Here is a 72,089-nt window from a genome sequence, read left to right on the forward strand (position 1 = left end):
AGGTACAACACCGCTTAGGGCGAGGTTCATCTCCTTTGGGATTTGCAAGGTTGAGTATGCTTCCTTCATCCTTAGAATTCAAATTTGGTGGTCATTAAACTCTTGTCTTGCCTTAGCCATGGTCAGGTGAGCATCGTGTGTGGATTCATGGGGCTTTCTTTTCATTGGATTGCATGTCATGTGATTTGGTGGACTTCCTCAATTTGCGTGCCTTGTGCGGGGTAAGAGGAGTTTGTTATCCTAAATATTCAATTCAATTTAATGTGTGGATGTGCGCATTTGTAATTTAGAAATTTAAAATAGGTAGTTTTCTTTTATATGATTAATCTAGTGTACTCATTTACGCATTTGTAGTTGAGAAATTAGAATAAATAAGACTCTTGCATTAGATTAGTCATTTATTTAAAAAGGTCGCTTTATTATGTTATAGCGAGTTAATTTAATAGTTAAATTTAATAATAACGAATTTAATGAGCTATGCGTTTTAGAAAGGAAAGATTTAAAGTCATTTGAGAAATAGAAATAAATTAATCATTTTCGCATGTTGGAAGAGAAAGGGTAAATTTTATTATTTAAAAGGAAATTATTCTTTTTACTTGCAAATTGATATAGTATAAAGGATTGATTTTTGAGATTTAAATTAATTTAAATATCTCACCCTTGTTAACAGTTCAAAATATAAATGTAGGCCTAAATTGATATTGAGAGATTAAAATTAGAATTAAATAAGAAATAGAGGCATTTTAATTTTAATAAGAAAAACGAATAAGAAGTATTGAATAATGGAAAGGAATGATTTCCATTTTTCATTCTCTTTTATTTTTAAAAAAAAATAAAAATGCCTAAAGGGTCAGTGCAAGAAGATGAGTCCACTTTTTGGCCAAAAAGGGGAAGTGTTTTCCCTGTTTTTCAGATTTTGTCTCACTTGAGCTTAAATTTTGAAACACTTAGAGATTGAATCTTGGAAAAAGTCAGTAATATAAAAGATAGCTCTCTGAGTGTACTTTTCAAATATGTAATTTATTTTAATACCCACATAATAAAAAATAACTTTTTGAATGGAGTTCTAAAAACTATGTTTTAAACATGCCTGTTTCAGGACCATACCATGCATGTGTACAACCCACACTTTTTGACACAGTTAAAATTATTTTCTCAAACCGTTTTGGGAAATGGTTTGTAACACACTAAAGATTGATGAGTATATTTTTCTGTATTTTTTTTTCAAATATTTTTTTTTAATTAATTTTTTAATGGCCGTAATTATCTTTTTAAAAATTTGACATGTACGACCCACATAATTTGACGTAAACTTAGCATTTTTTGAAATTTTTTTTTTTTAAATTGAAAAGAATTTTGTGTAGATTGATGACATATAATTTTTTTTTCAAAATTCATTAAAATAAATAAGTTATTAAATTAAGAAAATTAGTTAATATTTCAAATTTATGAACCTGATTTAGTATAAATTAAATGAAAAATAGTTAAAATAATCAATTTTTAAATTAATTTACATATTTAGAATCTAGACAGTGTAATCTGAAATGGGTTTCAATTCCGTATAAAAATTCTTTGATTAGAGGCACATAAACTATTTCATTTCATCATATTTGTGCTTTCATTCATGGAGCTTTGAATTTGCAGGTTCATGTCTCAGGTGTGGCCATCCCAGGCCTATCCCGGGCCTAATCCCGAGGCAAGTGGCGGGTTGTGAATTCAAATTTTGCATAAAACGGGGGCCCGTTTCATTTTTTGCCCGTTGGATTTAACAACAGGCCCCCGTTTTTAGAAACGGGGGCCCGTTATTTAAACAACGGGCCCCCGTTATTAAAATGGGGGCCCGTTATTTAAATAACGGGCCCTCGTTTCTAAATAACCGTTACTGTAAAAAAATAAATAGATTGCATCGATTTACCACAGTATCATTGAAATCCGTACTGACAAAGATTTTTTGCATCATTTGGCAGTACTTTTTAATATTTTTTACACGATTTTTTGAAGAACTCAATAAAAAAATATTATTTTTTAAAAAAAGAGGACAATGACAATGGATGAAATTCAAGCACAAAGAGAGAAGGAGGCAAAACGCCAAAGAGATCGAAGATCAAAACAACGGCAATTGAATAACACTTCTGAAGCATCTAGTTTAGTGCCTGTTGTAGATGAGACCATTGAAGACATCATGATGGATGCAAGAAATGTAGAACCACACACGGGTATGACTGTTGATGCAAATGTTGATGTGGATGCGAATCCTGGTATGTTTTTAAATCCTGATGACTATGATGCCAATCAAATTGCTGATTTAAATGAAGCTGGATATAAATTTCATACACCAATACGAAAAGAAATAAAAATTGAAAATATTACACCACCCTCTCTAAAAGAAAATGAATATAATTTGTTTACTATTGATAGCAATGTGCTAGATAATCTTAATGGGTTAGTTTCTTGGAGACAAATCAGAACACATGCAAATAGATTATATAAACAATTTTTCTATAATAAAAAGTTAGGATTCCAATGTCAATTAATGCTACAATTAATAAAAATGTTAAAAATGCGTAAAGTCATGAAAAAAATAGGTATTTATGCAAAACCAAAAAGAAAAGATGAATCATATAAGCAAGTTGTATCTACTGTTGCCAGTGCCATCGATTCTATAGGAAAAACAAGTCGATCTAAAGATAAGAATGCAACACATAGAGTTATAACGACTGCTATAGTTGACAAAATGATTGTTAGTAAAAGAATGTTAAGTGATATAAGTGGCTATTTGAACTTACATCGTAGAACCTTGTCAAGAGCGGCCAAAAGAAGAGACACAATTGAAATTGATCCACTAAACCATTGTTGGAGTTTTAGTGGTAGACTTCAAAGGTCGGACATGAAATTAAATGATGAAACTAAACAATTAATTGCAAAATTTTGGCATGATAACACTAGAGTTTCATCAAATGCTAGAGATGTTTTAAAGTTAAGAGTGGGATCAAAAATTTGTGATCCTCATCCAAAACATCTTCTTGACATGACTCAAACTGAATTCTTTAAAAAATTTAGTGATGAATCTGTGTTAATGAATTTACGAATTAGTCAAAGATCATTTGAAAAATGCAAACCCTGGTATGTTAAAATCAATAAACAAAGAATATCTTGTTGTTGTAAAACTCATGTCCAGTTTCGTTACTATTATGATGTTTTTCGATATATTCGTTGTATGTTGCATGGTAATGATCTTGTGCAGGATTGTGGTGTTTATGTTCCACCTGAAACTATAAAAGATTTTATTGGAAGTTTATTTTGTAAACCACCTAATGAACAATTATTTCTTTCCAGTTCATGCATTTATGGTGTTTGCAATTTATGTGGGAACTATTCTTCGATAGGTGAATGTTTGCATGAACATGTTTCATCTGAGTTTGGACAAAAAATGGTTGATGTTAGGAGATTTAAAAATATAGAATACCCTCTAAAGGATGGAAAGATGGGGAAACGTTTAGAATTGATTACAAAACAGAATAGTGTGAATGCATTTATTAGTGAGTTTAAAACTCATATTGTTCCAAAATATGTGAAACATTCCCAACATGCCCGATGGCTTGATGGACAGTTTCGCATTTGCGAGAACACATTTCCAGTTGGAACAATAGTATCAGTTGTGGATTTTGCAGAAAATTATACTCTAAAACCACAAGAGGAAACTCAATCACAATACTACAACTCAGTGCAAGTGGCCATATTTGTGCACATTATATATAGACATGACCATGTTAGTACAGAAGATAACAGAAAATTTTTGAGGGAGTATCATTTCTATGTTAGTGATAATCGATTACACTCTTCAGAGTTTGTCCAACATTGCTTCGAGGTATTTTATGATAATCTTAAGGAAAGAGAAATTGACATGAAACAGCATATGATATGGTCAGATAACTGCACTGGACAATTCAAAAATGCAAGAATGTTTTATTGGCTATGCAAAGTTCACAAGATAACCAATGTCCAACATTTATGGAGTTTTTTTGAAGCGGGACATGGTAAGGGGGAACACGATGGAGCCGGTGCCTGTATAAAAAGAGCTCTTGCTAGAGAACAATTGAAATTCGAGGATGCAGTGAAATTCAGAGATGCTCATGCAGTTGTAGATTGGTGCAATTCAAAGTTGTCAAAAGGATCAACTAAAAACTCTGCAATTCGACGTTTCTTCTGGTTGATAGAGGAAGATAGTATTCCTATTCGGCATGATTGTAATACCATCATTGGATCAGCTAAATGGCATTCATTTAAGAGTTCTAATTCAAACACATGGACTATATTCACAAGGCAACTTGCTTGCTTTTGTCAGTTTTGTGTTTCCGGAGATTGGGAATTTTGTGAGAATAAAGAATGGGTTGAAGAATGGCAACAAAGATCATTGACACCCATAGATGCAAATGATCCGCATGAAAGAACTGATGAAGATATGGATCAAATGTTTGCATCAAATGACTATGATCGCATTTCAGATCTTATACAACAAGGTAAAATTATTTTTAAAATTTGTTTTGATTTATTAAATAGTACATAAATTTATAAAATCTTACAGTGTATATTTTTGTTTTTATTTCTCATTAAATATTAAAATAAAATTGTTTTGTGCACAGGACATGTCTATGTTGTTGTTGCACCAGAGGACAATGAAGACGGGATAGAGTATTGGTTGGCTCGATGTGTAGAGCCAAAACATAAGCTAACTACTCCTCGAGTAGATGATGATGGTTATGAATATCCAACAGGATCTATGGTTGTTGTTGGCACTTGGCTACGCAAATATCTAACAAGAAAGAATGGATTGCCCGCATTTGAAGATTATGAATTAGAGAAGAAGATTATACATTACTCGCATTTGGTAGTGGCAACTAATATAAAATTGGATAGATATCGTGGCAGGCCTGCTAATAAACAATTATGGACTCTCTCTATGGAAGAGCACGAGACAATTATAGATGCTTTGCAAAAGAGAGAGGATGCAGATGGTATAACGGAATGAATCTAGTAAAATTTTGTTTCAAGTCTACCACAAGTAGAAGGCATTAATGAAAACAAAGTTATTTAAATAGACTGTTTATTTTATTTTAGATATGTCTTCTTGATTACATTTTGTGCACAATATACATAAATGAGAGACTATTGGTCAAATTTATGAATGAGATAATTATGTTTTAATCAAGTTCTATTCATTATATTTGTTAAATGATAATTTTTAATTTAGAATATATGTTATAATTATAAGATATGTTTCGATACTTAGTTCATGATGTATGCACATTTAGTTTATCTAATCACAAGAACTATTTAAATGAAATTCCAAAAATAAAATTACAAGTCCACATAATGCCTATAAAGTTGTTTAAGCACAACTTCCATAAATAAAATTTCAAGTCCACATAATATATAAAGTATGCACAAAATTTCAAGTCCACATAATTTCAAGTCAATATATATGATCTAATGTGCACATAATTTCAAGTCCACATAATATCTAATGGGCACAATACACATAAAGTATGCATGTATAATATATATGATCTAATCCTATTATGAAACTATCCATATATATAAAGTATGTGTGTACACGTGTAAACAAATATGTAAAGCCTGTAAAATAGTACATATCAGAGCCAAATAAACAGTAAAATTTCAAGTCCACATAATCCATATAATATCTAATCCATATATATGTCTAGATGGTAACATGATGTTCACTCCACATAATATCTAATGTGCACAAAAAATATAAAGTATGCACAAAATATATATGATCTAATCCTATTATGCAACTATCCATATATATAAAGTATGTGCACGTGTAAACAAATGTGTAAAGTCCATAAAAAAGTACATATCAAAGCCAAATAAACAGTAAAATCTAAGTGCTATCATCAATAACATCTCGTGGTCTCTTGTCCTGGGGACATGGTCCAGATCCACCTGTCTCATGCTGTACAATAAAAAAATAATATTAAAATATTACTTGAAATTAACTATTAAAAGAATCATTTATCAAATATAGTAGAATTCGTAAATTAAGTTACAAACTTACCATATGCTCATCAGATCCTCTAGCAGTATCTCTCTTGTCCCCAGGACGTGGTCCAGATCCACCTGTCTCATGCTATACAATAAAAAAATAATATTAAAATATTACTTGAAATTAACTTTTAAAATAATCATTTATCAAATATAGTAGAATCCGTAAATTAAGTTACAAACTTACCATATGCTCATCAGATCCTGTAGCAGTATCTCTCTTGTCCCCGGGACGTGGTCCAGATCCACCTGTCTCATGCTGTACAATAAAAAAATAATATTAAAATATTACTTGAAATTAACTATTAAAAGAATCATTTATCAAATATAGTAGAATTCATAATTTAAGTTACAAACTTACCATATGCTCATCAGACCCTCTAGCAGTATCTCCTCTAGCAGTATCTTGTGCAGTATCAACACCAAATGTAGTGCTAGCTAACTCCTATACAAGGTCAAATTCAAAGTGTCCAATTAAATCTTAAATTAAGAGTCAAAATAAGATCAAATTAAGTATTACATATTAATACCTCAAAGGATGTCGATGTGCGTTCAAATTGGCTCTAATCAAAATTATGAGGATAACCTATCCTAATGGTGGTGTCCACCTGCATACATGCATTTAATGAAATCATATTTAGTGAACATATATATGTGTACTAAATAATTTCAAGTTAAGTTACAATATTGTAAGAGTTCATATTTAATTTAAGAATTATAAGATACATACCATAGATGGTGTCACAATAGTCAGACCCTCTTCTCGATGTGATGTAGAGGATCCCTCATGACCTGAATCCTGGAGAAAGAAGCATTCAATGTATCAACAAGAAAATTTATATAGTATACGATGATAACATATTAACTTAAAAAGATCTAGTACAATGTCTAGATAGAAATTTATACTATACCCCATAAGGTGTGCCGAGTTGTGTTCCAGTAGATGCAACATTGACTCTAATATTAGGCGTAGTCCTTATCTACATAAACAAAATTTATTTAATGAAGTATTAGATTGTATAAAAAAAGAGATGCACTTAGTTTATACCTATATTTAATGAAGTACATAAAAAGATTGACATGTACATGTATATATATCTATACCTGGTCAAGATGAACATCCGAGCAAAGAAAATCCATATAAGATGTCATCATACTATCATCTGCTGCATCATGCTCATCTGGAACTGAAGTAGATCCTGCAGCAGTAGTAGGACCTACACACGTCTCATGACAACTCGAACACATATGTGGCATCCATCGAGGAGCAGATGCCATGTGAGCAGCTTGCTCACTCAGGTTACCTGTGAGGGAAGTCAAAGCATCTAATGTCGAAATGAATGATGTATTTTGGACATCTGCAGGAATCGATGGAGCAACAAGTGGAACTATGGGTGGATCCGGTAGGGGATTATTACTCCGTGCCCCTAATCTATGCTGTGGCATTCCATGACCAACACCCTGGAATGACTTAATATCAAAATAATTTGGTTTTTGGTTCATTACAAACTCACAGTATAATTTCTTCAAAAAATAAAAAGGGACCTCATAATTACGATGTGGTGGATAATCAAAAACCATCCACCATCTATCCCAAAAGTATCTAGCCATTTCTGGATGCACACACCACCTAATTGAAATTCTTTTCTGGTTAGGTTGCATTGGTTCTCTTGTTTTTGGGTTGGTAAAATATGGACATAAATGAGCTTTGGTTATTTTCAAATCAGTGATTTGTCTATAAGTTAAACCATCGGCATAAAAATCATGCAACTCTTGTCATCGTCTATGAAATTGATCTAATTGAGAATCAACAGATCTAACTGACTTGACAACAGTTTGCATTGATTTTGCAAACTCTACAAGATGGGGTGGCGTGACTTGCTCATTTTGGATAGCAACAATGTTTTGTTCAATCACTTGTAGGTTTTCATTAATTCGTTCTCTTAAACGAATTTCATCCAATCTAGGGGGTTGTGGTGGTGGTGGTGGTGGTGGTGGTGGTGGTGGTGGTGGTGGAGGTGGAGGAGGAGGAGGAGGGGGTTGTGGTGGGGGATTTTCACCTAATAGTTCATCTATGTCAAAGACATCCATGATAGCAAAGAACTCCTGCATATATAAAGATATACATGAATTATATACAACTCTATGTCAAAGAAGAATCATTTGTTTTCATATATAATCTTTCTATAAAATTTAAGATATCAATCCATACACAAATTCTCTTACAAAGTTGAATAAGAAATGAAACTCTTACATAAAAATCAACACAACATGCCAACAATTAAAAAAAAAATTAACCTTGCAATATTTACTTTTAAAATAATCAATTTCAACAATATTTTACACATACATTTATAATTATCAACTAGAATATTATTTTGACTAACATTCCAAATAAAATTCCTAACATACTATATGATCCTCATTAATACGCATCCATAATATTTCTTTAACGGATACATCTCCTTCAAATCATCACATCGTAATACTTTTTATTTTAATAATTGAAAGCTTTAGGAATGCGGTCACGCACAAAGGGGTCCACTATCATACTTGCAAGCACTTGTTCATCACAATATTTTATTGTTTAATATGCAAAATTTTGAAAGATTTTGATATGTATAGACAAATTAAATTTTTCATATAATTAGAGGTGAAATCAATTTTGAATTCTACCTCAATGATTGAGGGGATCTTACAATTTTGACTTTAAATATAGCTTCATTTATACTCTTTCATAAATAAACTAAAATAGAAGCTATAAAGAATTGCTAAATTCTAGCAATATATGTGTATGCAAGCAAGCATAAAAAATAGGATGTAAGGTGCTTAAATTGGCAAGATAGGATGTAAGGTGCTTAAATTGGCAACATAACATTGCATTACAAGAGTTCTTGAAAATAGCTCATATAATGATTTATTTATAGTCATGAAGGATAGAGGATTAAATACTAAGATTGTTTTGAGAGATCAATGGAGTAGATTGATTGAAAGGTGTCACAACCCTCCTTTATCACTTTTTTTGATTTAAAAATACAAAACTCTATTTATATTCTTTGGATGAATTATGGAATGAATATTGTAAGGGAATAAAAATAATAAACCCCCACACACATGGAAAATGCATAGATATTTTAAATTAGTTATTTAATTTCCCTCACCCAAATTAAGGCACATGTTGTAGGAGGAATAAGAAGCTTCTAGAGACTTCTCCACCTCCTTGCATGTAACTCCTCCCACTAAGCCCAATTAATTTGCATGGAGGCCAAATTGGGAGAGAATCTCCTCTTTTTCCAATTAATAATTAGGTAGTGGGAATTTGAAATTTCTTTTATAAAATAGGTACAAGTTTCAAAAGAAAAGTTAGCTATTCCATAAGAAATTCGGCAATTTCTCCTTGTAGTCCATTTTTCATTGCAGCCAAGGTTTTGTTGGGAGGATTTCTCTTCAAATTGGAGGATCAAGGAAGACTCTACACCATCTTCAAGCATCCAGGTTCCTTCAACTTAGTTTATGCATCTTATTTTTATGGTGGATTAGATTTGATTAGATTAATTATGAGTATGCAATTCATTTGTGTTTGTTAAAGAATTAGTTTTAGATTTTGTAGAAAATGAGAGTCATGGTTTTAAAATTGTGTTTAAATTCTTGATAGGAAATTGGTTTTAGATTTTGTAAAGAATGAGATTTATTGTTAAATAAGATTCATTGTTTAATTCTGATAAGAAATTAGTTTCAGATTTTTAGAAAATAAAATTCATTGTTTAAAATTTCGATAAGGAATTTGTTTCAGATTTTGTAGAATGAAATTCATTGTTTTAAATAAGAAATTTGGTTCAGGAAATTCATTGTTTTAAATTCTTAGTTTCTGATTTGTAGAAAATAAGATTCATTGTTTAGTTTCAGATTTTTAGAAAATAAAATTCATTGTTTAAAATTTTGATAAGGAATTTGTTTCAGATTTCGTAGAATGAAATTCATTGTTTTAAATAAGAAATTTGTTTCATGAAATTCATTGCCTTAAATTCTTAGTTTCTGATTTGTAGAAAAATGAGATTCATTGTTTAAATCTGATAAGAAATTAGTTTCAGAGTAAATGGAAATTAGATTCATTATCTTCAGTTTATTTTGATAAAAATTGGACCTCCCTGTGTGTATAAATAAATGAGTTCCTTTCTCTGTGAATGAATTTTTCCTGTGTAGGAAACAAAAGAAATGAAGAAAAGGAATAAATCCTCTCTATCTGTGAATGTATTTCCCTGTAGAAAACAAAGAAATGAAAAAAAATTCCTCTGGTTACTACTTCATCTATCCCTGAAATTAATCTATAAACACTGTTAATTACTCATTATTAACCTGCTCTGAGTAATCTTCAAATGTCTTTAATAGTTATAATACTCCTGTATAAAGTGATAATGATAATACTGTAACAAATATATATATATATATATATATATATATAAATATATATATATATATATTTATATATATATATAAATGAGTAACCAAAAAAAAAACGAGAAAGCTTTTCGAACTCAAACCTTCCCCGAGCCCGTAACGCATGGCGTTTTTGCTGATTGGACGTCGGCAACAGTGCATGGGCGGTTACGTAGTAACCGTCGCGGAGTACGGGGCCGCAGGTTCCCTCACCTCTGCGGTCCTGCGCATGCAGGGCCGCAGGGGTGATGGGACCCGTGGTCCCCACCCCGCAACCCCTTTATTACCATAACAAATGCAAGCCTTTCTCCATTAAGTTTAAAATCGATTTTTTTTCGTATTTCGGAATTTGAAGTTTCAAAATTGTTTTTTTTTAAATAAAATAATCTAAGTTAATTACCATGTAGTTAATTTCTTTTTAAGTTGATAATAATGGCAGTTAATGATGATTTTTTTTATTTCTTAGTGTAAATTTAGGGATATTGACTTTCAATTAAAATGGGATTAATATGTGGCAAGATGGTAATTAAAACTATCCTTAATAAACTTTAAATTTGTAGACTATATTCTTCAAAAAAATGAACCATTGGGACTCTTGATTGGTCCTTAGAGATTAACTTACCTTATTACAAATATTTAGATTTAATCGTCATTTTGGAATCGCTAAGTCATCCTACATCATGGATTAATTGCTTTCGTTCATAGCATGCGAATTATCATATCTTTCATGCAATTACTATTATGCAAGTTTCATTTGTTATGCGAATTTCGCTTCAAGTAGTTACTTCAATTATTTACGCTTTCATTTTGTCATTCGTAGTTAGAAAACTAAATAAAGGAAGTTGGAAAACCAAAACTAGCAGCGTTCGGTATATATGGTGCCTCTGGGTCACGCTTACGGGTAATGCCGTCGTGTTGAACTACTGCACTTAACGCCTAATAAAGCTGCATTAACGACGTCTGTGGCATCGTCCCTATAAATCGTCGGGGAGTAATAAGGGTCATTTGGAAGTTAAAAATCCAAGGGGCGGGTAATCCCTCTTGGATCGATAATTAATAAGATAACTTTTAATTGAATTTCACATCCGTTGAGATAAACCATAGTAAACCCCTCTTAGGGATGGTCTAGTTAAGAGCTCTCGTGAAAATGACTTTATTTATCTATTTATTCACCTCGAAGGGATATTGGTGATTTGTAATTGGGTGACGCTCATGTTAAGTATTAGGATCTAGTTACTTTGTTAGGCCACAAGGAATAGGCCATCTTGAGCCTTCGCTTAAGTGCTACCTTCGTGGGTAGCAACCGCAGAGAAACTGTCTAGGACACTGACCCTAGAAAGGGTTGCGTACCCACAAATCAGTTTACATCAAACCATAGTTTAGAAAACAGAACTACATACTTTACGCCTTGATCCCGCGCCGAAGCGGGTATGTAGGCAGTCTTGGGACGGAGTTGCCCCTCGTACTCAGGCGTTCGTGGGTGGGGTCTAGGCTTGGTTGAGTAAGAATCCTAATCGAAAGATAAGATAATCAAACTCAATTCAATGCATACTCGGAAGGAATCCCGTATGGATTCGCTTGACTTCCCGAGGCTTTAAGCCAAATTCCGAGGCGGAATTCAAGCTTGTCTTATTTTCTTATTACTCCTAAGGACGGCGACCTCGGTGCATTCTTGTTAGAAGAATGTAGTACTTAGTGAGTGGCTCAGGACCCGAATGGTCCCGATGAGTCTAAGTCTCTGGCCAGAGCATCTCCTATCCCGTTTGGATGGATGCCTACCCTGTATGGGTAGATGCCTATCCCGTATTGGATAGATGAAATTTACGTCCCGTATGGACAACTGCCTAACCCGTATGGTTAGAAGCTCATCCCGAATGGATGAATGCCCAGTCCTATTTGGATGGATGCCCAGAGTATGCAATTGAATAAAACGTAAATAAAAAAAAATATACCCAAATTTTGTTGGATCAATTTTGGTGGGTTATTACATGTGGTATCAGAGCAAAGGTTCAAATCTAGGCCTTGTGCTCACTTCAATTTATTCAACTAAGGGAATGTTTTACAATAATAGAAATTAAACTTTATCCTACAAAAAAAGGGGAAACTAATTACTTAACTTAACTTTCAGGTAAAACCTAGAATGGCAAGAGGAAGAGGAAGAGGAAGAGGTAGAGGAAGAGGAAGGGGTAATGGAAGACGTACTAGGAGTCAAAGGGAGGAAAATCATGAGGAAAACCATGAGGAAAACCATGAAGGAAACCATGAGGAAGATCATGAAGAGGATCGACACAACCTAGGTAATAACGGAGATGGGGTCCAAGCTATAATCGACCTTCTAACCGAACAAAGAGATAAAATCAACTTCCTGGAACAATCACTGCAGGACCTTAGGGAAAGGCAGAATGACTATGAGAATAGAAGTGGTACCGAGAATGGAAACCCTGGTAGCAATCAAGGAAATGTGATGGGTAATGGAAAGGAAAATAACATATTAGAACTCTCCAAGGATTTGAAGAAAATCACCCCTCCTAAGTTCGATGGGAGGCAGATTGGTGAAGGGGCTGAGAATTGGCTAAATGAAATGGAGAAATATTTTGAGCTAAGAGATTTCAGCGAAACAACTAAGGCTTTATGGGGCTCCTATCAACTCACAGGGGAGGCGGCTAGTTGGTGGACCAACACCAAGGAACAAAATGGGTATAACAGGGATACAATCACATGGGATCAATTTGTTCACCATTTTTGAGATAGGTGGCTTCCTCAATTGTTCTTTGATGAGAAAGTGACAGAATTCCATAACCTACGTCAAGGGTCCCTATCCGTTCAACAATATTGGGATAAATTCGCCAAGTTGCTTAAGTATGTGCCTATGTACCAAAGGGATGAAGAAGGCCAAGCAAGGAAGTTCATTTTGGGGCTGAATACCAACATAGGGGCAGAGGTTGACATGCATGGACCCAGAAATATGAATGAAGTACTTGAAAAGTCCCTAAGGCAAGAGAGGAAGATTCAGACACTAGCAGGACGAAACTATAATGGGAATCACTCATTCAAAAGGAAGCAAGAATTCAATGGAAACACTAATTTCAACAAGGGTCAAAGGAATAACTCTTCCGAAAGGAGACCACCGCCTAATCAATATCAGAGGAATGGAAATGATAATAACAGGGGCAACAATAATAGGGGCAATGATAACAGGGGCAATAATAACAGGGGCAATGATAACAGAGGCAACTATAACAGGAATGACCAGCAGAACAGGATAACTTATCCACCCAGGGGAAATGAAACAAGGAATGATCCCCCTAGAAATCAAGGTAGGAGAGGTCCTCCAGGCGGATGCTTTATGTGCGGGGAAAATCATTTTGCTAGAGACTGCCCCAGGATGCAAGGACAAATTAGAGCCAATCAACCCCAACAAGGGCCCCAACAGAGAATTCATGCAGCAGTTAGGAACCAAAGAAGAAGATACCAGAATGTTCCCGTGGAAACTACAGGTACACTATTTGAACAACCAATATCAATTCTAATTGACACTGGATCATCTGAATGTTTCATCTCACCTGAATTAGTGAACAAATATGCATTTAAAGTTAATCAAATGGAGTCATCATGGACGGTTCAATATGGGGATAAGGCAACTAGAGAAGTAACTAAGTGTTTACCAAGGGCAAAGGTACAATTCCCTGAGTTCGAAACAAGGGTAGATCTCTATGTGGCACCCTTAGGATTATATGATGTAATTATGGGAATGAGTTGGTTAGCAGACCATCAAGCTAATGTAGATTGTTATAGCAAAATTGTTGAATGTTTGGATGATGGGGGGGAAAGGGTCAAAATCCAAGGAAAGTTTAAACCCATTAATGTAGAAACTATCTCAGCAATGCAATTAAAGAAGGAAAGGAGAAGAGGAGGACAAATCTTTATGGTCGAAATTGATGAAGGGAAGGAGGAAAATACACCAACATTTGAAAATACCCCTTTCTTAAAGGAGTTTAGGGATGTTTTTCCAGAAGAACTACCCGGTTTACCCCCTAAGAGAAAGTTTGACTTTTCTATCGAAGTACTCCCAGGAGCTGAACCAGTATCAAAGGCACCTTACCGGATGAACACAACCGAATTACAAGAGCTCAAAATGCAATTAGAGGAACTCTTAGCTAAGGGATTAATAAGGCCAAGTGTATCACCATGGGGAGCGCCAGTTTTATTTGTTAAGAAGAAGGATGGAACCTTAAGGCTATGCATCGACTATAGGATGTTGAACAAAGTTACCATAAAGAATAGGTATCCCTTACCTCGCATAGAGGACCTTTTTGACCAAATGAAAGGAGCGGCAGTTTTCTCTAAGATAGATCTTCGGTCAGGGTACCATCAACTCAGAATTAAGGAAGAAGACATTCCAAAGACAGCTTTCAGGACGAGATATGGACACTATGAATTCACAGTAGTTCCTTTTGGAGTAACTAATGCCCCAGCTGCATTCATGAACCTGATGAATAGTGTATTCCATGACTACTTGGATAAGTTTGTTTTGGTATTCTTGGATGACATTTTGATTTATTCTAGAAATGAAGAGGAACATTTAGCGCACCTACAGATTGTTTTGCAAAGATTGAGAGAACATAAGTTATATGGAAAATTGTCCAAATGCGCCTTCTTTGAGGAAAAGATTCACTATCTTGGGCATATAATATCAAAGGAAGGAATAGCAGTCGACCCAGATAAAATAAAGGCGATAGTAGAATGGCCAATCCCTAAGAATGTTTCAGAGGTAAGAAGCTTTATGGGGCTAGCAGGTTACTATAGGAGGTTTGTGGAAGGATTCTCTAAGGTAGCAAATCCCATCACCTCGTTGCAACGGAAGGGCAAAAGGTTTGTATGGACCGAGCAAAGTGATAAGGCATTTCAAATCTTGAAGGGAAAACTAACTTCAGCACCCATTCTAAAGGTACCAGACCCAAATGGACACTTCACAGTTGTAACAGATGCTTCTATTGAAGGGTTAGGAGGGGTACTTGTCCAAGATGAAGGGGTAGTGGCTTATGAATCTAGGAAGCTAAAGACTCATGAAGTCAATTATGCACCCCACGACTTAGAGTTGGCAGCAATTGTGCATGCCCTGCAAAAGTGGAGACATTTCTTACTAGGGAAGCCCTTTGAGCTTAAGTCGGACAACCAAGGGCTAAAATACATCTTTACCCAACCTCACTTAAATGCCAGACAAAGAAGGTGGCTAGAGTTCTTAAGCGAATATGACTTTGAGATCGAATATATTAAGGGGAAAGAAAATAGGGTGGCAGATGCCTTAAGTAGGAGAAGACACTTGATGACTATAGCAACCTTCAAAACCTCTTTCAAAAAGCAAGTAATGGATGAACAAAGACATGACCCATGGTATGAGCAAGTCAAATTAACTATAAGACACAACCCGACCGACCCTAAGGTTGAAGGGTACACATTTGATGAAGATGGGCTACTCAGATACAATAACAGAATCTATGTTCCTAATTCAGGGAATTTAAGGGAAGTAGTTTTATCGGAGGCTCACAATGCCCCTTATTCAGGCCACCCAGGAGTTAACAAACTTTATGCAGATCTAAAGAAGTTATACTTTTGGCAAGGGTTGAAGAACGATATTGTCAAGTATGTAGCCAAATGTTTGGAGTGTCAAAGAGTCAAGGCAGAACATAGGCACCCAGCTGGATTGTTACAATCGCACGATGTACCCCAACATAAGTGGCAAGTTATTAGTATGGATTTTGTACAAGGGCTACCCATGTCACCTTCTAGGCATGATGCAATAATGGTGGTAATTGACAAGCTCACTAAGGTGGCACACTTTATACCAGGAAATCTGACAGATGATGCACCCACCTTGGCTAGACGTTTCATTAAGGAGATAGTTAGGTTGCACGGAGTACCAGAGAAAATCATATCAGACAGAGATGCAAGATTCACTTCCAGGTTTTGGACCACACTTCAATCAGCCCTAGGGACTCAACTAAATTTTAGCACCGCATACCACCCGGAAACCGACGGTCAGACAGAAAGGACAAATCAGATTATGGAAGACCTGCTTCATATGTACTGCATGGACCAACAGAGAAAATGGGAAGAGTACCTACCTTTGGTAGAGTTTGCCTACAATAATACATATCAAACATCTTTGGGAATGGCACCTTTTGAAGCTTTGTATGGTAGACCATGTCGAACACCTTTGAGTTGGGATAGTCTTGAAGATAGAGTGATTATTGGGCTAGATATGTTGAGAGAAATGGAAAGGAAAACTAAGGAAATTAGGCAAAGGTTGAAGGAAGCCTCGGATAGGCAGAAGAGTTATGCAGATAAAAACAGAACACCAAGGGAGTTTGAAGTAGGAGAGAAAGTCTTCCTAAGGGTTAGGCCACACAAGAGCTCCATAAGATTTGGGAAAAAGACTAAGCTTGCACCTCGTTATGTCGGACCCTTTGAAATATTGGGAAGAATTAATCCAGTTGCTTATCGGTTGGCCTTGCCTCCCCAATTGAGCCGAATCCATGATGTCTTCCATGTATCTCTTCTTAAGAAATATGTACCTGATGAGAAACACATTTTGAATTGGGATGCCTTGCAGGTCCAAGAAATGGGGGGAATAATGATAGAGCCATTCAGAATCTTGGAGAGGCGCCAGTGCCAGTTGCGCAACAGAGAGGTTGATCAGTGCAAAGTGCAATGGGACCAGTACGACGAGAAGAATGCCACCTGGGAGGATACTAAGGAGATGCAGCAGCTATTTCCCTTTTTATTTTGAACATGAACTATAAACTCTTTTGAATACATTTAATAAGTGCATCGGGACAATGCACCAATTAAGGGGGGGAGGATGTCACAACCCTCCTTTATCACTTTTTTTGATTTAAAAATACAAAACTCTATTTATATTCTTTGGATGAATTATGGAATGAATATTGTAAGGGAATAAAAATAATAAACCCCCACACACATGGAAAATGCATAGATATTTTAAATTAGTTATTTAATTTCCCTCACCCAAATTAAGGCACATGTTGTAGGAGGAATAAGAAGCTTCTAGAGACTTCTCCACCTCCTTGCATGTAACTCCTCCCACTAAGCCCAATTAATTTGCATGGAGGCCAAATTGGGAGAGAATCTCCTCTTTTTCCAATTAATAATTAGGTAGTGGGAATTTGAAATTTCTTTTATAAAATAGGTACAAGTTTCAAAAGAAAAGTTAGCTATTCCATAAGAAATTCGGCAATTTCTCCTTGTAGTCCATTTTTCATTGCAGCCAAGGTTTTGTTGGGAGGATTTCTCTTCAAATTGGAGGATCAAGGAAGACTCTACACCATCTTCAAGCATCCAGGTTCCTTCAACTTAGTTTATGCATCTTATTTTTATGGTGGATTAGATTTGATTAGATTAATTATGAGTATGCAATTCATTTGTGTTTGTTAAAGAATTAGTTTTAGATTTTGTAGAAAATGAGAGTCATGGTTTTAAAATTGTGTTTAAATTCTTGATAGGAAATTGGTTTTAGATTTTGTAAAGAATGAGATTTATTGTTAAATAAGATTCATTGTTTAATTCTGATAAGAAATTAGTTTCAGATTTTTAGAAAATAAAATTCATTGTTTAAAATTTCGATAAGGAATTTGTTTCAGATTTTGTAGAATGAAATTCATTGTTTTAAATAAGAAATTTGGTTCAGGAAATTCATTGTTTTAAATTCTTAGTTTCTGATTTGTAGAAAATAAGATTCATTGTTTAGTTTCAGATTTTTAGAAAATAAAATTCATTGTTTAAAATTTTGATAAGGAATTTGTTTCAGATTTCGTAGAATGAAATTCATTGTTTTAAATAAGAAATTTGTTTCATGAAATTCATTGCCTTAAATTCTTAGTTTCTGATTTGTAGAAAAATGAGATTCATTGTTTAAATCTGATAAGAAATTAGTTTCAGAGTAAATGGAAATTAGATTCATTATCTTCAGTTTATTTTGATAAAAATTGGACCTCCCTGTGTGTATAAATAAATGAGTTCCTTTCTCTGTGAATGAATTTTTCCTGTGTAGGAAACAAAAGAAATGAAGAAAAGGAATAAATCCTCTCTATCTGTGAATGTATTTCCCTGTAGAAAACAAAGAAATGAAAAAAAATTCCTCTGGTTACTACTTCATCTATCCCTGAAATTAATCTATAAACACTGTTAATTACTCATTATTAACCTGCTCTGAGTAATCTTCAAATGTCTTTAATAGTTATAATACTCCTGTATAAAGTGATAATGATAATACTGTAACAAATATATATATATATATATATATATAAATATATATATATATATATATATTTATATATATATATAAATGAGTAACCAAAAAAAAAACGAGAAAGCTTTTCGAACTCAAACCTTCCCCGAGCCCGTAACGCATGGCGTTTTTGCTGATTGGACATCGGCAACAGTGCATGGGCGGTTACGTAGTAACCGTCGCGGAGTACGGGGCCGCGGGTTCCCTCACCTCTGCGGTCCTGCGCATGCAGGGCCGCAGGGGTGATGGGACCCGTGGTCCCCACCCCGCAACCCCTTTATTACCATAACAAATGCAAGCCTTTCTCCATTAAGTTTAAAATCGATTTTTTTTCGTATTTCGGAATTTGAAGTTTCAAAATTGTTTTTTTTTAAATAAAATAATCTAAGTTAATTACCATGTAGTTAATTTCTTTTTAAGTTGATAATAATGGCAGTTAATGATGATTTTTTTTATTTCTTAGTGTAAATTTAGGGATATTGACTTTCAATTAAAATGGGATTAATATGTGGCAAGATGGTAATTAAAACTATCCTTAATAAACTTTAAATTTGTAGACTATATTCTTCAAAAAAATGAACCATTGGGACTCTTGATTGGTCCTTAGAGATTAACTTACCTTATTACAAATATTTAGATTTAATCGTCATTTTGGAATCGCTAAGTCATCCTACATCATGGATTAATTGCTTTCGTTCATAGCATGCGAATTATCATATCTTTCATGCAATTACTATTATGCAAGTTTCATTTGTTATGCGAATTTCGCTTCAAGTAGTTACTTCAATTATTTACGCTTTCATTTTGTCATTCGTAGTTAGAAAACTAAATAAAGGAAGTTGGAAAACCAAAACTAGCAGCGTTCGGTATATATGGTGCCTCTGGGTCACGCTTACGGGTAATGCCGTCGTGTTGAACTACTGCACTTAACGCCTAATAAAGCTGCATTAACGACGTCTGTGGCATCGTCCCTATAAATCGTCGGGGAGTAATAAGGGTCATTTGGAAGTTAAAAATCCAAGGGGCGGGTAATCCCTCTTGGATCGATAATTAATAAGATAACTTTTAATTGAATTTCACATCCGTTGAGATAAACCATAGTAAACCCCTCTTAGGGATGGTCTAGTTAAGAGCTCTCGTGAAAATGACTTTATTTATCTATTTATTCACCTCGAAGGGATATTGGTGATTTGTAATTGGGTGACGCTCATGTTAAGTATTAGGATCTAGTTATTTTGTTAGGCCACAAGCAATAGGCCATCTTGAGCCTTCGCTTAAGTGCTACCTTCGTGGGTAGCAACCGCAGAGAAACTGTCTGGGACACTGACCCTAGAAAGGGTTGCGTACCCACAAATCAGTTTACATCCCCCATGGCGGCCGCAGTAACCCCCGGCGCCACTGTGTGGGGGAGCCGAAGGGACTGCATCCCCCATGGCGGCCGCAGTAACCCCCGACTCCACTGTGTGTGGAGGCCGAGGGGCTACGCCCGTCATGGTGGCCGCAGTTCCCTTCGGCTAGGGCACAGCTAGGGTTTGGCCGCCCTCTACTTTTTTTTTTTTAAAAATGTTTTTTTTTTAATTTATTTTTTTTACTTAGTATTTTAAGTATGGTTAAAACTCAATTTTTAGGGGTTTCCTGGCGGGGCATTACATTCGGGTTGGCTTCTTTGTAAAATTTTCTCTGTAAGATTTTCCTTTGGGTTTTGGCTTGGATTGTTGTTGGAGCTTGTTGATTTGGCTTTTGGATTTGGGGAGATTTTCTTTAGCTTCTTCCCATCACACGAGTTGCAGGTTGGTGATGTTTTCTCATTTTTTTATTTTGTTTTACAATTTCCTGTATGCATCATGTCTGCATATTGTATGTGTGAGCTTGGGGGAAATAAATTTATAGTTTTTATGGTTTGGGAGGAAATATGTAAATGCATAGATTTAACGTAAAGTTTTACTCTATAGTTTGTGGGAATATATTTATATTTATGGGTTGTCTGTAAATGTCATTCACGGCTCTGAGAATGCTCATTCTCTATGGTTTTCCTTCCTTGATTCTATTTGTTCTATTTGAGGGTGAATTTTTATCCTCATTTTGAGTATGAAGATTTGGTGTGTGCATTCTGGGATTGTTGAGAGTCTGTATTTGTTCTTCTAGTGTTTTTCTGAGTATTATGTTGTGAAAGAATTTTTGATTAAATCTTGGTTTACAAATATTTATTATTTATTTCATTTGTTTAAGGTTTGATTTTAATCTTTGTTGAAAGTTCTATGTTTTATTGTTTGTATTTATGTAAAAGCGCTAATTCTATATATGCGTTGTCCTTCATTGTATTTGTGCTGTCATTTAGTGTATTTGCATTGTCTTTTGTTGCATTCATGTTGTCCTTCATTGTATTTATTATCTTTTGTATAAAAGTGTTGTCTTTAACTACGTATTTGCTAAATTGTAATATAAGCGCTAAATTGCAATATAAAAATGCTAAACTATAATGTGAAAGTGTTGTACTACGTGGTGAATGCGATGTTCAGTCCTGTAAAGGTATTCTTACATGTTTTGCTTCTCCTATCTTTCTTTCCGGATCTGATCTTGTACCAGAGGCTTTTTGGACAACTTGTAGATGTTTTCCAGTTTTGGCATTTATCCAATTTGAGAGTTTTACATGATTTTTGCATCTTGGTAAGTGGATATGCCTTACTTATGGGTTCTTGAGATTACTCCTTTCATGTTGATGAGCCATGATTGTGAGGGTTGTTATATTGATGTTGGACCAACAAGTTGATGCATCTTGCTACTATCTTTTATTCCATGTTGATGAAGATTTGATTGTCTTATTATGGCTTGATGTTTATTCCAAGTATGAGGCTCAAGGTTTCTTACTTGTTAATATGGCTTTTTGGATGTTGAAGCTTATATGCATGTTATGGCTGCATAATAATGATTTTGGTTTTTAGATTTGTATTTGATTTAGTGCATCTTACTTTTCTATTGTTGTTTTGGGAGCATGATAGGTGGAGTGGGCTTTCATGTGATGACCAGAGTCATGAGAGATAGGTGGTTGAGTTGATAAGCCTTCCGTCTAGATTGCCAAGGCACATGGGGGTTTTCTTATTGATAAGCAAGTGATAACTTAAATAATAAATTAGATGGGTTGGGTAAATAGGACTCACCTAACAAGATAATAATTTTTTTTGATCCTGATGACTTCATCCTAGGGAGGATGTTTTAGGATAAGCATGAGAAGGTCGTGAAGACGGTAAGTCAAATATCCCTTGATTCTCTCATGGGTAGAAATGGCTCCACATGTCTTTTGGGGTTATGCCTTGAAGAGTTGTGTTGGAAATATTATGGGGGAGGATAGCATGTGATGACAATCCACTCCTATATGTGTCCTTGCTTGAGATGTATTGATGCCTTGTTGATTTGTGCACCTCTGGGAGTTTCTATTTGTGCCTTCTTGTGATTGGTTCTTGCTTTAGTGTCCTTGTATTGTTTAATCTCTTCGCTTTTAAGTGTTAGCCTAGATGTAGAGTATGTGTTGGGACCTTGTGTCATCTCCTAGCACAGGGGGTGGTTCCTTTGGTTCCACATGGTCGGGTGGTTGGTGCTTTTGAACCATTGGGATATTCCTATCTTTGGATTCTTCTTGCGTGGATGAGAATGGTTCTTCAGATAGTTCATGGATAATAATTGCAGCAAGAATGTAAACGATGATGTGATTTATGTAATGTAATTTTTAAAATAAATCATGCTCTTGAGAATTTATTATGTTGTTCTATCTATAGTGATAGCTTTTAGTTATAGTATATGATTGCAATGATGGACCTTGAGTTGTATTGTAATGCATTTATATTAAATGAAATGGATGCATGAGATGTGAATAAGTATTATGGATTGGAATTAACTGATGCAATTGTATTCTTGATGAGCCATGTTAAAAGGAAATTGTACAAATGTTATGATAATGGTAATAGCCTAGAAATGATGTCTTTGACTAATGATTTTAGTAGAAGAAATGCTATGCCTTGGTAGGATGTATAAGTATGAGTAATGATAGAAGATATCTTAGGACATGTTTATGATTTGTGATTTAAGAATTTGAACTTATAGTATCATACCTCGTAGTCAGTGATCTAATGGTAGGATTCAAGTCTTATAATACCTGGGTTGTAATTGAATGTTCCTTATGAAAATATTGTATGGATGTTCTTAATGAATGAGTTACTAATCTTATTAATAAAAATTACTAGTAAGTGTATGGGCAATTGGAAAAAAAGATTGCTTGCCTTTCAAGAATGGATTAGATTGTATTATATGTTATGGCTTAAGATTATAACTCTATTTGGTGGATTCTATTAGTTGTTATGGATGATAGGATTATCATATTTTAAGTTGTGTTGAGTTGAATCCATGTAGTTACTTAATCTGTAATAAGATGTTGTTGGTTAATTGATATAGTGTCAGAGATTTTATGACTATTAAGTGAGCTATGAATTAAATGTTTAGGAAGACTTTGTGATTGTTGCATTATGTACTTTAGGAATCATGATGAAGTGATAGACATGGTAGGAGCATAGAATCATAAATGAATACATGGAAGTTAATTATAAATGGAAATTATGTTAATGCAATGTAAGGGTTAATCTTGGTATGTGGATGGTGATCATAATAGTCAAAGGTTGGTTAATGGTAATAGGAACATTTGGACTTGGTGTATAAAATGAACCTAAGGGAAATAGGGAAATAGCTATGCATTGAAAGATAGAATCCCATATTAAAAGAATGATTAAGTAGGTTGCATATCATGAGTGTTAGGAATTCCTAAGTTGCACCTATGCTTGAATAATGATTAGGATTATTAGGTATTGTTCTGGAAGAAAGTGAATGTTTATTGATTGTGTAAGTAGATCTAGTAATGGTGTTGAGATACCTTAGGTAGTTAGTAGTAATGATCTATTGTATTCCACTTGCATATTTGATTAATAGTTTAAGTGAATTATTCTATGTTCGTATCTTTGAAATGTTGATGTGTGCTCACTACATTTCTTAAGTGATTGTTATGTATTGTTTTGATAAAAAAAAATTAAATTAGTGTGTATTTAGCTATATTTCTCTGTGGTATTTTGGCGGGCATTACAAGTCATAAGTCAAACATTTACATAACAGTGATAAATAACTTTCATAATAGGAGATGATATGCTTGTGGGATGTTTGGACATATATCTAACCAATGTAGGATGATACCAAATCAAATGAACTTTAGGCCTATGCAAATGAATGTTGTTTGTCAAGCATGTAACAAACTAGGTCATATTGCAAGATATTGCAGAAGCAAGAATGCACTGGTGAACAAGAACAAATCCGATAAAAAAGGAAAAGCTAAAGTGGAAGAGATCAAAGATTAGCATAAGAATATGTGGGTGAAGAAGGAAGATTCAAGTGTGTCAAATGGCTCCACACTTGAATCCGATGTTGAAACCTCATCCAGTAACTAGGGCATTTTTTCCTTAGGGGCAGATTATCATGCAGATCTTTGGAAACCCCTTGTGGAGATCTGTAATTGGTCAAGGATGGTTGCAGATGATAAAGATCAGTTATGCAATTGAAAACTGGAATATTTATGGTGGTCTGATAATCCGGTGAATGAAATGATGAAAAATAGTGTAACTAGAAACCTTTAAGGTTGAGCATTTATTATAAATCAAAATTAGGTTAAAAAGGCAATTTCACTCATTCATTTTTCACATTGTGTATGAAGAGTAAGAGAAAAAGAGAAAGGTAGATGAGTTTGAGTTGTGATAATCAAACTAGAGGAAATCATTCAGAGATTTTTAGTATCCAGTTGAGATCAAAAGAGGTATTTATCTGTTTGCAGGAAATATTTTTATACCCTAAATTCAACATGGTATCTACATCTGGTGTTGCAACTCCTTTGGTGGTGGAAATTTTGAAGAGATCTAGGCATGTATTCAAGAGGCATCCATTTAAATCCATTGAAGAGGATCTGTAAGGTGCATTTTCTTCATTTTTGTAGGGTGTGCTTCATAACGAGGATATTAGGGTTTATATCCACTGTAACATCAAAGAATTGGGTAATGTTGATATGCTATCACTCTACAACAAGCCTCTGTTGGATAGTTTGGGAAATCTAAAGCCCGAATTCAAGGAACTTAAGGATAAGGGTTTTGTGCAATTTATTCATTTTCCAATTCTCGATGAAGCCGAATGGGTCCATTACATTCTAGGTAGAGTTCATGATGAATTCATGTGGTTGGATCCTCCTTATAAGATCACTAGGAAAGCCATTGAAGCAGTTACATGTTTAAAAGAAACTGGTGAAGTCCTCATATTAAGGAAAATACAAAATATAATGTTGACAAAGATTACCAGATCTCAATTTGATAGCCGGTAGATGACTATCAATGATATTATTCAGCACGATGTTAGATTTGCCTTGATGGTGATTGGATACAAGGTATATCAATCGAGCAGGATGAATTCTCTTTTCTACTTGACCATATTTGTAGCCTATGAAATGCTAAAGGAAGACAAAAGGTGTGATCTCTGTATAGTACTTCTTATTGATTTAATGAAAAACTTGAAGAAGATAAAGCAAGATAAGAAACACGTCTTCAACGTTGGATCCCTAATTGTCTATTTAGCACTCTATTTCATGAATGAGATCCCCAGAATTGGAAAATTCCAATGGGCTTATGATAAACTAGTGGCTATACAAATCAAGGAAGGATTGTTGGGTTTGGGTGACAATGTAATACAAAATCAGCTTTATGGGGCTATTTTAACACTTTTCAAGCCACTGTGAAAATAAGAGAGATAATTCCTAAAGACATAGTGGAAAAATATGAGAAAACTGTTTGTTTCATGGTTGAAAAGGATCAATGTCATATGGAGGAAGTTGATCCAAGAACTAGCTAGATTATGCACATGGGGTATGAGGTGGATGCAATCACGATTGATGCATATGCTCAACACTTGTTGAGTCAACCGGTGGAAAACAAACAAGAGAGATTTGGCACTTTCAAGGAGAAGGATCTGGACCTACATAAGAAATTTACTGGGTCCGGGAGAAAAAGAAAAGTAAGAAAGGAAGTTGAAGAACTTGTTGAACAAATGGGCATAACTCGAGAAGTAGTGTAGAGAGCTAGAGAGCAAAATATACTGAAGGAGGAAGATATGGTGAAGCCACAATCTAAACCGGTATCTTCTCCTCCCAAGCAGTCCAAGGCCAAGCAAAGAAAGTATACACCTACCTCCGGTGTGCAGAGGTCAGTCCCTCCACCTAAGCCACAATCAAAATTAACTGGTGGAGTAGAAAAGATGAAGAAAGAGAAATCTACAAGGAAGTATGTAGTAGCAGAGGAGGAAACTGAATCTGATGAAGAGGTTAGAGAGGTGAAGAAAACTACTACATTTGCTAGAGTAGTTTGAAAACCTCTATCCAGTGATGCTCCATCTACCAAGAAGCTAAAAACATAAGGAGAGAAATCCAGTATAACAAGATCAAGAAAGAAACATAAATCTGAGATAGATGAAGCTCTTAAGTCGGGTAAGATTGAAGGTTCCTACACAATTGTGCCTCCATTACAAAACATTGTAGACACAATAGAAAATGAAGCCAATTTGACAAACCTTTCTGTGTATTATGGGCATTCCACTAAAAAAGTTTGGAGAGATGTTGAAGAAGTAATTGTACATTATATGAATTATTTTAGTAAAGCATTGATTGAACTGTCATCCTTGATCCCAAAAGAGTTATATGATATTTTGGATGCCCAGAGACACACAACTAGTCTAGAAGATGAGAGGTTAAAAGAACTTACCTTAGTGAAGTTGTGTCCTAATATAACAAAATATGAAATACCAAGAATTTTGGGACTTGCTAAGGAAAACTTCCAGAGAAAGCACAAAGTAAATAAAATAATGTTTGGAAGAGTCAATGAATTAGTAAAAGATACAAAGGGAATTCTAAGGAAAATTTTGAAATAAAATAAGTATCAGGTTAATCTGGAGAAGGATGACTCCCAACTGGAAGGACAATCAAGAAAAGATACTTCTCCTCTAGTGGTTCATGTTCAAATAGAAGTTTCTTAGGATCATCCATCTGTACAGGTTGATCTGGTTGGACAAGAAGCTACACATGATACCACTGATAATCAAACAGCTGACAACTCTGGTGAAGCTATGCAAAATCCTTTGGAGATAGAAATCATTGTAGATATGATAGCTCAGGAGATAGGTGATGCAGGAAAGGGTGAAGGCAATGGTGAGAAAGGAGAAAACAATGTAAACATAGAAGAAGTTGTGAAGGAGATGGGTGAAGAGCATACTGATATGACTCTGGTGACCATGTAAAAAGCCATTAATCTTGATAAAGGAAAGAAAATTGCAGATGATGAGGATGACTTCTCTCATGGTCTGGTAGATTTGACTACCTTGTCCCCTCTTCAAGCACTAAAATTAGCTATCCTTGCGCAAATCAATGAAAGTGAGGACTGACTTAAGTCTACATCTGAAGAAAAAGAGGTCATAACTCTAGCTACCACAATTTTGGAGAAATTGTTGCCTAACCTTAAGCAGGTTTCCAGTGACACACCCTCTAGTAAGCTTAAGGGTATGTTAAATAAAGTTGAATCATATTTTGTATCATTAGAGAAAGTAGTGGATATAAAAGATTTGAACAAATTTAATGAGACAATACTCCAAACCTATTTGAAAATAATTGAGGCTAATAGGGTAGTTTTGAAATCTGTGGTAAAATGTGTTGAGCATGCTTTAGATGAAGGAGATAAAATCTTTAAGTCATGTCTCATTTTACCCAAATTTATAGTAGACACTGACAAAAATATAAGGGAATATGAAGAGCAGTTAGCTGCAATTTCACAATCTTTTGCCCCTCTTTAAGTTTTTGCTAGCAGTTTAGAATCCCAAATTATGAATCTAACAAATAAGATCAAGATCTTGAGTGCAAAGAATGAGAGATTAATAAACAGAGTGGGTGAATTGAGGAGTTTAATCACTCCCCACAGTTTAGAATCCCAAATTATGAATCTAACAAATAAGATCAAGATCTTGAGTGCAGAGAATGAGAGATTAATAGACAAAGTGGGTGAATTGAGGAGTTTAATCACTCCCCAGATGGATACTTTGTTTGGAGCTCAGCAGGATGTGGTCACTGCCTTAGGAAAAGATGTTCTGACAGATCTTAAGGGTATAGAAATCCATGCATATATCTTTATCACCCTAATTAATGTTTTGGATTGTTTCCTGAGAAGATGGAATGAGTATTTGAAATATTTGAAGGTAACTTATGTGGATATTTTCATATTCCTGTAAATTATTGCATACATTGTTTTACACATAAGTTTTGGCAGATCCCTACCTTTGCCATTGATGTCAAAAGGGGAGAGAGAGCAGTGAAAAATAGTGCACATTCTTAGGGGGAGTCTGCTGAGATTTTCAATTGAGTGTACAAATTTTTGGATTGATTGTAGCACTACTATATTTGACTACAAATTTTGATGAATGTTTGGTGACATATCGACAAATTATTGTTGACTTACTGACGAAACCTTGGCTGAAATTTCATTGTTGGAATTTCATCACTGTAACAACCAAATCTTATACATCAAAACCATGACCCAGAATCATCAGACAGTACCCATCAAATTTTTTTCAGGTATTCATTGCAAAATTGACCCAAGTTACGTCACTTGCGCAATGTAATTACATTGACCAATTTCATTCATTTATCAATGAAAATGACCACAGAACGTCACAAAATGCCCCTTTAAAACTGTTGAAAAAACAATGAACCATCATCCATTTTCTAATGAGGTGGAGCAAACCTTCATTTTCATTACAATGAAAACAGCGTCGTGTGTACAACAACCTCATCACAATTTTTTGTGGTTTGTTGGGCTATCCTTTTGATGATCGGTATAGCTATGTCGAAAAGGTCATCTCTGAGGAAGTTTGTTTATTGGTATAACATATATTGATAGCTACATTCATCGATATTTCGATGAAACCCTCCCATTTTAAAAAAAAAATCATTTGTTGACAAGAGATATCGAGATAGCTTTGCTGATGGCAAGCTAATCAAAATAGTTTCTACTGTTGATTTAAAGTTTTTGTGCTATTCTGATAGTATAAATCTAGCCGATGAGTCTTTCTTGGTATAGGTATACTGATAGTGTTCAAAGGTGCATTTTTGGAATATGTCTATGATGGCAACAATAATGAAGGAAGAATGAGATGGGGGATAAATCAATCTTCATCGGTTCTACAAACTTAATCACAAATACAGATTTGATAAACTATAGTAATAACAAAGATAAGAAAATTGAAAGCACAACACTTAACACCAAGATTTTTGATGTGGAAAACCCGGTTAAGGGAAACACCACGATGGGAACCTACCCATAGTAAGATGATACTCTGTAGTAGTATGTGGAATATTACAATGGGGAATGCACATGCATTCAAGCACACTGCCTAGATCTCACTACTCAAATACAATGACCCAAAAGGCTACAACCCTTAGGGAAGTCTCATTGACTTACAATAAGATTTGGACTACAATCTGGAAGGAATGAACTGAAAAAATAGCATCGGCAAATGCCTAATTACAATTTTGGTTAAGCACAGATGTCTACTCTGCAACATCCATCTCTGCTCAACTACAATGTCGAAGGATGAATCACTATTCTCACATACAACACTGTTTGATAATGTAGACACAACACTTATCTCTAAATTACATGAATATATCACCTATATATACAAATCATCAACCTTGACAACAAGGTCGACTAAACCCTCAACTCATAATTACAAAATTACATCACATGATACAAAGATCGACCACCAGACCAATATGATAATTTACATGACATAACATGGACCTAATTTAAATTCCCAAACACTCAACACCACCAGAAATCATGACAAGATCAACCGCAACACGCTACACCACTAGAAATATCGCATAACATGAAGAACATCACTGGTTCATAGAAACCACCAATAACTCACACAATGATCAATGTGGATCATTAAAACAAATAGGACACAATTAGGAAACATCAACAAGTATGATAGAATCATCAGAAATAGATGCACCAACACCACTTATCAAATCTTCATATGTCAACATCAAGAACACAACCAATCAACATCTATTACGAAGAAAGATAACTTGTGGAGCACTAAAACATGATCCATATGACATGAAGATACATAAGACCATCCCCAAAAATATCCCAAAATATCAACTCAATATCATATCACACTAGAATATACTAGAGGAAATACCAAACTCTACAAAGCACTGATACATCAAAACAAAACTGCAAAACCGGACCATAAGATCTTCTCAATTAACAATCACCGAAGCAAATCACAAGAATATGTTGACATCAATGACAACAACATACCCTTAGTAGAAACAATGTACAATGATTTTCAACAATCTCCCCTTTGGCATTGATGGCAACATATGAATGTGAAATACAATTAATGCAAAGAAAGATGATATCTCTAGCAAACTCCCCCTAAGATCAAGACAAATAATTTTTTTTTTCACATGATCTCTCTCCCCCTTTGAAAAAAATGCCAAAGATCTCAAAACAAAAAACAAAAACTTACTCTCCCCAAGAACAAAAACATGAATATCAGGAATCTCTCCCCCTAAAACATAAACTACTCCACCAAAGGAGCAACACCAACTCATCAATCTAGATAAAGAGATAAGGCTCTGAAATCCACCAGATTGATGCAACTCAATTCATCTAGTTCTCATCAGGAGGGGTAGATACCCCTAACTTGTCTCTCAAATAGATGAATGTATTTGCAGGCAAAGGCTTAGTGAAAATATCAACAATTTGTTCATTTGTAAATACATACCCCAGCTTCACTTTCTCTTCATTGACTTTATCTCTCAATTAATGATATTTGATTGACACATTCTTAGTATTTGAATGTTGCATTAGATTATTTGACATGTTAATAGTGTTCATATTTTGGTATGGTTTTGTCATTGATGTCAACACCTACTAAACACTTATCAACTCTGGCACTTTGGAGAATCAGTAACATTCACCGGCAAGCAAGTGACTTGTGCACAGTCACCGGTATCTGGTACACCGGCAAGATATAATGATCACCAACACTTGGAATGATATGGAAAACACTTGGTTATGTTGAAGACATTGTGTGGACACTTTGTCTTGGAGTTTTGTTTATTGGTATATTAGCATTTGCATATTTGTTGTTACCGACAAATAAGTCCAGGTTACACCGATAGGTTTATCTTTTCCAGATCAGCATGGCACGCTATGGAGATGACTTATTATTGTTGTAAATGCATTAAGCCGACATATTGCATCAGTTATTGCATCGGGTATTAATTGATATGTAAATTAATTTTATTGTAATATCTTGTAGAGCCAACCTACTAAAATTGGTCATAGGTTATGGTATAAATGCAAGATCTTATTTGTAAGATCAAATGTGGAATGCAAAAAGGATTGTGTGAAGGTATATGTGAGATTAAGAAGAGCTATACACGTAGACATCATTTGAAGATTGAAGGAGGGTTTTTGAGAAGACAATCAGAACTACATCGCTACTGAATTCAACATATGAAGATGCTATTTTGAGCATTACATTCCTATTGGATTTAACCATCCAACTGTAGTCAGTGTGACTCCCATTTTGTGATTGAGCAGTGAGCTCTAGGCGCTTGGCCTTTCTACATGTGCAGACCCCATTTGTATACACTTAATATCTATAGTAGTATCATCTAATTGTGGGTAAGGTTTCACACCATGGTTTTTCCCCTTACAGGGTTTCCATGTACAAATATTGGTGTTATGTGTTGTGGATGACTTTGTCTTTTTGTTTCATCCATTAATCCTTACCGGTATTGCAATTAACTATTAAAACTGTCTATTGGCATATTAGACTGGTTTACCGATATTAAGCATTAAGTTGGTTAAGTTGTTTTTGGTTTGAATTTATTAGACAACTAATTCACCCCCCCCCCCCTTCTTAGTTATCTCCGGGACCTAACAATTGGTATCAGAGCTTAGTCCTCTTTTGCAGAAGTTTAACAGCTTGAGGAGATCCAATGTCTACTAACTATTTCAAGAAGGACAGTCCTAAACTTGATGGAACCAACTATGGCATATGGAAGATCAAAATGGAGACACATTTAAATTGCATTGGAAAGGACATATGGGATGTTACAAAGAATGGTTATACTGCTCCTACTCAAAGTCAGTCCAATCCACCCAACTTGACTAAAGATGAGGAAAATGATTACAAAGCAAGAGAAGCACTTTTGAGCGCATTATCTGATCAACAAATCATGGGACTATCAGATAGGTCTACTGCTAAAGCTATTTGGGATCATTTGGAAACACTGAATGAAGGAGATTCCACAATCAAAATTGCAAAACTTGAAAGCTTCTAGGTCAGGTATGAACATCTGAAAATGGAAGAAGATGAAAGGATTTTTGCTTTTATGGAAAGAGTAAATGAGATTGTTTTGGGTATTAAATGTTGTGGAGGAACCTTGAGTGAGGATGAAATTGTTTTAAAAATTTTAAGAGGTTTGCCACCAACATATAAAATGAAGGTTACTGCTATAAATGAGTTGAGAATAATGCCTAATACATCAGTAACTAGGGATACATTGATTGGAAAACTTTCAGCTTTTGAAATTGAGGAATTTGGTCCTGTTGCTACTATAAAGATAGATTTGGCCTTTAAAGCATCAACATCATCTACTCCATCGTTTGACAAATCAGATTGGAAAGCCTTTTATGCAAGAGAACTTGAAGAAACTAGGAAGGAGAGTGAAGAACTTGAAGCACTATTTGCAAGGAAAATGCCTAAAGGTCCAATTGGAAGTAAGTATGAAGGTAAAGAACCCTTTAAATGTTTTAACTACAATAAGATTGGTCATATGGCTTCAAGATGCTCTGATAGACATGCTAGATTAAGAGAAGAAGCTAGAAGAACATACAAGCCTAACCCTGAATATCAGAGATACAAATTTAAGAAGAATAAAGATAAATCTTGTTACATTGCTGATGAAGGAGTGACTGATGATTCTGATGAGGATCTGGTAGACAATGGATGGGTTTTTGTTGCTATAATAGAAGATCAACCAGCACCTACTGCTCAACTGGTAGAATAGGCCTTGGTAGCTAAAGTTGAAGTAAAGGATGAGTGGATCATTGATTCAGGATGCTCACATCATATGATAGGAGACAAAGGTAAATTCTTGAACTTTCAAGAATACAATGGAGGATTAGTGAGATTTGGAGATGACAAAGCTTGTTTGATCAAAGGTAAGGGTACAATATCTCTTGATGGTAAGCATAACATTGACAATGTTTACTATGTTGAAGGATTAAAGCATAATCTTTTGAGTGTTGGTCAATTAGTTGAGAAAGGATTTCAGTTACAATTCAAAAATGGAAAATGCAAAATCATGAATAGAACTGGTTTGGAAATTGCAACCGGTAATCAAACTAGAGGTAATATCTTTCATTTGAATAATAGTGAAAAGACATGCTTAATTGCACATATTGATGAAAGTTGGCTATGGCATAAGAGACTCTGTCATGTAAACTTTGATTGCATGGTGAAAATCAACACTATTAAGGCAATTAGAGATTTACCTAAAATTGTCAAACCTCACAATACAGTATGTAAGGAATGTCAATTTGGAAAACAAGTTAGAGCTAGTTTCAAAAGTATTCCAGAAAAATCCAATAATGCTCTTGATTTAATTCATACTGATTTATGTTGTCCAACTAGAACTAAAAGCTTACAAGGTGATAGATATTTCATGCTAATCAATGATGACTATTCTAGAATGTGTTGGGTTACTTTTCTTAGAGAAAAATCATAAGCACTTGGAAAGTTCAAACTGTTCAAAGCAATGGTAGAAAATGAAATCGGTAAGAAAATCAAATGTCTAAGATCAGATCGAGGAGGCGAATTTACATCTAAGGAATTTAATACATTCTATGAAGTAAATGGAATCAGAAGACAGCTATCAGCACCTCAGACACCACAACAGAATGGAGTTGTTGAAAGGAAAAATAGAACTATCTTGGATGCAACAAGAAGTATGTTATCAAAATAAAACCTACCACATGTATATTGGAGAGAGGCAGTCAGTACAATGGTCTATATATTCAACAAAGTTCACATCAAAGGTGAAACCGGTAAGACCCCTCATGAACTATGGTTTGGTATTACTCCTACTCTTAAATATTTCAGAATTTTTGGAAGTAAATGTTATATCAGAAGAGATGAGTATATTGACAAATTTGATCCTAGAAGTGATGAAGGAATATTTCTTGGTTATTCATCTAAGAGCAAGGCATATAGATGTTTTAACAAAAGATTGCAGAAAATTGTTGAAAGTACAAATGTAAAGATTGATGAACAATTTAGAGGAACTTCAAGGTATATAGACTTTGAATTGGCAATAGAAATTTTGACAAATGAACCTACTATGAATCCAATGGTACAAAATGAAGACCTAGTTACCCCGGTATCATCTGAAAAATTTCACACTAATTGAAGAACAACAGCAAACAAAGACACCCCGATATGTAAGACTGATTCACTCTGAAGATTAGATAATTGGAAGAAAGTATAAAGGAGTTATGACAAGAGGAAGATTGGAAAATGAAGAGGTATGTCTTATTTTCCAAATTGAACCATCATCAGCTAATGAGGCATGTGAAGATAAATTTTGGATTAAAGCTATGGAAGAAGAATTAGAACAAATTGAGAAGAATAACACTTGGACATTAGTTCCCCTGCCTAAAGATAAAAATGTAATTGGAACCAAATGGGTATTCAGAAACAAACTTAATGAAGATGGTAAGGTTGTCAGAAATAAAGAAAGACTAGTGTGTAAGGGATATTCTGAGAAAGAAGGAATTGATTACAATGAAACCTTTGCACCGGTAGCTAGAATTGAGGCAGTTAGATTATTTTTGGCTTTTGCATCACATTAGAACTACAAAGTATACCAAATGGATATTAAATGTGCATTTTTGAATGGAGATCTTGAAGAAGAAGTTTACATTGAACAACCTGATGGATTTTCTTTGATAGATAACAAAGATATGGTTTGCAGGTTAAGAAAAGCTTTGTATGAATTGAAGCAAGCTCCAAGAGCTTGGTATGCAAGATTGGATAAGTATCTTTTGAAGATTGGTTTTTCTAAAGGTAATGCAAACATCAATTTATATTATAAAGTGACTAATGATGACTTCTTGGTTATAGAAGTTTTTGTTGATGATATAATCTTTGGAGGAGAAGATGGATTATGTAAAGAATTTTCTATTAAAATGCAACAAGAATTTGAAATGTCTATGATTGGAGAAATAAAATTCTTTTTAGGATTGGAAATTTCACAGACTGATAAAGGTATATTCTTGAGTCAATCCAAGTACTTAAAGGAGTTATTAAAGAAATTTGGGATGGAGAACTCTAAACTGGTAAGCACACCTATGACTACAAATGACAAACTATCACTAAAGGATGAATCTATACCTGTTAATCCAACTAGATACAAATCTATGATAGGAGGTTTACTATATTTGACACAAACCAGACCTGATATTATGAATGCAGTATGTATTGTTTCAAGATTTCAGAGTAATCCTAGAGAAAATCATGAATCAACAATAAAAAGGATTTTCCGGTACTTACAAGGCACTATAAATCTTAGATTATGGTATCCTAGAGATGAAAAATTTGAATTATGTGCATACATAGATGCAAATTGGGTAGGAGATGTGGATGATAGGAAAAGCACCACCAGTAGAGCGTTCTTTCTTGGAAAAAAACTAGTTTCTTGGTTGAGTAAGAAACAAAGTTGTACATCTTTATCAATAGCAGAATCAGAATATGTTGCAGCAACAACTAACTATACATAGGTACTATGGCTTAAGAAAATGTTGAAAGACATAAAGGTAAAATACAAGGAACCTATTACTATCTATTGTGATAACACTACAACAATTGATATATCTAAGAATCCGGTATTACATTCTAAAACCAAACATGTTTCTATCAAACTGAATTTTCTAAGGGAAAATGTTGAAGCAAAGGAAATGAAACTGGTTTATGTGAATACAAAAGAGCAGATTGCAGATATCTTTACAAAACCTCTTCCTAAGGAGACTTTTGAATATCTCAAAGATCAGCTTGGGGTCATACCCCCACCGGTAGAGACTTAGGAAGTTGATGATTGTCATCAACCGACATAATTAATAGAGAAATCTTTTACTCCAGCTTTGATGAGGAAGCTACTTCTCAGGGGGAGTAGTTGGTATACTAAATTGATTGGTATTTTGTATATGAACTTGGCTTGGTAAGAACTTTGGCATTTGATGTCAAAGGGGGAGAGATTGGTATGGAAAAACACAAGGAAAACACATGTTGCTCCCAGGGGGAGAGATTGTTATTTGGGAGAGATTATTACTCTCTGTATCTGTATTTTGATTTCAAGTTACGATTTCTTTGGAGATTGTTGGTTTTTGGTATTTAGCATTTTTGTTTTGGCACTTTGATGGTTTTTCCATCTTGTGTTGCCATAAATGCCAAAGGGGGAGATTGTTGGTATTTTGGTATGGTTTTGTCATTGATGTCAACACCTACTAAACACTTATCAACTCTGGTACTTTGGAGAATCAGCAACATTCACCGGCAAGCAAGTGACTTATGCACAGTCACTGGTATCTGGTATATCGGCAAGATATAATGATCACTGGCACTTGGAATGATATGGAAAACACTTGGTTATGTCGAAGACATCATGTGGACACTTTGTCTTAGAGTTTTGTTTATTGGTATATTAGCATTTGCATATTTGTTGTTACCAGAAAATAAGTCCAGGTTACACCAACGGGTTTATCTTTTCTAGATCAGCATGGCACGCTATGGAGATGACTTATTATTGTTCTAAATGCATTAAGCTAACATATTGAATTGGTTATTGCATCGGGTATTAATTGATATGTAAATTAATTTTATTGTAATATCTTATAGAGAGCCGACCTACTAAAATTGGTCCTAGGTTATGGTATAAATGCAAGATCTTATTTGTAAGATCGAATGTGGAATGCGAAAAAGGATTGTGTGAAGGTATATGCGAGATTAAGCAGAGCTATACATGCATACATCATTTGAAGATTGAAGGAGGGTTTTTGAGAAGACAATCAGAACTACACTGGTACTGAATCCAGCATATGAAGATGCTATTTTGAGCAGTACATTCTTATTGGATTTAACCATACAACTGTAGTCAGTGTGAATCCCATTTTGTGATTGAGCAGTGAGCTCTAAGCGCTTGGCCTTTCTGCATGTGTAGACCCCATTTGTATACACTTACTATCTATAGTAGTATCATCTGATTGTGGGTAAGGTTTCCCACCATGGTTTTTCCCCTTACAGGGTTTCCACGTGCAAATATTGGTGTTATGTGTTGTGGATGACTTTGTCTTTTTGTTTCATGCCTTAATCCTTATTGGTATTGCAATTAACTGCTAAAACTGTCTACCGGGATATTAGACTAGTTTACAGTATTAAGCATTAAGTTGGTTAAGTTGTTTTTGGTTTGAATTTATTAGACAATTGATTCACCCCCCCTCTCAGTTGTCTCCGGGACCTAACAAATAGCACTAGAATTATCATAGTATATGACAGTAGGCTCATCATAGATAAATTTGATATCCTTCAACATTTTATTCATCCAAACTACTTGAGTGCAATTACTATTGGAATCCAAGAACTCTAAGAGTGGGGGGGTGAATCAGTGTTCTGTTGGTTAGACTAATTTTAACCTTATTAAAAAATCTACTTATTAACTGGTATGCATAAAAAAAAGTAACAACAAGTAATATTAATGTAACCACATGAGTCAACACCATAACACATATATTTATACATGGAAAACCTCAAAGAGGAAAAACCACAGTGGGATTCATGACCCATACTATCTATCCACTGGCCAAATGAATAAATATTACAAGAGGGGTTGCACATGCAGGAAGGAACACTACCTAGAGAACACTGCTCATCACAAAAGGAGTCTCACTGAATACATATCTAAATATTAGATTACAAACAAAAACTGAACTCAAAATGTGCATCTGCTATGCTAGATGAGTTTTGGTTAACGCATTGTCTGTACTAGTTAAACTGCAACCTCCCTTACTGATATCTTAGATCGCTTCCCAATTCTCTTGAGAAATGATCAAGACTGATTGCAGATCTTTATATTTGCATTGTATTGATCAATATAACATCACAAAACCTTTCACATCACTTTTCTCCCATTTATCGACATCATTATATAATGACCTAACCCAGACTGACTTATATACCCATTTACATGAATAAACACAAATGCCTTATGTTGGCTTACAAACATATCACAAAAGATAAGACACATGTCGGCCCATATAAAATATAAATATAAAACAATATGACCATTGTTGGTTCCAGACTTGTTGGATCAGTCTTCTATGTCATCTTTAGAATGTCGGTTCCAAGTTTGTTGGTTCCTTGAATGCCGGTGAAGTGAATGTCAGTTACTTTGATTGATGGATCTCTCATGAAGTGTGTTTCCAACAATGACAACACTTATAACCCGGATGAGTGTCAATTTCCAACAATCTTCCATTGGACATTGATGGCAACACTTGTAGAGACCCTCCCCGATCAAGCTCTAGTTAACCTAGTTTGACCATGGTTGACCTTATTAATAGTTTTCATGGATGGTTGGTACACTATGTAAAGATGTTATGATTTAATAGAATGGGCTATGTTAGACAGATAAATTAGTGAATGTTGACCCCTTGGGAGATAATTAGACGTAATTTTCTTGTGTATCATATATATGTTAGGGGTTTAATCCCGAACCCATCATAATAATATCTTTCATTTTTGTTATGGACTTATCTTTCAAGATAGAACCTTGATACATCACGGTCATGAGATACTTTTGGCATAAGATCCTTATGAGACTAGTGGATAAGATGTAATTCCACATTATGATTGATTTCAGTACTTAGATTGATGATGTTGTGATTCATTATGCATGCCTACCTGGCGATTGTTTTATATGATTTCAATGGTATTGCAAATGAATATGGCTGCATGAAAATTATTGATAAAAGTAATTGAACCATGTTATGGAATCATTTTAACTTGCAGTGCACATTTTGATGCATTATGGATTTAGATTCTATAAGATCCAGTGATTGGATAACATTGATATGATATATGTCATTTATTTTTGAATTGCAGTACTTCATTATGATGTTAGAAAACATGGATGCATGCCTTACAAATGATTGAATAAATTATTTCATGTGGATTCTATCTACTAATTGATAATTTGATTGTTATGATTTAAATTCTATGCAAAGTGTCCGATTTATATTATTTTTATATATTAATACTCCATGTGATTATTGAGATTACTAATGTGCAAAATGAGGTGTGCAGGAAAACTAATCCATGTGACTATGGAAACTATTCAGAGAATCAAACTAAACCTATGTGTGTCAGTAAAGTCAAGGGTTGTCTATTTGGAGAGACAACATCTTGTATGTAATGTGTTTATATTTATAAATGTGAATGCTTGAATGTGTGTTTAATTTGAATTTGTTAATTTTGTTAATTCCAAAAAAGGGCATGCCATGCATATTATAGTGATGTGTATTTTTATGTTGTCACTTGACACTTGTGTTGTGATGTGAGTTGGCAATGACCTATCATTTGGAGGAAATTTTTGTAACCAATGCCTTATTCAAAATATCTTGATGTGGTCCCAAAACAGTCTTGGTTAGAGAGCCAATGGAATGGTCAACTCAAGTTTGACCCGTAGACAAACTTTAGGTGGGTTTCTGGAGGGTCAAACTAACTCTTAAGGTTAGGTTTAGGGCACTTTTGAAGGCCCATATGTTATACCTATGGGTAAAGGTCAATTTTATCCATGTGACCACTCACATGTGACTTTCAAGTTACCTCAAAAATCAAATTTTCAAGATGGACGAAAATTCAACTTTTGAGGATTTCTCCTTGGTTAGACAACCTTCCATTTGAGTGATAGTTGCTTTTCCCCACTTTCTCTTACCATTTTCAGTTTCCATTTTTAAAATCCATGTAAAAGGTTGGGAAGACCAACCTATGGGATCTCACATCATTTCCAAGGAAGTTGGAAAGTGTGAGGAGAGCCTACTTAGGGAAGGGAGTCAAACTTAGGATTTTGATCACCCACTCTCCAATCTTGGAGACTTAGAGTTGTTTTGAGAATTTGGGTTAGAAGATGCATTTTTGGTTTTGGGGAAGAAAAGACTAGTGGAATGAATAACTCTTCTACAACCATCCCTCATACGATTTGTAGGACCAAAGGTTGGTAGTGTTCATCCATGCATTTGGATTACCATTGTTATATGTGAATGAAAATTGCTCTTGTAATAGATTTTGTTGTATATATGAGTTATGGTGTTGGTTGTTGAAATCCTTCTTTGTGATTGTCATTGTGTTATTTTTGTGATTATCTTGTGATATGGGCATTTCAAGGCCACACTCACCCTTGGGAGGGAAGAGTAGCCTCAGGGTGAGGGGCTGCTTGGCAGTGTAAGAGTGTAGAGACTCTCTTCTTGTAAGAGAGAGATACAAGGGTTATGGGACCCTTGTTGCATTGTTTTATGCTTATGAAAAAAGGGGGTCATAAGGGGAGATTTGGGCTTGTAAGACATGGGGGACATAAGGAATGTTTGTAGGTCAAGTATGTGACCTTGAGCTGGTTGTATTTTGGGTAGCCTTGTGAAGACATTTGTTCCTCTTTCTTGCAAATATCCTCTAGGTGCTTGGTCCACCTTCACCCCACAAATTTAGTCACATAGTGACAAATGTGAATCCCTGGGTTGGGAGTTTGTGTTTGGTATAGGTCTTTCTTGCATGTACTATTGAGTTTGTTTGTAACCCATTTAGCCTTGGTTCTCCTAGCTTGGTGGTGGCTTCTTGTAAGCCTAGGTTGGGAGGTGAGCCTCCATGGTCACAACCTACAAGTTTTATTTGCAGGTTCACATTCAGGTTAAAGGATGGAGAAGAGCTAGATTTTCCTAAAGTGGTGTTTAAAGAATGTTGAAAGTGCACCCCTTTGTTATCTACCTATCTAAATCTTCTTGTTGTATTTAGTCTTTTCAATAAAAATGTAAAGAAGGAAAGGTTCATACATATCTCCTTGTGAACAATGTATTTCTAGAAAAGAAAGAGATATGTATTTACTTGTTGTTTGATTCATTATTCATTAGATTGAAATTAAAGAAGCATTCAATATAATACTTCTATTTTGCTATTGAAAAAGGGCATTATGATTGTTGGTTTATTAATTTTATCAATGATTGAAAAAGGTTAAACATACATGATTATGAAAGTTAGTTTTAGATTTAAAAACATAATGGGAAATATTTATGTTTGATACATTCATTTTCATCTCATTTTAATTGTTGTTTTCTGATTAAGAAGGAAAGGACAGAATGTAGTTGCAGAAAATTAATCTCATTTTTTAAATGGTGTTTATTCATTTGTTACATAATGATATATTGCTAGTTAATAAAAGAATCAATGTTGTTAAGATAAATTAGGATTCTGGAAATAAAAAGAACTTCATATTGAATCATGTGTTATTTATTTATCTGTAAAGATATAATGTTGGTCAAAATAAAAATATTATTGTTGTTAATAAATTAAAGTGTTGTTAATAAACTAGTTCTAGAAAAATATTGCAGTGAGTATATTTTTGAGAGTATTATTTTCTTTTGACTTATATATATCCATAAATACATAACATGTAATTCATCTCTATGTTGTTGTAAAACATCAATCCAGAATTAAAACTTTATTGTAGCATTCTATTAATCTCTACATTTAGTAAATCTCAAAAATTACAGTGAGTATACATTTTGAGAATACAATTATTTTAACCTCTCTCTCTCTCTCTCTCTCTCTCTCTCTCTCACAATACATTACATGTAAATAAACATAATGTTGTTGTAGCATACTAATCTGGAAAAATATATACTAATGTTGTTATTAAACATCATTCTCGAAATGACACAGTGAAAGAAAAATATGTCTATATATATAAATATGTGTGTGTGTGTGTGTGAGTGATTTAATAAAATACTATTATATTATTCTATCTGAGAAATAGATATATATTTAAAAAAAAAATTATTTTGGAGCTCGAAGATGGGAGAGCCGAGAGCTCCACCCCACCCCCGCCTCCTTGAGGGTATCCCATAGTGGAGGCTCGGCCACCACTGTGGGTTAACCATAGTGGATGGCTCGGCTGCCACTATGGTTAAACCACAGTTGATGGCCCAGCTGCTACTGTGGGTAACCATAGTGCGGGCCTCGGCCTCCACTTCCCCTCTCCGTCTGCCTCCATAAAACCCTCAACCACCATGGATAAAACCAGTTTGCCCTGCAACGAAAAATATTAAACACTAACATAGTTTGGGTGAATAAGAGAGAAAATAAGAAAAGAAGTATGTAAAGACATGTTTGTTTTAAAAAAAATAGAAAGAAAGAGAGAAACCCTAAATAGGGTATAAAGGAATAAAATAATAATAGAGGGGTTATTTTTAAAATTTGAAATAAAGTGGATGGGGAAAATCCCATTTTAATAAAGTTAAATTTATTAAGTTATAGGGATCATTTAAATCTCTTAGGGAATTTGTTTTCATAGGATATATGTTTTAAATGGAATATTTTAATGAAGATTATTAGATGGTTATTTTATTAAGGAGGGTCTTCTAGTTATAATTGATTATATAATTACCTAAGGGGGTATTTTAATTATAATTGATTATATAAATCCCTAAGGGGGTATTTTTAATTTTAACTGATTATATGAATTCTTAGGGGTGTCTTTTAAATTATAAATGATTAACTAAATACTTAATGTGTTCTTTTATTTAAGGGGATAGTTTAATTATAAGTGATTACTTAAAACTATTAGAGGACCAAATATCAATAATGGAGAATATAGTTTCTGGGCAACATTATTAATGGATTAGTTAATTTAATGATGATTTGGAAACTTTATATTCCTTTACTTAGTTAAACAATTAATATTGATTCAAGTAATTTGTATTAAAGTTTTTTTTTTCAATAAAAGTGGACAAGCCACTAAACTTTTTTATTATATTTAATAATTTTTATAATGGGTTCAAAAGGCATACCGGCAGGAAAGAACCCACAAGAAAACCTTTGGTTATCACCTTAAATATAAACCAAACTATACTACCCTTACAAAATAGCTATTACAAATCCAATTGATCATTAAACTTGCCCAAACCCATTCAATTGAAATATACAATGAGCTCCCATAGGACATTTCTAGATACAAAGTTCATCATCTGGTTATACCCACCAAAATGTAGGCTCAGCTGGTTACAAAATGAAGAACTGGATATCAACAAATATCTCCTCGAGAAAAACATGCAAAGACACCAAGAAGCCCATATGCTTTTACCAAATGGGGAGCAAAAATTCTTCAACCCAGCTTGTCAAAACTGAATTATACCAAAATTGTCCATATCTGCATCAAAAAACATACAACTCCAAGATATCATAGAAAAGTAATCAAACATGTAAAAACCAAGTGCTAGTGCCCTCAACAGGGGGATTATTAGTTGCATCCGGAGGAAGAACAACCCTTAGAGGGAATTCAATCCATGCAGGAGTAGAGAACAAAAATCTCAAAGAAAGTAACAAATGCAGAGCCTCAAAAACAACCCAAGCTTTGTCCACAAACTAAGCAGGAACCCAATTCAAAAGAAATTCCATACATGCTCGGGTATCATCCATGGTATCACATATCAGCCCCATTCTTAATTCAAACAATAATTGACCATACCATCCATTACCCAAAAGCTCATGACGAGGAATAAAACCACTGTAATAGAGAGACCCCACATCAAAATGATAATTATCCAAAGCAGAAAAAACCATATCCCTATTACATAATATTGGAAATATGAATGTGGAAACCAGGAGACAAACCAATTCAGCATCAAGTAAAACATCATAACAAATTGTAACAAATGGATACAAAATCTCAGAATAAGAAATATCAAGACAAATTTCCAACCAATGATTCCCCAAAAACTTGCGGATTTCAAAAGCCACCTTAGAAGAAAATAGGTTAAAAACCTTACCAAGCTTTTCCTAATTATCCTCATTTTCTTCCTTCGGAAGCCCAGATTCAAGCACCACTCTATATATTCTAGAAAACAAGAGACTCGACATTTATAGAAGCAAACACACCAAAAACCCATAGAACATGTGAAACAAAATGTAGCCTACCACAAAATAAATAATCAAAGTGAAACGCACGGAAAGAAGTAATAAATGGTTGCCATCAACTTACCACCATGTCGACGGCAAAAAATTTGATAAAATATCATATCAGAATTACAAAATGCATCGATGTGATATTTCACAATACATAACAACACTTCAAACCTAACAGCCAACAATGAAAGCTTAATGGGAGAAAACACATTTGCCAAAAAATGATTACAAACATCATAGAACAATGTTAATCCTGCCACGACCGAAACTCACACAAAACAATCTTCAAGGAAGTACATTAATGTTAATTTAGTTGATTTTGGATTATTTAAATATTGTAAAATGTAATCTAAATTCGAGGATCTTTTGGGCGGATTTATTTAATATTAAAATAGAAATTGTCCTTATAAAATTAATTTATTTTTCTTTTGATAATGTGAATTATTGTAATTGTTACATAAATTAAAATCTAATTTGATTGCTCCAGAGTTTGAGATAAGACCTAAGTCTTCTAGTTAACTTTTAATGCATCGCTCACTTTGAAAACCCATTCTTAATGTCAATTGAGATGTCTTTTAGTGAAACTTATTAAGTTATCACATCTAATTAAACATAGGTCACAAGTAACTAAGTGTATAAAAAACAATTGTTGTGTTTTAGCCCAAAAGTTTTATTTGCAGGTTCACATTTGGGTTAAAGGATGGAGAAGAGCTAGATTTTCCTAAAGTGGTGTTTATAGAATGATGAAAGTGCACCCCTTTGTTATCTACCTATCTAAATCTTCTTGTTGTATTTAGTCTTTTCAATAAAAATGTAAAGAAGAAAAGGTTCATATATATCTCTTTGTGAACAATGTATTTCTAGAAAAGTAAGAAAGATGTATTTACTTGTTATTTTATTCATTATTCATCATATTGAAATCAAAGAAGCATTCAATATAATACTTCTATTCTGCTATTGAAAAAGAGCATTATGATTGTTGGTTTGTTAATTTTGTCAATGATTGAAAAAGGTTAAACATACATGATTATGAAAGTTAGTTTCAAATTTAAAAATAGAATGAGAAATATTTATTTTGATACATTCATTGTCATCTCATTTTAATTATTATTTTATGATTAAGAAGGAAAGGACAAAATGTAGTTGCAGAAAATAAATCTCATATTTTAAATGGAGTTTATTTATTTGTTGCATAATGATATATTGCTAGTTAATAAAAGAATCACTATTGTTAAGATAAATTAGGATTATAGAAATAACAAGAACTTCATATTGAATTATGTTCTATTTATTTATCTGTAAAGATATAATGCTAGTCAAAAGAAAAATATTATTGCTATTAATAAACTAAAGTGTTGTTAATAAACTGGTTCTAGAAAAATATTGCAATGAGTATATACCTGAGAGTATTATTTTATTTTGACTTATATATATATATATATACATACATAACATGTAATTCATCTCTATGTTGTTATAAAACATCAATTTGGAAGTAAAATTTTATTGTAGCATTCTATTAATCTCTACATTTAGTAAATCTAGAAAATTACAGTGAAAGAAAAATATGTCTATATGTGTGTGTGTGTGTGTGTGTGTGATTTAATAAAATACTGTTATATTTATCGAAACTGAATATATATATATATATATATATATATATATATATATTTATTTATTTATTTAAAAAAACAAAATTATTTTGGAGCTTGGAGATGGGAGAGTCAAGAGCTCTACCCCACCCCTGCCTCCTTGAGGGTAGCCCACAGTGGAGGCTTGGCCACCACTGTGGGTTAACCATAGTGGATGGATCGACCACCACTATGGCTAACCATAGTGCGGGCCTCGGCCTCCACTTCCCCTCTCCGACTACCTTCATAAAACCCTCAACCGCCATGCATAAAACTAGTTCGCCTTGCAATGAAAAATATTAAACTCTAACATAGTTAGGGTGAATAAGAGAGAAAATAAGAAAAGAAGTATGTAAAGACATGTTTGTTTTAAAAATAAAATAAAAGAAAGAGAGAAACCCTAAATAGGATATAAAGGAATAAAATAATAATAGAGGGGTTCTTTTTAAAATTTGAAATAAGTGGATGAGGAAATCCTATTTTAATAAATTATAAAGTTATATGGATCATTTAAATATCTTAGGGAATTTGTTTTCATAGGATATATGTTTTAAATGGAATATTTTAATGAAGATTATTAGATGGTTATTTTATTAAGGAGGGTCTTTTAATTATAATTGATTATATAATTACCTAAGGAGGTATTTTAATTATAATTGATTATATAAATCCCTAAGGGGATATTTTTAATTATAACTGATTATGTGAATTCTTAGGGGTGTAATTTATATTATAATTGTTTAACTAAATCTTTAATCTGTTCTTTTATTTAAGGGGATAGTTTAATTATAAGTGATTACTTAAAACTATTAGAGGATGAGATATCAATAATGGAGAATATATTTTATGGGCAACATTATTAATGGATTAGTTAATTTAACAATGATTTGGAGACTTTATATTCCTTTACTTAGTTAAATAATTAATATTAATTTAAGTAATTTGTATTACTGTTAATTTAGTTGATTTTTGATTATTTAAATATTATAAAATGCAATGAAAATTGGAGGATCTATTGGGCAAATTTATTTAATATTAAAATGGAAATTGTCCTTATACAATTAATTTATTTTGCTTTTGATAATGAGAATTATTGTAATTGTTACATAAATTAAAATCTAATTTGATCACTTAGGAGTTTGAGATAAGACCTAAGTCTTCTAGTTAAATTTTAATGCATCACTCACTTTAGAAACCCATTCTTAATGTTAATTAAGATCTATTATAGTGAAACTTATTAAGTTATCACATCTAATTAAACGTAGGTCACAAGTAATTAAGTGTATATAAAAAAAAAATTGTTGTTGTGTTTTTGCCCAAAAGTTTGGGCATGACAACACTCATGTGAAAAATGAATCGCTAAAGTGTTGTACCGATTTCAATCCAAAAACTGATCTCAGAAGACTACCCCCCCTGAGCTATACATTACTTCTTATGTCCCTAGACATTTTTCACATCCACCTCTCCCCCTTTGACAACAATGCCAAAGACCGAGGAAAAAATAATAAGAAATGAAATTTTGTACAAACCAAAATGTGATTAGTGGATCTAGATATATTTGAAAATATTCGAATAAGCACCTTTCAAAAATTCCAAATAAGTATCCCAGGTGGATTTTAAAGTTCCCAAAATAGATACAAACCCATTCAGAATGTAACAGTGCAGTTATTCCTCCATTTGGGTTGCCAGTGTGGGAAAACTCATCTGTTCCATACATTCTCGCTTATAAAGTAACAAAGTATTTAGTCAGGGACTTACCAAACCTCTCAACTCTCTAGCCCACTGGATTAACTTATCTTTTTCCTTCTCCGGGCAGAAATTTCAAACTCTAAAAGAAAAATCTGACCATCAACCATGCTGGTCAATGATTTAGTACCATCAAAACTTACCACAAGTTGTTCCAAATTTTCCTTATCCTCCTTAACCTTTTTATCCAAGTCTGTTGTTAATTTTGTTGTGTTAGTGCAAGACCAGTATATTCAACTGCATTGGTGAAGAGCCTCATCAATCCTTGTCATCTCATCTTTCAACTTAGCCTTGTCAGATGTGATCATGTTATCACAGGTGACCTTTGTAGCTGCATTATATCTTTCCACCAACTATCGGTTTGACATCTATTGAAGAGTTTTATACTCTTTGGCAATATGCTAAGGCAAACCTTTCAACTTACTAGATGGACTAGCTACCTGATCAATCTTGCATTTTGGTGCAGGTTGCTGCAAAATAGGAATAGATTGCTCAATAACCTTCTTGTCTTCTGACCCTTCCTTAATTTATGAGTTGAAACAAATATCAATTCAAAACTGCTTAATGCTCTTATTTTCAAGATGACCAAAATCTTCTTGATTGGATGAGTCAAGTGGCAACAACGAGGGACCAACAGCTGGTGAAGGTTTCAGTACCCGAACTTGAGTCTGATCAACCTGACCTTTAGCCTTCTGATCTACTTTATCCTTTACCTCCTCATCATCGATGGCTTCACCACTTGGTACAATTATTTCCACTACCTCAACCTCATGAACTTCAACTTTATCAACATCAATTACTAGAGAATTATCTACTAGTTTATTGATCTCAACATCCTGTACAAGTGTAACTGCCAAAGGAATGCCCTCAGATGTTTTTCGTTCCAAAACCGGTGGATCTCCACCTAGTATACCTTTATCTTTAGCATCAACCGAGATGTCTGGAATGTCAAAATTAGGTAGAATATCAAGTGATGTAAAGAAACCTAGTTTATCCACAAAGATTTTAACCCAAGCCTCTCTTACTACTTATTAAGTTGCCATTAGTTTTATATCCAAAGTCATTCTATACACTCTAGTCAGTTACTACTACCGAAACATTCAGTCAGTATGCACAAAACAATCAGTTATAGAAGAAAGTATTCACAGAGCCCAGTATACACCGAGCTATCTACCGAGTAACACTGTATGTCTACCGAGCAACAATAATGATACACTGAGTTGATATACACCGAGTGAAATGTGTTACCAGATTCATTGAACCTAGACACACATGTGGAAACATGTTACAAGATCAAGGAACAAAGAACCGTTATCACATTGGAAATTGCACTTAAGGATTGTGTATGATTTTGAGGTCATCTATCCAATGAAATATTTTGTATGGTTATTCATTCGATAAATCATGTTTGTAAGATCGAAGCAATGAACCAGATCACCGACATAAGAGATCTATTTATACAGCATGGATTAGGATCAGCTAATATAGATAAGAAGAGATATAGAGGTGTATGAAGCAAGACATGTGTGATACATAAGAAAGCACTGAGTGTTATGACTGTTACAGAGACATAGAGGTCACTGAGAAGGATTTTAGAGAACAGTCAAAGAACAAAGTAAACAGAAGGGTTTACCGAGTTACTTTATGGGTTACCGATGCTATAAGCAGGGTAATCTCATTTTGAGAACATAGAATCTGCTATAACATTTCAGATGTAAAGTTGCAGATATTTGTAAATATTTTATTGTAATATTTTGAAGTTGTAAGAGAAACCTTTAACAGGGTAAAAGACTCTAACAAAGTCTATAAATTGTAAAGCCTTTAACCAGGTGCAACATTTTAGAATAAGTGTTGTAAAATCCTTTAGAAAGGTAGATCTAAAGATCTTGATACTCCTAATAGGGTAAGCTATCAGAAATAGATAAACATGTAGCTCTAACCGAGCACTCTTTATTATTGTAGTAGTGAAGTTGTGGGTGCCATCCCCACCACAGTTTTTTTCTCTAACCAAGAGTTTCTATCTAACCAAAATATATGTGTTATGGAGTGAATCATGTATGAGTGTTATCTATTTGTTTTAGATTTATGTTATGTTACAATAGTTTTTGGTTTATGCATAACAGTGAAGATATTGTTGATAAAAGGTTTTGAAGTACTGATTCACCCCTCCCCTCTCAGTACATTAGCTTTCCATATTGGGCCTAACAATTGGTATCAGAGCTTGAATCTTGGAAAAGGGTTTAACAGCCTAAGGAAAAAGATCTTATCAATTGTGTATTTGCAAGAAGAGTTGGATCATGCTAATCAAGTGATTGTAGACATGCAAAGACAAATGCAAAAATCATTGAAAGTTAGAAGAAGATTGTCTGATGATTTGCAGGACTCTCAAGAGCTAGTGGAACAGATTGAGACATCATTTGAGAACAGTATATCTAAAGAGACTGAAGAGATGACTGAAGAACTGAAAGAAAAGAACAAAGCACTGATTGATTAGTTAAAAGCAATGAAAAGAGGACATGAACATTTCAGCACACAGATGACTGAAAATCTTGATGCATTGAGGACAGCTGAGGATAAAGTAAGAGATCTAGAAAGAGAAAAACAACAACTTGAAGCATTAGTATCTGAAAAGAATGATGAAATCACTAGGATGATTGGAATACAAAGTAATCTGTCAGATCAATTGGGTTATGCACATCATGAAGCAAATCTGAAGGATAATGAGAATCAAGCATTGAAACTTGAAGTATTAAGGTTGACCAATGAACTTGAAACAGAGAAGAAATCCAAAGAAACACTGAAGAAGAGTTATGAAGCATTGAAGATGTTGGATGAGCAACTAAATACAAGAAGACCCAACAAAGATGCAAGACTTGGTTATAAAGGAAAAGAATCTACTGAGAAGGGAATCCACACAACCGAGAGAGGAGAATCATCAAAGCAAGCTGGAAACAAGAAGAACATCAAAGGAAATAAGCCTATTTGCAACTACTATGGAAATCAAGGTCATACTGCTAACTTGTGCCAAATCAGAAAAGGTAAGCAACCGAATGTCACTAAGTCTAATGGTTATTGTTACAATTGCAATAAATATGGTCACACATCTAATCAATGTAGGACAAAGTCTATTAACAATTATCAGAAGGCAAAATTCAAAGGGTTTTGTAAAAACTGCAATAGATATGGACATAGTACCAAGAAGTGTTGGTTTAAGCAAAAGAACTATATGTGGTTTGCACACCAAGCAAATACTAGAGTTACCAAACTCACACAGATCCTTACCGATAGTATTCTACAGTACCATGGGATTACAATACAAGGATATGGTGTGAATGTTGTGGAAGATATGGACATATAAGTGCCAACTGCTTTATAAGGTTTGGAATGAACAACCGAAGATCATGGAGAAATCCTGGTATGGCATGTTTTCATTGTCACAAAATTGGACACTTGGCTAGAGATTGCAGAGATCAACCTAGAGGAGACATTGAAGAAATAAAAGGCAAATTACAGATGATTTGGAAAAAGAAGGAAATTGTGTCAAATGAAGAAAGCACCTTACCTACCGAGTTAGGTGCACCTATTCCAAATTAATTGGTAAAGGTATGAAGGGACTGCATTCTCTCAAAGGTCAAATATTAACAGTTCCTATTTTATCATGCACTTAATTCAAAATCTGCATAGTTAAAGATGCATTAGGAAATTTGAAACTTTATCAAGTCTTTTGAAAGCCTGTCTAGTCGGTGAATACAGGAAGACTGGCTACTTGGTAAAAGCATAGAAAGGAAGTGGTATTGAGTGCATTTAATGTCTTTTGACCTAACTGCATGAAGCTCGATAAGGTATATTGTGTACTTAAAGCTTTTACGCGGTCATTTCACACTTACCAAGTTTTCAAGAAAGTAGAGCAAAGCGATTCAAGGTGATCAAACCACCTCCTAAGTGAATTTCAAGGTATTTACACATCGATCTCAAGCATTTCTAAGAACTATTTTACCGATCACATCAGTTGAGAATATATGTTCTACATTTGCTAAGTGGGAAGCATCTGTAGTTTGAAAGTTTTCAAACCCTAGGAATCTTTTGTTAAGTGATTATCCAAAATCTGCAATGGCACCTAAGATCCAGAAGCCCGTTGTTGTTGAGAACATTGAAAAGCCCTCACTGAAATACTCTTTAACTCCCGAAGTAGCTTCTAAACCGGATGATAAAACTGCATTTTCACTCATTTTGGATAAGGTTTTACTAGTTGAAGATGTCAGATTCATCACTAAGTGTCATGTTGAGGAACTAGGTCATGTTGAAATCAAGGACACATATGATGAATTGTGTACCAATGGGAAATTGGAGAGCAAGTATGAACACATCAAAATCAAGGGATTGATCGAAGCCCTAACCTATCCCCGTGTATTCAAACCCCAGTGGGTCAAGTTTGTTCTGAGCAGAGTTCATGATGATTTCATGTGGTTAGAAGAGAAACCATTTAAAATCACCAAGGAAATAATTCATTTGATCACCGGTTACCCTATCTTTGATCATGCCCGAGCTCAGAAAATGATATCACAAAAGGAATCGATCACTCTAACTGGAGTTGAATCAGATTGCAGAGGATTAAAATTGAACAATGTGACAAATGCAGAGCTAAAGTTTGCCATTAGAGTAATAGGTTATTGTTTCTTCCAGTCGGCAAGGGAAAATAGTGTACCCTGTGCAGCAGTCGACTTAGCATATAAAATTATGAAGAAAGGAATGAAAATTGATCTTTGTGAAGTACTGTTGAAAAACCTATTTGAGAATGTAAACACCATAAGGAAGTTAAAGAAGAACAACTCGGCTAACACTCTGAAGTTTGGATCACTTCTAGTATGCATGTTTTTCTATTTTGAGAAATTCTTTCCATCAGTCGGTAATGTATTTTGGGAGCTACACCAACCAATCACCCATCAAATCAATGACTTCATCAAGAAGCTAGGTGATAATTTTAATGATATTATGGATGATTACTTTAGCAATTTTTAGGAAAGGATGCATAACAGGTACTGGATCCCACCCTAGTTAGTAGAGAAATACAAGGATGACATATGTTTTGAAGTGGACACCGATTACTGCTATGTTAATGCTGTGGAACCGAGAACCCAATCTTTGCCACCTATGGGTTATGAGATTGACTTTTACATCACACAACAACATATAGATTCTTTTCTTACTCTACCATGGCATGCTACTGAGCTGAGGTATGGAACATATGAAGAAGTGAAAGAGAAAGTTAAGATGAGTATTGTAGTACCCAAGGCTACAAGGAAATCAACAAAGATGATCAAGGCATTAATGGAGAAATTTGGAGAAGGTTCTTCCTCCACACCTATCAAGGGCACTATAGTCATCACCGAGGAGGAATTTGAAGCTCAAGAGGCAGCTATTACATTGAGCACCGAATTGCCTAAAGGGAAAGTTCTGAAAAGGAAGAAATCGAATACATCAAAGGTATCACCGACTCCTTCAGTCAAGCGCCCTAACACAAGATCATCTGCAGCATCACCGAGTAAGAAACCAAAGAATTTTGCCGCACCAAAGGTAACAAAAACTTACAAGAAATCTAATCAGAGACTCATTTTGACAAAAGTCTAGTGACACTGAATCTGAAGATGCAAGCAAATTTCAGATTGTTAAGAGCAAAAAGGAAGAAGTACATAGTGTTGATAACTTTTGTGCTAATCTGAAGCAATATGGTGGAATTGGATCTTTTAGATATATTAAATATGAATCCAGATCTGATGAAGAAAAGAGACAAATAGAAGAAGCTATCTGCACACTTCTGAAATTCCAATTGGTCCCGTTGGAAGTAACTAATTCTCTTCCAAAAGAATTGTATTTGCATATTGATAACAGGTGGAAATATGCCATGGACTTGGAAAAGAAGATGAGAGAAAGAATTCTAGTACATCTCTTTCTAGACATGTCGGTAGATGAGATCACTAAACATCTAACAAACTACCACTCAAACTTCCTAGTCAAGCAAAGAGCTTTGAAATTGATGAATGGATTTTATTTGGATGTAGAGAATGAGACCAAGGAAAAGTGGAAGGAAATATTTCAAATCAAGAATGATGGTGAGCAAGTTGAAGTTGAAACAGTTGATGTTACCGAGGAAGATCCTAATATCACCGAGCAAGACCCTATAGGCATTATACAAATTGATGAGGATATCATGGACACCAAGGCACCTGAATAGGAAATGATAGAAGGGAATGCATATGCCAAACTGGCATCCAGTGAGTTAGTTTTGGAGCAAGTTCAGCCCTATCCTCTAGTCACTCAGGCTATTTCAACTGAGGCCCCTCAAGACACTGAACAAGGAATAGAAGGTCACAAGTCTACAAAAGGAGAAACTGCTTCTCAGGCCACCGAAGGACAGACCTCTCAAGCTCCTTCTAGCACTAAAAATGTTACATCTGAGACCCCAAAGCATAGAAGCACCAATGGACACAACAAAGGCTACATCAGAGACTCAAGAAATTGATAAAAGTGTTGCCTCTACCGAGCAACCTACCGAGGGTCAACAAGCATCACAAGCCATTGTGTTAGTTCAACTGGTGAAAGGTAAAGAAAAGAAGTTGAAAAAACATAGTTTCAAATTAGATTTATTAAAACCAATAGTGTTGCCGAATGTTGACATATCCAAATTAAAAAGGCAAGCACTCATTGAATTTGGTGAACTATGCAATGCCAAAGCCGAACAAGAGAAACAAATGGCTATTCAAAACAAAAATAAAGTACTCCAGAAGGTGAAAGCACTATTAACCAATATGCTACCTGAAGCTACAGTGACAACAGATGCAGCCATCCATGTTCAACTGGATGAACTCCTAACTAAAATTGAGACATCTGGAGTAGACACATCCAAATATTTGAGCAAGTTAAAGGACAAAGAGCTCACTGCTAAAATGATTGAAGAGGTACAGAAAGATATTGCTATTGGCAAAGTAAAACTTGTCAAATTTATTGCAGAGTTGTCCCCACAACTCAAGCACATTCTTTATTTATTTCAGAAAATCTATACATTTTCTTTATTCATTAAAGATATAAAAAATAAAACAAAAGTGATTGAGAAAGAGATCACCGATCTCTCTAATAAGTTGACTACTGAGCCAAAATCTATTCATAATTTTTATACAAAGCTACAAAAGCTCATGGCTTAACAATTGGAACTAAGGAATGAAGAGCACAAGATAAGGATGGACATAATGACTCTTCAGACATTATTCATTCCTCATCTTTCATCCATCCAGGAACAGATCAACAAGGCTACCTCCCTATCCACTCAACAAGAGGGAAGCACCTTAGATGGACTAATTTCACTGTTAGCTGACATTACAGCTCAGAATTCACTCATGGATAGTGTCAAGGATTCCCTCTTTGCCGCTCTCACCGATGCAAGGACAAAATACAAATCCATTTTTGACCTATTTCCTCCACCGAATGGTAACTAAGTTTTGATGTTTGTCAAAAAGGGGGAGTATAGTATCAAAAGTGGAGAATAGTATCATAGTATATAGGGGGGGTATACCGAGCAGAATAGAGTATTATGCACAGTTAATTTTGAGAGAAAGAGCAGTGAACCAAGTAGTGACAACTGAGCAGTTAATACAAAACATTGATCACTGAGCATGCAAAATTAGAATTTTGTACAGTATAATGATAAGGGGAGTATATCTAAATATACTATTTCATTGACTAATGTATATACTGTCTATCTAGTCAAATTTTGTAAGTATATAGATTTTTGTTATGACTTTGAAAGTAGTTTTGTCAAACATCTCAACTAATGTCAAAAGGGGAGATTGTTACTACTTATTAAGTTGCCATTAGTTTTATATCCAAAGTCATTCTATACACTCTAGTTGGTTACTACTACTAAAACATTCAGTCAGTACGCACAGAACAGTCGGTTATAGAAGAAAGTATTCACAGAGCCTAGTATACACCAAGGTGTCTACCGAGTAACACTGTATGTCTACCAAGAAGCAAGAATGATACACCAAGTTGATATACACTGAGTGAAACGTGTTACCAGATTCATTGAACCTAGACACACATGTGGAAACGTGTTACAAGATCGAGGAATAAAGAACCATTATCACATTGGAAATTGCACTTAAGGATTGTGTATGATTTTGAGGTCATCTATCCAATGAAATATTTTGTATGGTTATTCATTTGATAAATCATGTTTGTAAGATTGAAGCAATGAACCAGATCACCAACATAAGAGATCTATTTATATAGCATGAATTAGGATAAGATAATACAGATAAGAAGAGATATAGAGGTGTATGAAGCAAGACATGTGTGATACATAAGAAAGCACTAAGTGTTATGATTGTTACAGAGACACAGAGGTCACCAAGAAGGATTTTAGAGAACAGTCAAAGAACAGAGTAAATAGAAGGGTTTACCGAGTTACTTTATGGGTTACCGAGGTATGCTATAAGCAAGGTAATCTCATTTTGAGCACATAGAATCTGCTATAACATTTCAAATGTAAAGTTGCAGATATTTGCAAAGATTTTATTGTAATATTTTGAAGTTGTAAGAGAAACCTTTAATAGGGTAAAAGACTTTAACAAAGTCTATAAATTGTAAAGCCTTTAACCAGGTGCAACATTTTAGAATAAGTGTTGTAAAATCCTTTAGCAAGGGAGATCTAAAGATCTTGATACTCCTAATAGGGTAAGCTATCAAAAATAGCTAAACATGTAGCTCTAACTCTGCACTCTTTATTATTGTAGTAGTGAAGTTGTGGGTGCCATCCCCACCACAGTTTTTCTCTCTAACCAAGAGTTTCTGCGTAACCAAAATATATGTGTTATGGAGTGAATCATGTATGAGTGTTATCTATTTGTTTTAGCTTTATGTTATGTTACAACAGTTTTTGGTTTATGCATAACAGTGAAGATATTGTTGATAAAAGGTTTTGAAGTACTCATTCAACCCTCCCCTCTCAGTACATTAGCTTTCCATATTGGGCCTAACAGCCTCATGAGTTTCATTCATAATTTCATTTACTCTTCCCACCATATGACTTATATGCCAGTGTCTACTCCAAAATATTATTTTATTAGCAAACTCTAGACACTCATGCATCTCTTCATCAGTTATAGCACCACAAAGAGTTAGCAATTCCTAAATCTTAATATGCTTATCCTCCTCAATAGCCAATAACCTCCTAGCATCTAACTTATTATACAAATCCATTGGTATTTGAGTCTCAATTTCAATTAAAGCTTTCTTATATATGTCTAAATATAATAAAACTGATTCCTCAATCTCGTTTTGTTCCTTATCATCCATATCACCATAATTGTGTTGTATGTTACTCAAAATACCATCATTTGTGATCTAATCAATCAATTCAGCAACAAAAAGAGGAGCAATAACCTTTACACTTTTACTAGATTCAAGAGCAATATCTAAATCTGATTTCTTTTTCTTACTAGGGGTGGGAGCAGACTCCTTAGCCAGTTTCCTTTTCTCAGTAGGCTTCCTCTCCTTCAAAATTTTATTCTGAACTATTGAAGGAGTGATTATCGATTTCTGCAGCTTCCCTTCCCCAAGCTTCTTCCTCTGAATCCTCATATAGATCTTAGGAATCTTTGGGATTTCTTCATCGGTCTTAGAACCATTTTCAACAAGAGCAATAAATGTTTCTAGTTTCTTCCTCTTAGATAAACCCTTACTGGTTCCTACTACTGGAGAAGCCTAAACAAATACTAGAGGAGATGGCTCTAGAAAACCAATGATTTATTTGATTTCAGAGGACATCTTCTAGACAACCTGTCCAACCTTCCTGATTTGTCCTTCCCTTTTCTTCTTGTCGAAACCAATCTTCACCTCATATTCCTTCTTCTTAGTTGTTCCAAATGTTTTCTCCTTCTCATCAACCAAGGCATCTATAAGTATCTTAGCATAAAGGTCCATGATTTGTACATCAACCTCATAGCCCATCTCAGTAACCTAGATAGTCCTAGGTTGCACTACCTCCATCAAAGTTTCATCGTTGTTCACCATGAAGCATATGTCGGTAGAGTATTTATCAACAATATGCTTAGGGTTCCTTTCACTCTTCTTCATAGCTTTTTGAAATACCTTGAAATAAACCCACAAAATGGAGTCTTTGTCTTGTCCCAAGTTTTTCAATTTATCCTTAACGTGTTTACCTACCAATATATCAAAGGCCCATTGCCTCTTACCTGATCCCGGTATCTCATTCAAAAGAAAAGCATCAAATAGATAATGAGATTTTCATACCTAAATGTACCTTTCTTATCTCCCTTAATATTTCCCAAATTAGAAATCAACTCATCAGACATCCAATGACAAAGATCATATTTCTCATTTTCTTCCATTCCGATTTCAAAAAAATAGCGTGAAAATAGGGAAAATGCCTCACAGCCAAAGCCGGTGAAAACCTTTGATAAATTCGCACATAAAATACTGCAAATTGTTGGAAAATGCTCTTAATTGCCTTGATCGCCTTAAACTTTCTCTTCTTCGCTCTGAGTGTTGTGTGATCAGAAATTAAGCAACTTATCCCTTTTAATCTTTGAAACCCTAATTTCCCATTGACATTATTGCATGTTGACATATGATACCAGATACAAAATCCATTATCTTAGCATTGGTGAATCTCCAGACTATCTTCACCAAGATCTGAAACAAGCTTTTTGACCACTACCAGGGGCAATGCAGGATCTGTCATTAATTTGCCTCCCCCTAAGGCTAAGGCCTTAGTTATCGGATAAGTTTCCTACGAGTGTAGGAACATTCTGCTCTGCCGATTTATCTTCACACTTCCCAATCCATTGTATAAAGTGTTCTTGAGTTCATGCAGAAAGTTTTGATTGTGAAATTTGCAACAAGCAAATCTTGTTAAAGGTGATCCAAAGTGAAGAGCGGAGAGAAAATAAGTGTTAAAAGGTTTTAGCACAATAGAGTGAGTTTGAGGTAGATCAGCAGAGTGTAGAGCCGAAGGATAGAGAACTAGCACAATGTAGAGCCGAAGGATAGAGAACTAATAGAGTGGAGAGCCGAAGGTCAGAGGATCGACAAAGTGCAATGCCGAGGGATAGGCAACCAACTGAGTGAAGAGACGAAGGTGTAAGAAGAAAACTGGTGTTGTGCAAAGAAGAAACAACCAGTGTGGATTGAGTGTGATGCATATTGAGATCTGATCAAGCTATCAGTAGCTAATTCAGCAGATCAATCATCTATTTCTTTCTAACCACTGCAACATAAATTCCTTAACTAGGTGGACTTTAACAGGTCCCTTTTTGTAAAATCCCTTAATCGGGTGACATCTTAATTGATGTTCTTAAGTCCTTTAACTAGGCTACCTTTAACAAGGTAAAGGCAATAACTGGCCTTGAATAAAATCCCTTAACTGGGTGACACCTAACAGTGTCTTTGTAATCTCATAACAGGGATGGCTCCTCACCAGGTGTACTTCAGAAGAGTATTTTTTTGTCAGTTCCTACTCACATCGTGGTTTTCTCCTATTTGGGTTTCCACGAGATAACTTCCTAGTGTCATTATCAATGTTTCATGCTTGCATATTTTACTTCAATGATTAAGTATATTGTTGTATATTAGATGAATGCAGATTTAAGTTAAAAGTTTAATTGTGAAGATCTGATCAAGTATTGACTTACCCCTCCCCTCTCAACACTGGTTGGGACTAACAATTGGTATCAGAGCATCAGGTCCTTAGAATCAGAAGAATCTTAATCAGCTTAAGGAAAGATCCAATATGATGTGTAAGGAGGGTCCTAAGTTCTCTAAGGAGAATTACACCCTATGTTGCAGAGAATGAAACTCTATCTAAAATCCCTAGGTGAACACTACTGGAATCATGTGATCACTGAGTATAATGAACCTTTAGGGACTCTTACTCCAAATCAGATCAAGGAAAGGCAAGATAATACTATTGCTATGGATCTGATAGTCAACACTCTTTCTGATAATGAATTTTCTGAGGTACAAGATTTGAAAACAACTTTTTCAAATATGGAATAAGCTAAAGATAGTCTATGGGGGAGATCATCATGTTCAAAAGGCCAAAGTAGACATCCTGAGAGGAAAATATGATGAGATGAGGATGCAAGAAGGAGAAAACATAGAGCAGTATAGCAAGAGGATAAAGGATGTAGTAAACTCCATTAAAAGTGTTGGAGGAAAGCTTTAGGAGGATGATGTGGTTAGTAAAATCTTGAGAACCTTGCTACCATAATATGCCATAAGGGTCTCTGCTATCCAGGAACTTAGATCCTTGGGAATAGTTAGTGTAACTCTTGATTCACTGATTGGTAAGTTGACTGCTTTTGAATTGAGCAATTATGACAACAACGTAACAAATATTGGTGTTGCTTTCAAATCCTCCATAATGCATGCACCAACAAGGAGAAGGAAATAATCTGGTAGTAGTTCTACTACCATAATCGATCATTCCCATGAAAGTGACAATCTTCTATCTAAGGAATAGGAGAAAGATGAAATTTAAGTTCTATTGGCAAGAAGATGGCCAAGAGGAAAAAGAAAGTACAAAGGTAAATTACCTTTAAAGTTCTTCTCCTATAATAAGATAGGTCATATTTCTTCAAGATTTCCTCACAATGATAGAGACATGAAGGAAATTTTCAGAGGCTACATGGACAAGAGCGAGGAGGAGTTTATCTTACAGAAGAAGGAGTCAATGATGAAGAATTAGAAGGATCTAATGGAGATGGCATTACATTTGTGGTAGTCAAGGAGGATAGCACAGAGGAAGGAGATATGATATTGATCTCTAGCACAAACCGGTGTGGAGAATGGGTGATCGACAGTGGTTGCAATCACCACATGACCAATGATAGAAATAAATTCCTCAACATGGAGGATTGCAATGGAGGAACTATGAGATTCAAAAATGATGCTCCTTGTGCAGTAAAAGGTAAGGGGTCTATAACCTTGAATGATAAGACAAATTTTGATGATGTATATTGGGTATAAGGGTTAAATATAGCTTGTTAAGTGATGCAGAGTGCACACAACAGGAAGTGTCAAATAGGCTCACAATCTTTCAGACTCAAAAGGTGACTATTCTAGCCTAGTCTACCTTACCCACTCTTGGCAAGGAAGTGTAAGACCACCCTCACACAACCCTAAGACCTATCCAAGGCCAAACCCATTCCCTTATGGGTTACTCAACTTTGACACAAAAGGTGCTTCAGAGACTCAATCCCCTAATGAGGCTCAAACAAGGAAAATGCCTCAAATGCACTCTCTGATGATAAATAGTAGTAGGGACACCTTCTATGACCCTAAACAACCAAAATCCAACAAGTGGTTTGACTCCCCAAACCCTACAATGCCAACTTCACTTTTTAGGCCTACTAGGCTACTAGGTCTCACAACTGGAAAGTGGGTAACAAAGGAATAATTTCTCAAACAACTTGCTGTTGTTTTGACTGATCTGGAACCTCTTCAAGGTGACAACACAACTCCCAAAAGGGCAGAGCCTCAATCCACTCCTGCACCACCAAACCCTACACGGTTCACAGGCCTAATTGGCCAGACTGGGCATGGAACACAAGTATAAAGTCTAATGATGGGTACATAAGACTAGGGCAGTGATTTGGGAAGGTGTATTCACCCTTCTAAGACAAGTTCCAATATTTTTTAGGACCTTTCTTAGTGTTTTCCTAAACCATTTCTTCCATACAAACCGATTTGCTTGGTTGAATACATGAGGATATTCAACCTAGGGCTTGCAAGTACACCATGAAAATGCCTTCACCAGATCCTAAGCATTTGGGATATTAAAATACATAATAAAAAATTGCAAATTCCAAAGGGGTTTGAATTAATACCTCTGGAATTGCAAGATATTGTCCATTTAGTCACAAAACCCTTAAAACCCTAGGTTTCTACAGTAGTTTTAGAAAAAATTCAATAACTTTCATAATACAACTCCAAATTCACTCAAATTAGACCCAAATGAAAGGTATTTCACATGTCTATGACACCATCAACCTGTTTTTTGATTTTACAGTATGTATAAATCCGTACAATCACGTTTTTGCTTAGAAAACTGGTTTTTATTCAAAAATTTCAAGTGTCTTCTCCATACAAATTGCTCCAACTTCATCCAACCCCTTGGGAATCAATGTGAGGGCCTAAATAGGCATCCTACATCATTTAAAACTGAATTGAGGGGGTGGGGCAGTTAGAACCATCATTTAACAACTTTTCAAAAAAGTTGTCAAAGTTGCTAAATGTTGTCATAGCACTTTTTGCAATTTTTGCATTTTTAGACTCCTCAATGATTTCAAACTTATAAATGGTTCCAACATGTCTAAAATGACTACTAAACATTAGAAATATACCTCCTAATGCCAAAACTAATCACCACAAGAAAAAAATGACTACGAGACCTAATAGGATCCAAGTGGACTAAGGCAACTCTAGGTTTATAGAATGACCTAAGAGTCCCTTGACCACACACAAAAAAAGGATCACCAAGACATGGATGGTCATCACACATACTTATTACAAGAAAAACATGAAAAAGAAAACAAAATGCCACAAAGACAAGTCAAGGTGCCCTGCACCATGCTCCACAGGTTCAAAAGAACTCAAGTCCCTTGAGTTGGAATGCTCTCAAACTGAAACCCTGCCTTTTCAATGGCCTACTTAGTCATCCATGTGGCTTCCTCCAGGGGTTGGTGTTTCCATTTGACCAAGTATTCATAGTACACCTTCCTCTTGGTTTGTTTAGTCACCCTCTTGTCAAGGATATTTTCAATCTCAAGAGTAGATGGTTGTGATATCTCCTTGAGTGATTCATCATGTTGCATCCTTTGCTCACCTGCAACCAAAACATCATCTACAGATCCTTTATAAGGATAAAGGTCAGCAACATTAAAGATAGGTGATAAACCAATAGATGAAGGTAAATCAACTTGATATACATTATTCCCACATTTTTTGAGGATCTTACAAGGACCAAGCTTTCTCATCATCAACTTGGTGTACTTCTCCTTGGGCAATATTTCCTTTTTCAGATGTACCATCACCAAATCACCCACTTTGAATTTCAAATCTCTTCTTTTCTTATCTGCTACTGCCTTATACTTTTCTATGGTATGGTGTAGCCGGTTCCTTACTTGATCATGCACATCCTTCATTACCTCTACAAAATCTTCAGCCAAAGCACTCTTCTTCTCCAAATGACTAACATCTCTGAGTTCCATTATCCCTCTAGGGTGTACACCATAAACAACTTGAAAAGGTGTCATACCTGTACTCCTGTTAATGGAATCATTGTAAGAAAATTCAGCTTGTGACAAAATAGAATCCCAACTTGAATCATATTCTTGTGTTAGGCATCTCAAGAGGTTTCCAAGTGACCTATTGATAACCTCAGTCTGTCCATCTGATTGAGGGTGATATGCTCAAGATAAGGTAACATTGGTGCCAAGCTTTTTCCATAAGGTCCTCCAAAAGTGACCTATAAACTTAGGATCTCTATCTGATATGATTGACATAGGTAATCCATGAATTCTAACTACCTCTTTAAAGAATAAACCTGCAACATGTGAAGCATCATGAGTGGTTTTGCAAGGAATAAAGTGAGCCATCTTGGAAAATCTGTCCACAACCACATACACACTATCATAACAAGATTTGGTTCTTGGAAGACCAAGCACAAAGTCCATACTTACTGAATCCCATGGCTTTGAAGGGATAGGTAATGGTGTATATAATCCTACATTAGATGTTTGGCCCTTGGCCCTCTGACAAATAAAACAAGTCTCAACAAACTTTCTTACATCAGTCTGAAGTTTAGGCCAATAATAAAATCTTCTTACCAACTCCAATGTTTTATCTATCCCAAAGTGACCTGCTAGACTCCCACAATACTTTTCCTTGATTATATTCTCCCTTATTGATCCTTTAGGTATACAAAGCAAACTACCTTTGAACAAAAATCCATCTTGTACCAGAAACTCCGAAAAATCAATATGATACCTTGCTGTCCTATCCATGCATACCTTATAGATTTCCATGAAATCATCATCCATAGCATACATGTCCTTTATTGTGTCTATACCTACACTTTCCAATTGAACTTCTTGGATGGTTAAACTCCTCCTTCTTAAAGCCTCAGCAACCTTGTTAGAAACACCTTTCTTATGTTTTATGGTAAAAGTATAAGATTGCAAGAATTCCATCCATTTAACATGTCTATGATGAAGTTTCTCCTACCTATTTAGAAAACTCAAAGCATGATTATCTGTGAACACAATAAATTCCTTAGGGAGTAGGTAGTGCCTCCATTTTCTCAAGGCTTGGACCATAGCATAGAGTTCAAGGTCATAGGTAGAGTAATTTTGTTTATCCTCATTCAACTTTTCACTAAAGAAGGCTACTGGCCTCCCTTCTTGGCTTAGGACTCCTCCAATGGCCCTATTGCTAGCATCACATTCTACCACAAAAACTTTATGAAAATCTGGAAGTACAAGGGTGGGAAGTGTTGCAATCTTCCTTTTCAACATCTCAACTGACCTACTGGCTTTATTGGTCCATACAAACACACATTTCCTTCCACCTTTTATGGTATCTATGAGTGGAGCACAAATTCCACTAAAGTTTCTAATGAACTTTCTATAGAAACTACACAAGCCATGAAATTTTTTTACCTCAGTTGCATTGGTAGGTGTTGGCCAACTAAGGATGGATTCAACTTTGGATGGATCCATTTTCAAATTTCCTTTTGAGATGACAAATCCTAGGAAAACCAACTCTTCTTTCCTAAATGAACACTTCTCAAGGTTGATTTTCAGTTGCTCTTCATGGAGTTTCTTGAGGACCATGTCTAGGTGTTTGAGGTGCTCTTCCTTGCTGCTACTAAACACCAAAATATCATCCATATAGACTACAACAAACTTGTTAATGAAAGATGCTAGGACTACATTCATCAAGTGCATAAAAGTGCTAGGAGCATTAGATAAACCAAAAGGCATTACAACCCACTCAAACAAACCTTCATTGGTCTTGAAAGCTGTTTTCCATTCATCTCCTTGTCTGATCCTTATCTGATGGTATCTGCTTTTGAGGTCAATATTTAAGTAGTACTTAGATCCTCCAAAACAATCCATGAGATCTTCCAATCTAGGCATAGGAAAATGCTATCTGATGGTTATCTTGTTGATTGCTCTAGAGTCAACACATAATCTCCACGTTCCTTCTTTCTTAGGTGCAAGGACTGTTGGTACAACATAGGGACTAACACTTTTCCTTATGAAACCCTTCTCCAACAATTCTTGAATTTGCCTTGCTGTTTTTGCATTTTGTTCAGGGGTGAGTTTGTAAGAAGCCTTATTAGGCAAAGTGGCTCCTAGGATCAGATCTATACAATGACTGATCATCCTTTCAGGGGGTAAGGTATCATTGGTACCATCTACAATAATTCCTTTATACTGATCCAACAGATCAGCAATCTCCTTGGGGCCTAAATTCTTCAACAAATTCTGATTTTTCTCTTGCTTGGGTATGTTGTCCTTAGGCTTCACCACAGTAGCAAAACACATGGTCTAGTCCTCCTTTAGGCCTTTCATGAACTCCTTCTATCCAACCAGCATCACACTGCCAGTCAAGTTCTTTTCCTGTCCATCAACTGGTAAGGAAGTCATTTTGAAATTTTCACCATTCTTCTTAATGTGATACACATTCTTCTTGCCATCATGTTGTGCACTCATGTCATACTGCCAAGGTCTCCCTAGAAGAATATGGCAGGCATCCATAGTCACTACTTCACACAAAACTTTGTCTTCATAACCATCGATTGAAAAACTAACCCAACATTGCTCATCAACTAGTGTTTTCTACTCCTTATTCAACCATGATACTTTATAGGGGTTAGGATGGGGTATTTTCTTCAATCCTAACTTCTCAATCATCTCAGTAGAAGCCAAGTTCTCAGTAGAACCAGAATCAACTATTACTCTACATACTTTACCATTCACAAAACATTTGGTTTGGAACAAGGACTTTCTCTATGGTGGCTCCTTGTTGATTGATGCCAAAAGTGTTCTATTGAACATAATACATTCTCCATTTACTGGATCATCAAGTCTTGATGAGGTGGTGTGATATGATGTGGTACTTTGATGGTCATCATCTTGGGCTAGCTGCACCCTTCTTTCTCCTTGCTGGCCTAAACTGCTGCTTGCTTTCTTAGGACACCTAAATGACTGGTGACCTACTTGGTTACATGAGAAACATCTCTAATGAATACATTAGGGCCTCTACCTCCAAATCTGCCCCTTCCATTGCTTCTTCCACCTCTAGGATTTCTCCTATAACTGGAATCTTTCTCAACATCTTGCTGGCTACTCTCACCTTGAGGTCTTGATGATGAACTTCTGCCTTGAAATCTGCCTCTACCCCTAAAGTTCTAATTACCTCTACCACCCCTGTTGCTTTGCTCACCTCTCTTTCTTTGTTTTTCTTCTATTTTCAATGCCATTTGATGACACCTATGGACTGATTCAAGGTTAAACAGGCTTAATTCATCTTGAATACTGTATTTTAGTCCGTTCAAGTACCTAGCCAACTTCTGATTTTCAGTTTCAGATATTTTAGTCTTCAAGGTGAGTTTGTGAAATTCCTCTATATAGGTATTGACATCCATATGCTTTTGTTTTAGGTTAGGTAGCTTCTTGTGGAGGGCAACTTCATAGTCTTCTAGTACAAATTGCTTCTTTATCTTAGCCAACATCCTCTTCCATGTGGTGATAGGTGCCTTGTTGTTCTCAACCCTCTCATTCTGTAGGAAGTTCCACCAACTCAATGTTGGACCCTTCATCTTTGATTTGGCTATCTTCACCTTTGAACTCTCAGGTGTATCATCACACTCAAAGTAGTTTTCAAGGGCTTCCACCCAATCCATGCATTCTTCTACATTCATCTTTCCCATGAACATTGGGACATCTGGTTTGCTATCCTTTCTTCCTACTCTTTCAAGAGCCTCCAAGAAATGTCTTTGGTCAACTGGTATGTTCAACCTCTCCAACCGAGATACAGGTATCTCTTCTTCTTCTTCCTCATACTTCTCTTCTTCCCTACTTCCTTCTTGTCTCTGCTTGAGTCTCTCCAACTCCATCTCCATCTTCTTGCTCTTTGCAAGGTGCTCCTTGAGCATTTTGGCTAACTCCTTATTGGTAACATTTTTAGGGAATTCATCCTCATCATTGCCTTCATTTTCTGACATCTTCCACCACCTGGGATCTTAGTAGTGCTCTGATACCACTTCATGTAGAGTACACATAACAGGATGTGCCAAATAGGCTCACAGCCTTTCAGACTTAAAAGGTGACTATTCCAACCTATTCTACCTTACCCACTCTTGGCAAGGAAGTGTAAGACCACCCTCACACAACCCTAAGACCTATCTAAGGCCAAACCCATTCCCTTATGGGTTACTCAACTTTGACACAAAAGGTGCTTCAGAGACTCAATCCCCTAATGAGGCTCAAACAAGGAAAATGCCTCAAATGCACTCTCTGATGATAAATAGTAGTAGGGACACCTTCTATGACCCTAAACAACCAAAATCCAACAAGTGGTTTGACTCCCCAAACCCTACAATGCCAACTTCACTTTTTAGGCCTACTAGGCTACTAGGTCTCACAACTGGAAAGCGGGTAACAAAGGAATAATTTCTCAAACAACTTGCTGTTGTTTTGACTGATCTGGAACCTCTTCAAGGTGACAACACAACTCCCAAAAGGGCAGAGCCTCAATCCACTCTTGCACCACCAAACCCTACACGGTTCACAGGCCTAATTAGCTAGACTGGGCATGGAACACAAGAATAAAGTCTAATGATGGGTACATAAGACTAGGGCAGTGATTTGGGAAGGTTTATTCACCCTTCTAAGACAATTTCCAATAGTTTTTAGGACCTTTCTTAGTGTTGTCCTAAACCATTTCTTCCATACAAACCGATTTGCTTGGTTGAATACATGAGGATATTCAACCTAGGGCTTGCAAGTACACCATGAAAATGCCTTCACCAGATCCTGAGAATTTGGGATATTAAAATACATAATAAAAACTTGCAAATTCCAAAGGGGTTTGAATTAATACCTCTGGAATTGCAAGATATTGTCCATTTAGTCACAAAACCCTTAAAACCCTAGGTTTCTACAACAATTTTAGAAAAAATTCAATAACTTTCACAATACAACTCCAAATTCACTCAAATCAGACCCAAATGAAAGGTGTTTCACATTTATATGCAAACATGGACCTTTTTTTTTAATTTTATAGTCCGTACAAATCCGTACAATCATGTTTTTGCTCAGAAAACCGGTTTTTATTCAAAAATTTCAAGTGTCTTCTCCATACAAATTGCTCCAACTTCATCCAACCCCTTGGGCATCAATGTGAGGGCCTAAGTAGGTGTCCTACATCAGTTAAAACTGAATTGAGGGGGTTGGGGCAGTTAGAACCATCATTTAACAACTTTTCAAAAAAGTTGTCAAAGTTGCTAAATGTTGTCATAGCACTTTTTGCACTTTTTGCATTTTTTGACTCCTAAATGATTTCAAACTTCTAAATGGTTCCAACATGTCTAAAATGACTAATAAACATTAGAAATCTACCTCCTAATGCCAAAACTAATCACTACAAGAAAAAAATGACTACTAGACCTAATAGGATCCAAGTGGACTAAGGCAACTCTAGGTTTATAGAATGACCTAAGAGTCCCTTGACCACACAAAAAAAAGGATCACCAAGACATGGATGGTCATCACACATCCTTATTACAAGCAAAACATTAAAAAGAAAACAAAATGCCACAAAGACAAGTCAAGGTGCCCTACACCAAGGTGCCCTGCACCATTAAGTGTTGCACAACTTAACAATAAAGGTTACCAATTAGAATTCAATGAAGGAATATGTAAAATAAATGATAAATCAGGAAGTTTGATTGCCATCGGTAAACAGTCAAGAGGCAATCTGTTTCATCTAGACACTACCATAGGTAGTTGTCTAATGGCTAAGGTTGAAGACAATTGGTTGTGGCACAAAAGATTGTGTCATGTTAACTTTTATAGCATAGAAAAATTCAGTAAGGCAAAATTTGTCAGAGGTATGCCTGACATAGTGAAATCTAAAAATGCTATGTGCAAAAAGTGTCAACTAGGAAAGTTGGTCAAGTCTAGTTTCAGTAGCAAAACCTTTTCATATGAAAATGTGTTGGACTTAGTTCATATAGACCTATGTGGTCCCATGAGAACCAAGAGTTTCTATGGAGACTGATATTTTATGTTGTTTGTGGATGACTTCTCAAGAATGATGTGGGTTGTATTCTTGAATGAAAAATCTAAAGCTTTTCACATGTTTAAGGTTTTTAAGGCTCAAGTAGAAAGAGGAACTGGTAAGAAGCTGAAGTGTCTAAGATCAGATAGAGGAGGAGAGTTCACCTCTCAAGAGTTCATGAATTACTATGAGGAACAAGGGATTATGAGGCAAATGTCTGCACCTAGAACACCTCAGCAGAATGGAGTTGTTGAAAGAAGAAATAGAACTCTTATTGATTGTGCAAGGAATTTGATGATGCAAAAGGACATTCCACATATCTTCTGGAGAGAATAAATAATAACTATTGTATACACTTTAAACTGGATACAGGTAAAGAAAGGGACAAATAAAACTCTCTAAGAATTATGGAGTGGATACTCACCTAATGTTTGTTATTTCAAAGTATTTGGAAGAAGGTGTTATATCAAGAGAGACAAGTACACTGAAAAATTTGATCCCAAGAGTGATGAAGGAACCTTCTTAGGTTACTCAACAAAGAGAAGGGCATACCAATGTTTAAACAAAAGGACATGTAAGATTGTGGAAATTGCAAATGTCAGAGTAGATGAGTACTCTGAGAAAAATGAACATGACAGTAAGAGTGAATCAGAGGACTATAAAGGGTTCAAGTACAATGTACCGGTGGAACTTACTGAAGAAGATCCTGTTGATGTGGATAATGAAGAATCCTATGAAGTAGAACCTGCACAATTGATAGAAGAAGCTTTGAGGAGTGAACCAATATTGGCTAAGTATGTTAGAAATAATCACTCTGCAAAAAATATCATCAGTGACAAGGATACAAGAGTTCTAACCAGAAGAAGAGAAAGAGAGAATAGTTGTATGCTCTCCATTTTTGAGCCCAAAACAACAAAGGAGGCTCTAAAAGATGATGAATGGGTCAAAGCCATGGAAGAAGGACTAGAGCAAATTGATAAAAATAATACATGGACTCTAGTGCCTAGACCTGAAAACAAAAATGTAATAGGCACCAAGTGGCTGTTCAGAAATAAAATGGATGAAACTGGTAAAGTGATAAGAAACAAAGAAAGATTGGTCTATAAGGGCTATGTTCAAGAAAAAGGTTTGGACTATGGAGAAACCTTCGCATCGGTGGCTAGGATAGAAGGGGTCATAATCTTGCTGGCCTATGTTTCTTTAATTTTTTTTAAAGTTTACCAAATGGATGTCAAATCGGCATTCTTAAATGGGGTGTTAGAGGAAGAAGTATACATAGAGCAATGGGAAGGGTTTGCATCTGAAGATGGAAGGAATATGGTATACAAGCTGCAGAAGGCTCTGTATGGGCTGAAACAAGCACCGAGAGATTGGTATGAGAGGTTACACTCATATATGCTAAGAATAGGATTCAAAAGAACTAGTGATAATAATAATCTGTATCTGAAGAGTGGAGCTAAAGGAAAACACCTAATTGCTGAGATCGTTGTAGATGACATCATCTTTGGGGGAGATGATGAGATGAGTAGAAGCTTTGCAAAACAAATGAAGCAAGAATTTCAGATGTCCATGACTAGCGAGATAAAAAAATTTATTAGTCTGCAAGTCTATCAACTAAAGAATGGCATCTTCATCAGTCAAACTAAGTACATAAGGGAAATTATGAAAACTTTTGGAATGGAAGATTGCAAACTTGTTGGAACTCCAATGGTTACAAGTTCCAAGCTATCTAAATATGATGAGGCTAAAGAAGTGAATGAGACACTTTACCAGTCCATGATCGGTAAGTTGCAGTATGCAGTACATAGCAGACCAGACATAGTGCAAGTTGTTGGCTTGGTTGCCATATTTTCTACAAATCCAAAACAGACTCACATGGTGGAAATCAAAAGAATATTCAGATTCCTAGAGGGGACTGATGAGTATGGTCTCTAGTATCCACATAAGGGAGACTTTAGTTTAAGTGTCTTCATTAACTTAGATTCGGTTGGGAACATTGATGATAGAAAGAGAACTAGTGGAGGTGCATTCTTTCTCAGAGACATGATTGTATCTTGGACAAGTAAGAAACAAAACTGCATATCTCAATCCACAGTTGAGGTTGAGTATGTAGCTGCTACAATCAAATGCACACAGATAATTTGGATCAAGCAACTACTAGAAGGAATACAAGAAAAAGTGGTTGGATCGGTAGTGATTCATTGTGACAACACCAGTGCCATTGACATATCCAAGAACCCGGTGATGTAGTCCAAAATGAACCATATAGCCATCAAATGTCACTATCTAAGGGAACAAGTTCAAGAAAAGGAAGTGATGTTGGAGTACATACCAACAAAAGAACAGGTGGTTGATATCTTCACCAAGCCACTACAAAAGGACACCTTTGACTATCTTAGAGGTAAGTTGGGGGTTATGCCCCTCCATTCAGTAAAGTAAGAAAACAAGGCTCTACATCAATCTGGTATGATTTTAAGTTTTTTTTTTTTTTTTTTTAAAGACTAGATTGATGAGTGTGGACTACTCTGGTTAGGGGGAGAAGTCTTGTAAGTGTACAAAAAGGAATCTTTGGCATTGTTGTCAAAGGTGGAGATATGATTAGAGTGCTTGAGCATTGGTAAGTAGTGATTGAGCTGAAGTTGTTGCATCAGAGTATTACCAGTGACATGGGGAGATATTCATTACTCGGGGCAGAAGTAATGAGCGGACTAGTACATAGATGAAGGAAGTAAAAGAACATGCAACTAATTAGATAGATTTAAATGTGTTTGCCATCAATTCCAAAGGAGGATATTTTTGGATTGTTGGCATTGACAAAACCGGTTGATCCAAAGAATCGGTATATGTGCTAAGATTTGTCATTGATGTCCAACACTTACTGGTGAAGATACTATCCAGTGAAGTGGTATAGGTAGAGTGGTGTTCCTTCAGTAAGAAAAAGTGATGACTTACAAATACATGGAAACAACATTGGTAACAAATGATCAAAGGTTCAATCAGCTCAAGGAAAGATAGACTAAGCCAACTGGTCTATCATTCAAGAAGATCGATCACTCTGATGATGATGAAGTCACAAAAGGTGACTCAGGCAAGAAAACTTGAAGTTG

The sequence above is a fragment of the Cryptomeria japonica genome, chromosome 11 (assembly GCF_030272615.1).
Source record: "Cryptomeria japonica chromosome 11, Sugi_1.0, whole genome shotgun sequence".
NCBI classification, from domain to species: domain Eukaryota; kingdom Viridiplantae; phylum Streptophyta; class Pinopsida; order Cupressales; family Cupressaceae; genus Cryptomeria; species Cryptomeria japonica.